Source organism: Mya arenaria, chromosome 16 (assembly GCF_026914265.1).
Source record: "Mya arenaria isolate MELC-2E11 chromosome 16, ASM2691426v1".
Classification (NCBI taxonomy): Eukaryota; Metazoa; Mollusca; class Bivalvia; order Myida; family Myidae; genus Mya; species Mya arenaria.
In genome coordinates, this window is record NC_069137.1 from 18,878,358 (window position 1) to 18,950,446 (window position 72,089).

The window sequence follows — 72,089 nt, forward strand, 5'->3', positions numbered from 1 at the left end:
TAAGAAGACTAACGTTCCGTGTGTAAAGGCTATAACAGTCAAGCTCTAAAAAAACTAAAGGTCCGTGTGTAAGGGCCATAACAGTCAAGCCCTAATAAGAATAATGTTCCGTGTGTAAGGGCTATAACAGTCAAGCTCTAATAAGACTAAAGTTCTGTGTGTAAGGGCTATAACAATTAAGCTCAATGGTCGAAAATATAATAAGACTAACGTTCCGTGTGTAAGGGCTATAACAGCCAAGCTCTATGGTCGACAAAAGAATAAGAGTAACTTTCCGTGTGTAAGGGCTATAATAGTCAGGCGCTATGGCCTACAACATAATAATACTAACGTTCCGTGTGTAAGGGCTATAACAGTTAAGCTCTATGGTCAACAACATAATAAGACTGACATTCCGTTTGTAAGGGCTATAACAGTCAAGTTCTATGATCCACAACATAATTAGACTAACATTCCATGTGTTAGGGCTATAACAGTCAAGCTCTATGGTCGACAACATAATATGACTAACGAGCCGTGTTTAAGGGCTATTACAATCAAGCTCAATTGCCGACTACATAATAAGACTAACGCTCAGTGTGTAAGGGCTATAACAGTCAAGCTCAATGGCCGACAACATAATAAGACTAACGTTAGGTATGTAAGTTCTATAACAGTCAAGCTCTATGGCCTACAACATAATATGACTAGATTTCCGTGTGTAAGGTTTATAATAGTCTGGCTGTTTGGTCGACATCATAATAAGACTCACGTTCCGTGTGTAAGGGCTATAACAGTCAAGCTCTATGGTCAACAAAATAATAAGGTTAACGTTCCTTTTGTAAGGTCTATAATAATCAATCTTTAAGACCGACAAATAATAAGACTAACGTTTAGTGTGTAAGGGCTATAACAGTCAAGCTCTATGGCCAACAATATAATAAGAGTAACGTTCCGTGTGAAAGGGCCATAACAGTCAAGCTATATGGCCAACAACATAATAAGATTAATTTTCAGTGTGTAAGGGCTACATAAGTCAAACTGTATGGCCAACAACATAATAAGACAAACGTTCCGTGTGTAAGGGCTATAATAGTCAAGCTCTTTGGTCAACAACATAATAAGACTAAAGATCCGTGTGTTAGGGCTATAACAGTCAAGCTCTATGGTCAACAACATAATTAGACTAACGTTCCGTGTGTAAGGGCTATAACAGTCAAGCTCTATTGCCAAAAACATAATAAGACTAACATTCCGTGTGTAAGGGCTATAACAGTCAAGCTCTATGGTCAACAATTTAATAAGAATAACATTCCATGTGTAAGGGAAATAACAGCCAAGCTTTATGGTCGACAACAAAATAAGACTAACGTTCCATGTGAAAGGGCTATAACAGTCAAGCTCTATGGTCAACATCATAATAAGTATAACGTTCCGTGTGTAAGGGCTATCACAGTCAAGCTCTATGGTCAACAACGTAATAAGACAAACGTTCCGTGTGTAAGGGAAATAACAGCCAAGCTTTATGGTCGACAACAAAATAAGACTAACGTTCCATGTGAAAGGGCTATAACAGTCAAGCTCTATGGTCAACATCATAATAAGTATAACGTTCCGTGTGTAAGGGCTATAACAGTCAAGCTCTATGGTCAACAACATAATAAGACTAATGTTCACTCACTCACTCGCTCTCAAGCTTTCCCATCCACTCATTAAACCTACTGACAAACCTTCCCATTCACTCTTTCACTCACTCTCTCTCTCTCTCACTCACTCACTCACTCACTCACTCACTCACTCACTCACTCACTCACTCACTCACTCACTCACTCACTCACTCACTCACTCACTCACTCACTCACTCACTCACTCACTCACTCACTCACTCACTCACTCACTCACTCACTCACTCACTCACTCACTCACTCACTCACTCACTCACTCACTCACTCACTCACTCACTCACTCACTCACTCACTCACTCACTCACTCACTCACTCACTCACTCACTCACTCACTCACTCACTCACTCACTCACTCACTCACTCACTCACTCACTCACTCACTCACTCACTCACTCACTCACTCACTCACTCACTCACTCACTCACTCACTCACTCACTCACTCACTCACTCACTCACTCACTCACTCACTCACTCACTCACTCACTCACTCACTCACTCACTCACTCACTCACTCACTCACTCACTCACTCACTCACTCACTCACTCACTCACTCACTCACTCACTCACTCACTCACTCACTCACTCACTCACTCACTCACTCACTCACTCACTCACTCACTCACTCACTCACTCACTCACTCACTCACTCACTCACTTACTCACTCACTCACTCACTCACTCACTCACTTATAGCCCAACCCACCTACCATATTGATTCGGTAAATCCCATGAGCAGCATAATAAAATGTCCATTATAGCAAAGGTGGTATTCAGATTCATCTGAACTTGTATAGTTGCGTGTTATTCTATTATGCCTTTACAATTTTAAGAGAATGTGAGCGCACTTGTAGAATACAAAATACTCCTTCAATAACGACCATTGCAAAGAGAGTATAACAATCTTTTTTTACAAATGGCCACATAAAGACCAGTTATCCATAACAGTACTTTATGGAATCAAAAATCATAACAATGTTCATAAGCACATGATTTAAATAGGCAGGGATGGATATGTTTTACCTTGTGCGAAATACATAGCAACACAGAGGAAAATAACTCAGATTACGAAGAAGATGGTGTATAAACGCCAATATAAGTTTGAAAAATATGAGGTATATAAAAATTGATAATGATAAATGATGTATGTTTTTCAATTTAGCATGCAATTCTTATAGGTATATTTCGACTTTTTAACTAACTTCACTGCTAGAACAGTGCAGGCATAAGAGAGATAACCGCTCTGAATTAATTATATATTATATTTCTAAATTCCTGGATGACTAAGTGCACTTACAGTACACATCACGTACACATACCTGGATGTCTAAGTGCACTAACAGTACCCCACTCGTACACATACCTGGATGACTTAGTGCACTAACAGTACCTCAAACGTTCCTATACCTGGATGACTGAGTGCACTTACAGTACACCACACGTTCACATACCTGGATGATTAAGTGCACTAACAGTACCTCAAACGTTCCTATACCTGGATGACTAAGTGCACTTACAGTACCCCACTCGTACACATACCTGGATGATTTAGTGCACTAAAAGTACCTCAAACGTTCCTATACCTGGATGACTTAGTGCACTTACAGTACCCCACTCGTACACATACCTGGATGATTTAGTGCACTAATTGTACCTCAAACGTTCCTATACCTGGATGACTTAGTGCACTTACAGTACCTCAAACGTTCATATACCTGGATGTCTTTGTCACTTACAGTACCCCACACGTTCACATACCTTGATGACTAAGTACACTTACAGTACACATCACGTACAAATACCTGGAAGACTAAGTGCACTAACAGTACCCCACTCGTACACATACCTTGATGATTTAGTGCACTAACAGTACCTCAAACGTTCATATACCTGGATGTCTTTGTCACTTACAGTACCTCAAACGTTCACATACCTGGATGACTAAGTGCACTTACAGTACCCCACTTGTACACATACCTGGATGACTGAGTGCACTAACAGTACCCCACACGTACACATACCTGGATGACTTAGTGCACTAACAGTACCTCAAACGTTCACATACCTGGATGACTAAGTGCAGTAACAGTAACCCACTCGTACACATACCTGGATGACTAAGTGCACTAACAGTACCTCAAACGTTCCTATGCCTGGATGACTAAGTGCACTAACAGTACCCCACTCGTACACATACCTGGATGATTTAGTGCACTAACAGTACCCCACTCGTACACATACCTGGATGATTTAGAGCACTAACAATACCCCAAACGTTCACATACCTGGATGACTGAGTGCACTAACAGTACCCCAAACGTTCACAAAACTGGATGACTAAGTGCACTAACAGTACCCCAAACGATCACATACCTGGATGACTGAGTGCACTAACAGTACCCCTCTCGTACACATACCTGGATGACTTAGTGCACTAACAGTACCTCAAATGTTCCTATACCTGGATGACTTAGTGCACTTACAGTACACATCACGTACACATACCTGGATGACTAAGTGCACTAACAGAACCCCACTCGTACACATACCTGGATGATTAAGTGCACTAACAGTACCCCAAACGTTCATATACCTGGATGTCTTTGTCACTTACAGTACACCACACGTTCACATACCTGGATGACTAAGTTCACTTACAGTACGCCACACGTTCACATACCTGGAAGGCCATGTTCACTTACAGTACGCCACACGTTCACATACCTGGAAGACTAAGTTCACTTACAGTACGCCACACGTTCACATACCTGGATGACTAAGTTCACTTACAGTAAGCCACACGTACACATACCTTGATGACTTAGCGCAGACACAGTGGCCCCACCGTACACATACCTGGATGACTTAATGCACAGAGGTAGCCTTCCTGTATAAGTACCTGGACGACATAGTGCACACACAGTAACCCTAACGTACGCATTGAAGTTCAAGTAGAATTTTTCATCGTCTCTACTGTTTTAAACCACATTGCGCGAGCTATACAAAAAAATAATATCCTGAACTCGTTCATTGCAATTGTATCATAAATTTATGAGCCGTGACATTAATTCTTTACCCCTTTCACTATAGTATAAATTAGATGCTTAAAAGAAAATCAAAGCTATTTGCGTTTGATATCATTATGAAAACAAAAATATTCAACTTTATATTTTAATGAGAACTGAGATGTTCTCTTTTTGACACATATCAATGAATGATTCTGTGATAGGGCTTTATATTCTACTTTAAAGTAAACCAGTATAGTATTACATGACAGTACCAAAACAGGTGCCAATTTAAACGAGACAGTCAAGAGGAGTGGGATAGGTTCCCCCCCCCCCCTCTACCCGAGAACATATGAAACAACGGTAAAAGAAAAGTTAATTAAAACGTTTGAACTTGTTTCATTTTAGTAATTCAGCCTCAAAGATAATGGCTATTTTTCACGTAAATTACAGTTCAACAAATAAACAATTCGAAAAACCCTTGACCCTCACATAATGTTAACATAGCCAGCTGTGCAGCTGTGAAACCTCCATATTCGTATGCAATTTTCAATCAATTGTGTTGGTAAATAGTGAGATTTTTTATTTAAATTTAACAATCGAAATACAAGTAATCACACCTATAAATATAGTCTTACAAAGGAAATTGAAGGAATTTTGAAGTAAACTACTAACAGACCTTTTAAAAGTCATACTTTTATCTAGTGTGAAAGGATGCTTTTTGTATGTTTATTCATGTCACTAGCGGATTAAGAGGGAGAGCACCAGGCGCGCACCCCCTCTAACATCGTCAGTTTACTTTTAATTTCAATATGGGAGAGAAAAAAGTTATAAAACATGCTCTTAATGCACCCTTTTGACTACAATATGTTAATATGGTCTTGAGGCAGTTACTCAAACCCCACATGCAAATAGTTTGTTCAATATATTTTAAGTGCGGCTACGGGTCTGCATTTATAAAGTTTGTAAAATGAAACAGAGATTTACAAATCGATGAGAAATACACACGTGATTGTACGCATCACATGCGAACCACACAACTATCAGCTAGCTTAAACACGTTATAGTATCGTTGGGCGTGTAGTGAGTAAAATGTTTTAACTTCCGATTACTTGACTTCATTGAAAAACGAATATCATCTACAATACATATACAATACATGTACGCCGTAATGCATAAACAGTAGCCAACACGTACATATACCTGTATGACGAAGTTCACAAACTGTAAACTGCACGTTCACATACATGTATGACGTGGTGCATAAACAGTAGCCAACACGTACATATACCTGGATAACGTAGTGTACAAACTGTAAACTGCACGTTCACATACATGTATGACGTTGTGCATAAACAGTAGTCAACACGTACATATACCTGTATGACGAAGTGAACAAACTGTAAACTGCACGTTCACATACATGTATGACGTTGTGCATAAACAGTAGCCTACACGTACATATACATGTATGACGTAGTGTACAATACTGTAAACTGCACGTTCACATACATGTATGACGTTGTGCATAAACAGTAGCCTACACGTACATATACATGTATGACGTAGTGTACAATACTGTAAACTGCACGTTCACATACATGTATGACGTGGTGCATAAACAGTAGTCAACACGTACATATACCTGTATGACGAAGTGAACAAACTGTAAACTGCACGTTCACATACATGTATGACGTTGTGCATAAACAGTAGCCAACACGTACATATACATGTATGACGTAGTGTACAATACTGTAAACTGCACGTTCACATACATGTATGAAGTGGTGCATAAACAGTAGCCAACACGTACATATACCTGTATGACGAAGTGAACAAACAGTAAACTGCACGTTCACATACATGTATGACGTTGTGCATAAACAGTAGCCAACACGTACATATACATGTATGACGTAGTGTACAATACTGTAAACTGCACGTTCACATACATGTATGACGTTGTGCATAAACAGTAGCCAACATGTACATATACCTGATTGACGAAGTTCACAAACTGTAAACTGCACGTTCACATACATGTATGACGTGGTGCATAAACAGTAGCCTACACGTACATATACTTGTATGACGAAGTGAACAAACTGTAAACTGCACGTTCACATACATGTATGACGTTGTGTATAAACAGTAGCCTACACGTACCTAAATAAGTGCTCAAACAGTAGACTGCACGCACACGTACATACATGACGTAGTACACATACCATAGCAAACACGTATACAAACTTTGATGACTTAGCGCAAATACAGTTTAGCCAATACGTACACACACCTGGATGACATATCATACAGTTGTATGCAGTATTTTCGACCTCTCTATGGTTTAAACCTTCTTTGCGTGAGCTTTACAAACACATTTCCTAAATTCAATGATTGCAAACGTAAAGACTCGAGACTTCTTAGATAGATAAATATAAATAATACAACCTCTACTATAAGATTGGAGTTTCAAAATGTATAGTTCGAAACAGTTGTTATACAGTATGGGTGCATAAAAACAGACATGTCAATCAACGGTATATGTTATGGAAATAACAACATTTTTTTTTTCAATAAAACTCTTATTAAAATCTGTATATTTATTTCAGCAAAAGTTAAGTAGATACGTAAATAAGAATCAAACTGTTTAAGAAAGAAAATTGTGCATGTTTACGTGGAGTCTATTCATAAATATTAAATAACAAAACCTCGTTTGCTAACCTATCGTGACGGACATAAAGAGAGGGTTTAGTTTTGTAATATGAGTCTTGTATTATTCGTAAACCGATTTAATTGGAATATAGAGTGTCAAAATGTTTAAATATTGAGTTTAATGTAAAATGAAAACAACTTTCGTTATACATCTTTTACTGTTAACCTAAGCATGACTAGACAGCATCCTTACAAGACGTAATTCAAATCCAGGTCAAGGTATGGTATGGACTTCCTCTTTTTGAAGCTTTACAGGTTCGACTGTATTTTAATCTATAAGGATAGCCATCTAATTGATATTGAAAAAATATAGAAGTATAACTACGAACTGGCTTTTCAAAAGTAAAAGGGACGCTTATTGTATAGTTATATTTTTTTCATGTTTTTTATATATATATATATATATATATATATATATATATATATATATATATATATATATATATATATATATATATATATATATATATATATATATATAATACATTTTACACATCGTAGATATTATCAATGAAAGGAGAATCGGCGAAAGTCTAGATATATCAGGTTTATATCCCGTTCGTGCTCAATTCGGTATGACTGCCTATTTTCTACTGTATTCAACTGTGGTGCTGGTTAATCCCAAGTAGATCGTATAAGTGGTACTATTGTTATAAGCTTGTGAATGCTGAAGGAAAGATAGCGAAACACGACATGTTAAAGTTGCAGATGATTCTAAAAGTCGTTTGCTAAACTTTACTTAAAACTAGTAAGCATAGGATTGTTGATAATTAGTATATATTTTTTATCGTTCCATCGTACAATTCATGTTAAACTTGCACAACGTACACACACCTGGATGACTAAGTGCACATGCCTAGATTAGTTAGTGCAGAAATAATGACCCAGGCGTACGCATACCTAGATTACTGAGTCCACAAAAAGTAACCTCAACCTACCCAAACAAAGGTTACTAAGTGCACAAACAGTAACCTCTACGCATCAAAACCAAGATTACTAAGTGCACAAACAGTAACCTCTACAAACCCAAACCTGGATGACTAAGTGCACTAACAGTAACCTCTACGCACAAAAACCTAAATTACTAAGTGCACAAACAGTAACATCTACAAACCCTAACCTGGATGACTAAGTGCACTAACAATACCCAACAAGTACACATACATGGATGACTTAGTGCACTAACAGTACCCCATACGTACACATACCTGGATGACTTAGTGCACTAACAGTATCCCACACGTACACATACATGGATGACTAAGTGCACTATCAGTAACCAACACGTACACATACCTGAATGACTAAGTGCACTATCAGTACCCAACACGTACACATACCTGAATGACTAAGTGCCCTATCAGTACCCAACACGTACACATACCTGAATGACTAAGTGCACTATCAGTACCCAACACGTACACATATCGTGATGACTTAGTGTACTAACAGTACCCTACACGTACACATACCTGGATGACTAAGTGCACTATCAGTACCCAACACGTACACATACCTGAATGATTAAATGTACTAACAGTACCCAACACGTACACATACCTGGATGACTTAATGCGAGAAAAGTACCCAACATGTACACATACGTGGATGACTAAATGCACTAACAGTATCTTACACGTACATATACCTTGATGAATTAGTGCACTAACAGTACCCCACACGTAAACATACCTGGATGACTTAATGCACAAACAGTATCCCACATGTACACATACCTGGAGGACTTAATACACTAACAGTACCCCACATGTACACATACCTGGAGGACTAAATGCACTAACAGTACCCCATTCATACGCATACCTGGATGACTAAGTGCACTATCAGTACCCCAAACGTACACATACCTGGATGATTAAGTGCACTAGCATTTCCCCATTCGTACGCATACCTGGAATATTAAGTGCACTAACAGTACACCACACGTTCATATACCTGGATGACTAAGTGCACAAAGAATACCCCACACATACACATACCTGGACAAAGTGCACGAACAGTACCCATTCCGGACACATACCTGGATTACATGGTTTCATAAAATGACCATATAGTCGATGCAAACACTATACTAGTTAAAACATCTACTTTAAGCTATTCGCGTTTGATATCATTATGAAAACAAGGAATCAACTTCATGGTTTAATGATAACTGAACTGTACTGTTCGGACACATATCAATTAATGATTTTGTGATAAGGCATTACATTGTTCTTAAAGTAAATCATTACCGTATTTCATGACAGCACTAAAACTGATGCTAATTTAAACGAGACAGTCTGGGGGAGTGGGATAGTCTACCCCCTCCCCCTAAAGCCAAAGACGATTTTTCCATGATTCTGACCCCGAAACATAATGGAGACAGAACCAGCTGTGCAGCTCTGAAAACTATCGATCCGCATAATATGTATATCAATTGTTTTTGTAAACATTATTTTGTTTAGTTTCACTGTAACCGAAATCGCATAAGAAATACAATAAATTCCGTCTATAAAGATAGTATTCCAATTGACATTTAAATAATTTAAATGTATAACTTTGTACTGACCTTTCAAACGTCAAACTTTATTTAGAGTAAAGGGATGCTTCTCGTTTTGTAATGTTTATTCATGTTTTTATAATCTGTTTTCTCGTTGAAATTTTAAACAAGGCAGCTGCCTCGGTGAACCTCAGTGCGGCTACGGGCCTGCATGTAACATGTTAAAGTTTGTAGAATGAAACTTGGTTTTACAGTGGATGAGAAATACACACACTGCTAATATAAGGGCGTTTCACAGTGCAAAAGCGGCTGGAGAAGGCTAAAAATTAAACCTTTTCAAAAGTTCATGCTTCATTAAGATTTGATGAACAGTGTTTTTAGGTTTTTAGGAAGTCAAACAAATATCCACTGTGACATGTTTTGGGACAATAAGGAGTTATCATTTTTTTACGAAATAATATTTTACCAATATTAAGATCAAAAAGCATATGCGTTTTTGTGAAAAGTCTGTCAACAAAACAACTATCTTTTTTTACCAAACTGACACAGACTACCTACTTAACAATGTCATTAGAGTTATATGATATATTTGAGAAATGAAACAGATATTCAATAAAGTAATGAAATAATAGTGGATTTAATTAATTTCCTGGTTACAAAAATGTAAACATCATTCTTAAAATAGCTGCAATCACCACAAAGCCTCAATACATGTTAATTGGGTAGTACTGACTATTTTGGCACATATACATATTGATATCGTATAAAGACATTTTCGGTAAAATGCAAATATTTTTTTTTTTTTTGGAAATCTGATAACATTTGCATCAACACAGATGGCTGAACTCCCTATTACAGCTTCTCATGTTGCAATATATATATATATGTATCATGCTTGCATAACATTGATCCAGCAAATTAAATAAAAAGGTCACCTTGATGGATCTACTTGGTTTGTTTATAACGTATCAATTTACACTGGGATCCCAAACTGACGCATGATTATCCTAGTTGTAGAGATACATTTGCACTTTGAGATTGAAAACGCATTGATTAAGTTAAAATGATAGAGCTATAAAAAGGGCACTGTCATTGACTGCCTTTGTAAAGATCGCTCTCGAATATGAATGTGATATACAATCACCAAGGTATTATTTCATGACGCGTGCATTTCCTATGATTCGACAAGATATGTTCAGCTTTTGTACTCTGAATTAAAAACAAAATGGCTTACTTGTTATCCTCGTTATGTGTTGGCATATCGTTGAAACTGTGCTTTTCATCGTATAATACACAGGTAACAACTTAAATATAACATGTCTCTTTGACAGGGATTCAGGCTTCAACATTAGTAATTTAAACACATGCCTGTTTCTCATAACATTATATATAATGTTAAACAATAAACAAATATATCAACAACGATAATATGACAATTCATTCTTGTTTTAAACCACGTAACCTATCAAATGTATCTTTGAAAGTGATTAGATTAAGCATATACATTCAAATGTAAATCAATATTAATGTGAGCACTTGGCGTAATATATCATAAGGAGGGACCCCAATATTTTATTTGGTATGATACGACATCCAATGTATTACTATTTTGCAAAGCTGTGATCAAGTTGCGGTTTATCAGTTTACATAAATAGTCATGCGACGTAACTAAATCTTAGCGGATTTTTCGAAACCTAATTGCCAGTTACTTTTAAAGCTTATGATAATGGTACAGTTTCATTGCACCCTGGTAAACTGTGTACGTGTCCTCCTTAAGAAAACGAAAAACGTCATTTAATATATTTAATATTCAGTGGTACTAACAATAAAACAGAACATAAAAAGCACATTCTATTTTTACTTCTAATTAATTAAAATAGCTATTTCTACGTTTCTGGTTTGTGATTGATTTGCGTTCCGTGTAATTGTAAACCGAATATCATATACATTGCGTTTATATTGTTGTTTGATGGTCATATTCATATGTTGTATTTCAATATATACCCTACCAAAGTGTTAATGTACTTATTAAAGAACAATCATGAGTAATTGGAAATTATATTGATTGGAAGTTGAACTTCCTTTTGAAAATAGTTTTTTTATTACCATTTTCATTCTTGTCATTTGATTTCAATAATTGTAGCAATGGCAACACAGAAGCATACATGCAGTTACATTTTTTAAATATTGTTTCCTAAGAACAGCATACCATGAATATATACGCATGCAATGTAGTTCATATTCAATACCTACAAAATTACAAACCTAAACATGTATTTGTTTCACAAGGCGTTCTATTGCACTGCTTAGGGAAACAATGTATCTGCATAATATGTTGTTTGTTTGTTTTTTTTTTAAATTGGAACATATAATGGCCATGTCTGTTATGAAACTAAATACATTTTAATGTAAGCAATCTTAAAAATAAATGGGTGTATTTGGTGATATTTTTTTTCAATTAAATGTTATCCTATATATGACTGAAATGTGTAAGAACTGCATACATTGGGGCATTTTTGGATATTTTGCAAATGTTTTAAAAATCTTTCTCAAGCGTAGTTTCATTAAAGAAAACTGATAATGTACCGCCTCTTTTTCATTTTGTATAAACATTATATAGAAAGTTTTTTGTTTTCTAAAAATAATACTAGTTATAGATCATGACATTATATGGATATTCTAGTTAAAATACATGACAATCAGATATTTGAGTTGAATTGAACCCTATCAAATCATAAGGATATATATTTATTAAAACCTCAACCCTGCCCCACAATAATTGAAACTATATATGTAGTGTTTGCATAACATTCTTGTTGTCTAATTTGACGACACTTTTCATAAACAATGAAAGTGAATATGTATGCCACTATGTGACAGGTACATTTTTATATTTTACTTGTGAATGATTTTATCAGATTGGAGAAATTTAAACATTCATTTAACAGTGGTCTGTTTGTATTTTCAGACACCAATTTTTACGATTGATTTGCTCTGCTCGCCAACAAGTTGCTTTAGGACAGGTAACAAACTTTATTGTTATTTATTTTGTGTGGTGCAGTGGTAGGTATTGTTGTTGTTGTTGTTTGTGGTTGTAGTGTTGTTTATGTTGACATTTTTGTTGAGGTTGTGATGGTCTTTAAATGTAAGCACTAACCCAAATGTTGTACTTGGAGCGTAAATTCATGATATTACCTCTTTATTATTCAAAATAAGAACAAGTTTACAAAACCTTTCAAGTAAATATTATTTTCGCTAAAAGCAAAAGATGTCGCATTAATATCTTAATCAAACAAAATTCAATGTAATGCTTATTAATTGCAGGTCAACATTTGTGACTAAAATGGCAAGCGGTGGAGACGTTCCTTTGTATGTATATTTTGCTGCATTTAACTTTGATTATACCGGCTGTTTTCATAATGTGTATAAACAAACACCCAGTTAAATCAAGGGTCACATTGAACGTCTATCATACTTATTCAGGTCATACACGAACAATTATTAATCTTGAAACTGAAGGTGCCTTAATAGTTCATCAAAATTTAAAAACGTGATCGTGTCTTGTTGTTTTGAGTGACAATCAACATCAACATCAACATCAACATCAATTGGTATTTCTATCTGAAAGGATGATCCTTCAACAGTTGCTTTTGATTCAAGAAGAGTTGAAATAAAATGCTTGTTGTAAAAGAGTCAAATATCGAAATGTTCCGCAACGATGAAGATAAAAAATATCAGTCATACGTTGTATCACTCCGACTGCTTTCTATGTACATGCCAATACAAGCTAGGTATAATTACTTATAACTGAATATATAAACGTAAAGATTATTTTATATTATTTTAGCTTACAGGTTTGCATTATAATGTTATTAGGTGATTTCATATTGGCCCAGTTATTTGTCCGAAGTTAGCTGTATTTGCCTTAGACCGAAAGGGCGAATGCAAATTCAGCTGACCAAGGACAAATAACTCGGCCAATATGACACCACTTAATTATTGATATATTTTTTTTATTAATTAACTATATAAAAGTATAAATATAAATCTATAATTATGTATGATTATACATTTTGGTTAAAAACATTTTAAAAACTTACCTAAAAATTATAATTGAAGGCTTTTTATCGCTTATTCATTCATGGTGTTTGCTTTTCTAGTCTTGACTTTGCTGATATTAAAATGCATACTTTAGTGGCATTGCATATACTTATAAATAATGCTGTACAGACTTAGGAAGCATATGTTTTCGTTTTTATTTCGTAAATATTTTGCCAAAAAGTCAAATTCTTCAGCTTCGTCGTCCATTTTGTTGGTGTACAAAAACATAATAGTCGTAAAATCCACCAACGGGTTAAATACAAATATAAAAACGTACAATGTGGTTGGATTTTTTAATAGGCTAGTAATTCCAAATAGGTTTAAACGAAGCAAACAATTATCAAAACAGTCGGAAAAACGGAAAACAAAATGGCTACCTTTAAAATAATTTCCACAATATTTCTCATATTAGGCGAGTTTCGACAGATAATGGAGATGGTCCATTTCTCAAATCATAGAAAAGGGCAAGTATTGTAGTCAATCAAAACGGAGTAAACTCATATTGACCGAGTTTGGTTGATATTGGCCAAGTATGGGCGATATTGGCCGATTTTTGGCATATATTTTAATCAGTTGTCTGGTATTGGTACCGGGAGTGTCTACCTATCGTGTCAAATAAGTAATAGTTGTTTAATATATATTGTTTATTTAGTGATTGGTCTTAGATAAATCTTGATAATTGTGTGATATATATATTTTTTTCCGAATAAATTTGGTGTTGCTTTTTGAAAAAGGTCAATATATTATTTACGTATTGAATATTTTAAGCGTTGTCTTACATGCGAATGTCTTTTCATGAATTATTACAAGCTAGACACTAGCTTGCTAAATATATATCAATAAATGTCACCGATCTAAAATATACCATCTTATTCCCTTTTAACGGTAATTGAGTTAAGTTCTGCAGAAACCTGTACATATGAAAACGAACGAAAGAGTTGAACATTGGATATATATGAGTTTTCTATAGTGTTTCATATAAATATTACAATAAATCAACTCTCTTTATTTAAATTGTGTAGAAAATATTATCAATTCCTACGATAGGCATGACATCTTTAAGCTACACTCTCTCTGAAGTTCGACAGATGACGTCCAAAACGTTTTCGAACAATTTTTACATCTATATTTATGATATGAATAACCGCGGCCACTTTTTATCGAAACAATCAATCATTTTCTTTGAGAAGGTATAACTGTTTTGAATAAATGATGGTTCGAATTAAAATTCATAGTTTTTTCATAGTAACGCTATTGAACATACATTGTACCCATTCTTTTAACGGTAGTAGTAGGGTAAAACAAAGAATTCCGCGGCGATTTTGTTTAAATTGCTGTTTAGCGGCCATTTTGACAGGTATCCATTGTTTAATTGATATTATTTATTTCAATGGGTGATATAAACAATAGCACTTGGATTATTGACATGCAATACCTTGATTTTATTAATTATTATTTATTATTTACTTAAGATAACAACTCATTCGTATAAGTTGTTGATAGTGAAACAATGTATTATTAAATTATTGCTTGAAATCCAAAACCAAAGTTCATTGTTTATAAGTGAATCGTTAGTAGCATACAAAATGATCTTAGGATATCACTTTTTATATTCTTGTGAATGACGTTTCCAGCCACTATTTTACGTTATAATATATTATACATTGCGAACTTTACTATCAGTTACCCATCCCAAAAGAATCGAACATTCTCTCATTCGAGTCATATGGAGCCAAATTATTACTCATAATAAGTACACATATTGCTCAAACATAATAAGTTAACATGTTAAAAGACACATGAACTATTTAAATATGACAAGTGTTAGTGGTGTTTGTAGTATTTTTGCTGATTCACTGTTATTAATTATTAAAATGTTTCTGTAAGAAACTAAATACTTTGAATGTTGCAAAAAAACTTTCACGACAAGCATATGAATCAGCAAACTAATGATCATGATAAACAGTGTTTATATTATAATTTACTTGTCTGAAATCGTATTATCAAGAGGTAACGATTATGGAGTTCACATACACACATATATGAGTGAGCATTGTCTTATTTTAAACTTAATTATTTTACACATATGTTCCTACTTTATGAGAAAAATCACTTTTTGGCCTTCATTCAAACATATTTTTTTTCATTCTATGATAATATAACAAAATTATTGATTTGATATACACGTACATACTACCAGGAAATGTTTTGATCTTATTCTCCAATTTACATAAGTCAGATGAAATTTAAACTGTAAGTAAAAGGAAACTTACTCAAGATAAATTATAATTTAGAAGGAACAGAAGTATTCAATGGCCAATATAACACTGTAGAACATACATCATAACCCTTCGACTGTAATCTCATAGAATGCTATAACAAGGTGTTGTAGAATATCTGAATTATTTTACATGTTGTCTTTATTTTCGGTAATATTACGCCATAAATGATATATGTTCATGATGCCATTTCCTGTTTCTCATTAAGTACCGAACAAAAGTTTTTTCACGAAATCAAGACCAAAGACTACATTATCTCTTAAGACTTAGATAGGAAATGTACTACTGTATTCAAATACGTTTTAATTATCAACAAAAATGATAGAATATGTTGTTGTTAACAAACATGAAGAGTGTTGCTTTTCTAACCAATAAAATGATAGCAATGCAATAGTACATACTTACGAAAATACGTGAGGGAATACTAGCCGTAAACAAATCATAGCATGTGATAGGTAAACTTAGTTTATTACGATCAGTTTCATATAACTGTTTAAACGATTCGATGAAGAATAAATAACTTTGGTAGACATCATGAAAATGAGATCAATCTTCTCTAAATACAAACATATAAAATGCAAATATAATGACATATTTGCGCTTCAACTAAACAAAACATAATATAAACAGCTTTAAATTCAGCATTTATAAGACATGTAAATGTTGTCCTTTTATTATTCCTAACCATCCCAAATAAATCGATTTTCAAATTATGGCATAATCTTAACTTTTATGTGCAAATTTCAGCCTTAACAATTCTAGCTATCAACATAAAATTTATGTTACAATACTCTTTATGGAGCGTATTCGATTTTTATCGAGCCATGCCAGAGATGAACAACAGAGCCTGGAAACTTCTCAACTATCGCTTTATCCCTAACTGTAAACGCTCGTTTACAAATATCTATAAAACTAGCACCCAACCTTTATGTCAGTGTACATCACCTGATCATCATATACACGCCACTCGTTTAAATATTGATGGATATGTTTATCTTTTTTTCAGGAGCCAGAAATTGAAACGGTATGTATAGTTGTTTCCTCAAATGAAGACGTTCAAATTTCATCCCATATTGTATAAATGAGTTTTGAAATTTAAACTTCTAGAGACTTGAAAGAGCACATGGTGTTATAATTTAGGATTTCTTTCATTTGTACTCTATCTTAACACGTTTTAAGATGAATCTTACATATATGTTGAGGACGGAAAATAAACAACCTTCAGTTTCGTTACTCATGTAGAAAATAAATTCTTCATATCCACACTGTATTGTTTATGTTTTTCTTGAAAAACGTTGGGTAAATCGTTACCTTGTTCTTGTTAATGTTTACACCTTTATGTGGTACAGTTAATAAAACGAAACAAACAGTAGGATTTTCTGTTACCTTTACTGTGTCTTTATAATTGAAAACATGTATCTAACATACATGTTCAGGATAAATAACATACAACATATCTTGTATATGGTCATGTAGGTCAACAGTACATCATACACATTCCACTTGTCTGAAATGACAACTTATAAATTATAACGCTAGTGTAAGTTTGTCCTCATATATATCTACTACAGATATTAAGGTGACCATATATATATATATTAATCTAGGCATTATGAGGACCGCTGGATTAAGGCGACAAAAATTGGTCTCCTTAATATTTTCAGTCCAGATTTGATGTATCAAATGTCATTAAAATGTCCATTGATAGTAAGTTGATAAGCTTGAATGTTTATTTACGAGATCATTTCATTGTTTTAAATCTTATTATCTTTAAATATCAAAAAAAATATTCTTAAACTTTTGTGTGTGTATATTTGTGTATCCATAAAAATAGCTATTAAGGCGACCAGGGAAAAAATCATAATTTTGTTCAAAAATAGCTATATACTAAGCATTTTTTATTTGTTTTACTTTATTTAAAGCCTATTGTATATTATCCCGAAGTTTCATTCCATAAAAAACAGAAATAAGGAAATTCGATAGTTCGTGTACCATCAGCATCCAAATTTTCAAGTATACAGAAATTTAACTTTCCGGAATATAACGGAAATTTTCGGGTATCTCCGTGGTACCATCTCCGTGCAATTATGCAGTATGGCGTTCATCTCTTACGGAAAGAGAATGGTAACTTGGTAAGTGTTTAAAATACATATTCAACGTTTTTTTCGTTTATTTTTATGACTTTTGTACAGTAGTATAAATCGTCCACCCTTTGGATGAAAAGCAAATGATTTATCCGGATTTTGTTCATCGGAAACTAAATCACTAGTATCAACATCCGGTGTAATTTTTGCTTGTATTTTGGAGAAACTCGATTGATTTCTAGCAAACTTGGTTTACCACTACATCGTCGCTTATTATTATTTGGTATGTTCCAATCTAAAAAGGGATTTGCTCCCTTAACATCTCAGATTTTAATAAATAAAAGACGAAATGATACAATTGCCTTACATTTTGTTTGTCAATGTCATGTCATTAGTCATTCTCATCACCTTTGAATAGCAGAACAGAACGAACACTATCACCAATTCGTATTGTGTCTTTTTGCACGTGTCTTAAATTTTCATATTTGATAATAAATGCAACAATAAAATATTTCCCTTATTCTGCCACAGTTATGCACCAGTCAATTGTAACCATGGCCCCCAGGCAGGTCTTGTTTATACCAGGGATAGCAGGGGAAATGGGCCATGTTTTTACGTTCCAGGTGGACCGACAGTGCTGAGTGAATGCAGTGTTATTGTTTTTGCGCTGAAAACAGGGAATGGGCCTAACCTACGATGCCCCCAGGGGCATTTGACGGGGATCTGGTCATTTCGTAACCTTACCATTTCGTAACTGCTGAATCTTGGTTATTTTGTAACCACTTTGTTAGTCAATTCGTAACCATCAATAAATCAATTGCTCATATGGTAACCACCATTTAACAAGGTGATAAATAGTACACTTAGCACCTCGTTAAGTGTATTGTTCGAACCTGGATGTATATGGCACAGCAACCAAGACACCAATTGGGAGACATTACTCAAATTCTCACTAGTAACAAGCCAATAATTTATGTTACTCAATAGTTATTAGATATATATCATGGTAAATTAGAAATGATTTGTTATACTACCAAAATATGTTAATTATTTTCTTACATTTTGCTTACTTATAAACAATAATTTAAGACTGATCGCGATGTATTTTTGAGTAAAATTACGTTTACATAAATGATCATTCTTGACCTATTTCATTGACTATATTTGTTTGAATTGTTTAAAACGAACAAAATTTTGTTCTGTTCTTTTCTCCATATTCTGCATACTTTATATCCGAAACCGACAAAAAACAGCCTAAAATTATTAGTTATGGTACAGTGGAAACTCACTAAACCGGATCTCCACAAAACCGGAATCCTCGGGATACTGGAATTTTAACAAGTCCCGGTTTTCCCCTTCTATTTTCAATGTAAAAAAATCCCTACAAAACCTGAACCCCGGAATTCCGGATACCGGACAAAAAATCGAGAAAAATTGTTAGTTGTCAACGTAATTTTACCTTACAAAACCAGACGTTTTGTTCAAACATGTCAAAATAATTCTGTGTATTAGGAATTCGCGAATCACGTGTCATTTTGTTTTCACAGCCGGTACGTCGTTAAATATTACACCTGTGATGTTGTGTTAACACGATAATCGATAATGATGATTGCGCTGTGGATTGACTGTCGCGCGATAATCAAACGATAATCAAACTTGTGAAAAGAAAATTTATTAAAACATTTATTTGTTTGTTGCAGAAAATAAAGAACTAGAAACGGTTTTTTAGTGATCATTTTGAAGTGTTGTTTTATCTAAAGACTTCTATGATTGAATCAAATTAGAGCGGTGCTTTAATTAAACTATCAAACATACTAAACAAGCATTAAATTACGAGAGTTGTTTTATTTCAAGACTTGGAAAAAAGATGGTTATAAAAACGCAGAAATGTTTAATTATGCTTATCACTTTTGCAAGTGCTTTAATCATGTCTCAACCTCCGTCTAAAGTCGGACAATTGAACTCACAGTCCCTAGAGGACAAAAGCCTTTAAAGGTTAACTCAGTTAATATATTGAGTAAACTTACTCCGTACATCGAATCCCCACTAAACCGGAAATTTTGCCCAGTCCGGACCTTGTCCGGTTTAGTGAGTTTCCAATGTATTAATTTCCAATAACAAGATACAAAATTAAACATATTGGCACATTTTTAATGCAATAAGCATATAAAAAGCGCATACTCTCATTCGGCAAACTTACTACATTTTACAATACTTCTATGCAATTTAAAAAAAATGAAATTCTAAAGTTATATGGTCTATATATTTAAAAAATATTGGTTTAAGGTCACAATTCCTCTCAATGGTAGAACATCTCTGAATTAAAAAATTATTACATTTAATATTCAGCCTACTTATAATATTTCCTTCGCAACATAAAAAAATAGCTAGTGTGAATGTTTCTATTTGTCATAGTTTCAGAGTTTATTGGCAAATCGCACTACACTATTAGGAATAAAGAAGGAATACAACTACTATATTTAACTTTGTTTATGTTGTTATTTTTATGTTTTATACTAACAGTAAACTTATTTTGTAAATTCAAATGGTATTAAACTAATTCCTCATAATTGTAGGAGTCAACGGTTAAGATATGACCATTCGATTTCTTAACGGTTACGAATTGACTAACACAATGGTTACGAAATGACCAACAATGAGCGGTTACGAAATGACCATAATTCATTTGACAGGGCTTTTACCAGCTGTTTGTCTGTGCAGAGCGGGAATTTTACCTGGGATTGGCTGGACGGAAAGTCTAAGTCCCCGCTATTAGCAGGACCTTGGGGGCCCATGCTGCAATTGACTGTTGCATTATTTGTTTTTTTTCTTAACTTTACGACACGCCCCCCTACAGTATTTTATTGTCAAGTTTAGTAACATTTATTTACAGAAATTGGATAACTTAACAAGTAAAGTAAACTGTACTGAGCTTTTGAACAAACCGACATACTTATAAATCAAAATTGATATTTTAGGGTCTACACTGAATAAACCCAAAATGTTAGTTTTGATTTGCTAAATTCGAACAGTATTTAGTCTATCCACACAAAATTTACAGGATCATCAGATAACAAATTTTCTAAAAATTCTCTGTTTGCCAAATAGGGAAGACAGGTTAAAGTGGGGTTAAAAGGTTGCTATCTGTGACCAAAAAAATACTGTTCAAAATTGTGAGTATTCATTTATCTTTCATTCAGTAAAGAGCATGCAATGGCATAGTGGTTGGATTAGATAATCTGACAGTGGTGCTGGACGTCAGGAGTTCAAATATTGTTGTGAGTTCAATGTACCAAAAGAATACCTTTGGAATACACAATTATCTATAAAAATGGCAGAGCGAATTGCCCATATTGTAGTAATGTCTTAGATCCAGCTTGGATAACTTGGACACAGTAAGCGGTTCACACCAAGGGAAATTCTCAGATTAAACAGCGCTTATGAACTTGAACATTACATTTTTCATTGAGACAAAGAAAAAACATTATTGCTGATCTTCTGAGAACAAATCTTGGATTTATACTAATCACCACCAAAAATTTAATTTTAATCACACAATGTAAACAACTGCGCCACAGATCTTATCTGTATCTCTAGGGTTTTTAAAATTTAGCAGTTAAATATAGATTAGCATACTGGTAGGTCTGGTTGGTCTGTTGCTTTAGATGCTAAGTAAACATAATGTCAGTGATTTCATCACTATTTCTATTAAAATATCAGTTTTCTTCTTCAGAGCTTCTCACATTTGCACCATATTTTTACCATTTGAATCATAAAAAGATAACAAACAAACACGGATGGAACATTTGAAAATACAATTCAGTTGGTTTCTATTTTCATGCTCATTTTTGCTTAAAATTATTCTGCTTGAATGTGATTTATGTTGCTTAAATTTGAACTTAACTCTTTGTGAATATTTAAGGAATGTAAGGGGTCAGATTTCAGATTGCTCATTATTTCTGGAACACTAAATACTTTATTTGATTGGGTACACTGCACTTTCTTGTTAAGCATTCATCCAAATCATTTGGGTAAATATTGGCAAAAAACTGCTTTTAGATTTATACTGGTCATCAAAACCGGCACTGACAAAACATAAGATGTGTTTGATTTATGTGCGGGAAAGAGGTTTAAAGGTGTCCGCCCACAACGAAATGCTTGCGGGTCACAGTACCCCTTCAAGTAGTTCTTGAAAAAAAATGATTCTCTCAGGTAGCGTTTGATTATGTGTACATTGTATCCTTGTTTTTCAATTTTCAAGTGTACACATGATTTATATAAGGTTTGTACAATTTTAGTTTTATTTTAATTTTAAAATTTTGACATTTTTTTAAGATTTGCCTGCCCCTGTCTAAACACTTAAATTCTTGGTCTTTGGACTATTGTCTGCAACTTCAAAACACACTTTTTGGAACAGGACACATTTTTCAGATATTTTATCCAGTTTGACTGCAATATAAGTTGTATTTATCAATCAAGTAAAAAATGACATTTATTTTTCCATAATTACCTGGTAGTTATTTGTTAATTTGTTTTAATTCATGGATAGGTTTATTGCGAGTGTCATGGAAAGCTGGAACTTTTCAGTACACAACATGCAAACTGAGAATGAACTGTGTGTACCGGCTTTGTGAACAAAAACGCAAGGCGGCTATGGTAAGTTGCGTCAAGATATATCCTTGGGACCCCCACCCCCCGGACACGCAATACAATTCGTGTTTCGCTGATCTGTTGGCTGGGATCAGATCATCCATTTGGGGATTTAGATGTTACCCCAGACAACAGGCTGCATGTTTAATTTAACTCAATACTAAGCTTTGTTTTAGTGCGAACATCAACATGTTTATCTAATTGCAGTTGCTGCTTGGGACAATAAGGTTAAGTCAGCAACCGTCTACCAGACTGCAAGATTCATCTCTTCCAAAGGATGTCGTACCTTTCCAGGTGGGTGTGCATTGATTGATTGATTGATTGATTGTGAGTTTGTGTAAATGAATAACTGTGAAACCATAACCAAATGTTGGGCTGTAAAGGTGTGTATGTGCATGCTTCACATATTCTCCATCCTTTTGGCATACTGGACCGTCATCAGACACTCTGCCATGAATGTTAGAGAGTTTAAAGCTATTTCTTATTTTCCTGTGTAACTATATTGATGTTAGATTAAATTTACGCCGCCGTGTTACTGAGTAACAATTTGAAATTGGGCCAAAATCATCAAGCTAGAGCTTTGCATAATCTTTTTCAAACTTCTGCGAGATTTCTGCCCTTGACAATATTTGCTCACAGCCCCCCTTAAAGTTGCACTTCGTTCAGTATTTGAACGCTTACGGATACACTTTTTTGTTAATTTGAGATCTTAATGTGGCTACTTCTAAGTAAATAGATGCTCAAAGTAACTAGATGCTCTGGGTGTTCACTGGGTGACAAAGGCTACACAGTATTGGTTGTTTCTTTTTTCTGAAAAGATGTTTCTAGTGAATTGCCCAGTTGCAGTGGTTTTGACGCCACAGAACCAGCATAGCTCCATGACAGATATATATGTTTTCGTCACTGATGTCAGTACTGCTGTATTGGAGGCCTCACAATTTCTGTGTGGAAATGTCATCTGATACTCTCATAACGGCGTATTTCTAGCATAGCGTTCATAAGTGCATGGCCATTCTCTGTCATTTTCAGATACACTGTGTTTTGTGTGGATAAGAAATGCAGAGTGGTACCACCAATCACCTAAGCCACCATTCCCCTAACAGACAATAGGCTCATGGGGACAGTTCCTCCAATTTACAGAAAAGCTCTCAATTGTAGCCCTACGAACTTAGGGTAAGCGATAAATCTGGACTTCAAGATATCTCTGTACTCACTGTAAGTTTATACTTCATTTGAACAAAACATAGGGCCGAATTCAGAACAATCACTCTCACTCACACTCAATGAGTTAATCCTCTGTAATCACATACCGGTCGAGATATTTTCGAGTGAAAGGTATATCCGTATTCACAGGTGTGAGTGAGACTCGAGTGTTCTGCGTGAGTGGGACATTTGTGAGTGCCCGGCTAGGCCACATGAACTGCCCTCGAGGATTGGTTGTGAATAGGAATTGAATGAGTGTATGTGAAAAAAGTACATGGCAAGTAGAAAATATGAAATATATCAAATATTTGGAACAAATAAGGGACATGCTCGTTCCCAGACAATATTTAAGAGACCGGGATAATCCATTGAAGTACATGTTCATTCAATAAATAATGTGGCCATCTATAAACAAAACAAATTCAAAAGGATGCGCCTATCATATATTTGTTTTGTCTCGCAATGATCTTGAACTTCCAGCAATGTTGATGTTTGCAATTCATCAATGGCTGCAAAGACAGGCAGCTAAAGGTACGTGAAGTTAGCATCCTAGCGGCATGAAGTTAGCGGCCTAGCGGCGTGAGGTTGACGGACTAGCGGCCTAAATTTGTTATCTATTTCAAGGTTCAATGGTTTAAATGGAAACTAAGATAAATCAATGTTTTTAGTCGTACATTAGCGGCCTTAAATTGTTTTCTACTTCAGCGCATATTTATATGAGTTTTCTTCTAAAACAATGCTAAAATAATTGTTTTCCTATGCAAAATACATCACGCTTGAGCGGTCTTGCGGCGTGAACTTGGCGGCCTGGTGGCCTAGCGGCCTAAAAATCCCCAAAACTCATCCAGCAGCCCATGAAAAGGGGGAAATGCTGATATTCGCTAAAGGATGTTGATTTATGAAAAGGACATTTAATTTATCATTGTTTTAGAAAAGAACGCATATAAAATGCTTTGGAATAGGAAACAATGTTAGGCCGCTAGTCACATGAGGCGGCTAGGCCGCCAGGCTGCCAGGCTGCTAACTTGACGCCGATAGGCCATTTCATAGCGTGGTAAGGGAATTGATATGTATTTTCCAGCCTACATTCAGCTGGATTATTATTACTATTATTGCTATTATTATTATTATTATTATTATTATTATTATTATTATTATTATTATTATTATTATTATTATTATTATTATTATTATTATTATTTTCATCATCATCAGCAGCAGCACCACCAACACCAGCAGCAGCACCACCAACACCAACACCACCATATCATCATCAACATCATCATTATTATTATTATTATCGTCATCTTCATCCATTTTCCCCTACATTTCTTGAGTTGTTTTTCACTCCGAGGTGTTATTTCCCCATAAGAAGTAGATTCATTCGCTAATTCTATCCATCTGCTATTTTTTCAACTTCAATTTTTTTCAACTTCCATATATTATTTTCAAACGCCCAAGACCGCTTTATGTAGAATACAAAAGCAAGATTATATATGAATACATATTTAAATTACGTGATACAATGGAAAACAGCTACATATTTAAAACAGCAACAACAATGACAACAAAAAACATGCATTTAAACGTATTTTGCAACAGTTATTTACAACCCAAAACGTTTATTTTTATTAACCAATTGTTTTAAAATGAAAATATCAGTTTTAGAATAACACTTATTATCATTTGTTTGTTGCCATCACTAACAATAAGGTACTCAAATCTCAAATAAACATATGTTTACAATTTATAATGTAAACATCACCATAGTCAAACAGATAATCCGATATGATCATGTAAACATACGTGAATAATTATATACTGTATTGCTCACTTGATGAAGTGGAGTGTTAGCGAGGCGTGTGAATACGAACAGATCACTTGAGTGTCACTCCCCATATTCCACTCAAGTGATCATTTGAGTGTCCCTTATGGGAATGTGGTTGGAGTGTGAGTGAGAGTGGATGTTCTGAATTCGGCCCTTACAATTTCAGCATCAAAATCAAGGTTTAGATCCCAGACCGAACTTAGTCTCCTTCATTAAACTTAATTTCAGATGTTCTATAAGCCACATACATGTTCTCTACTTATGACGGATAAGAACTTTCGCAAATTGATTATAAATGCGTTTTCCCAGATTTACACCCTCCTCTTGCAGATACTGCCGATGGTGAAGCTTGGGTGCACCGGGCCGGTTTTCCAGCCGTGTGGAATCTCCAGCTGAACTGGGGCCGGGAATTATATAAGACTCCTTAGCAGCATGGTGAGCTTTTGCGTATTTATTTCCAGGCTCATATACCCGGCCAGATTTCTGCGTTTAAGCTTTCCTGTCGTCATTTTTTTAAATAACGTATCTCAAGTCTTTCAATGAAATCACAACTGTGACACCTTTGGAGACTAGATTTAAATTAAGGAACCATTATGTGTAGAAAGCCTTTTGGGTGATTTAAAATCAAATTAGTAAACAGGATTCTCATGGTTCATGGTTTATAATTGGTCTTGTGGACCTTTCATTCTTTACTTTGGTAACAGCCGCTTAAGTATGTAAGAATGGGGGGGGGGGGGTACAGATGTGATAGTAAACAGTGTTTAATAAGGTATATTTGTTTTTATTTTATCACCAATTTGAAGGTAATGATTTTGTTAAATCAGGGTTAAGTAGCAAGTTTAACACAAACACTGTAACATGTTCTTTATTTCAAATAAATCTATAAATTATCTCTGGAGAATTTAGTCTGATCTTCATTTCTCAGAAAATGTAGCTGTCTAAGTGCCTATTCCATCAATGAGTATCACTGTCTTTAAATTGCTGTTGCTGTACAGTTTAAATAGCAAAAGTTTTATGGTCCTGCTTGTTTGCAACTCCTCGTTCATTTTTGTACAGCGAGAAAAGTAAGGGAATTCTAGAGATTTACTAGAATTATGGATTGTTTTTCTTGAGTTACACAGTACATAAGGAGGAATAAGTGTGTACACAACTCCTCATTTTATTCCTGTTTATTATTTATATATGTAACATAGATGTGTACAAGACTTAGAAACATGACATAAAAGAGCTCACTTTGATAAATTTTCTCAAAAAAAGATATCTTTACTGTTAAAGTAAGAACTTTTACTGCATAGTAAGTAATGTCTTCTGCTCATCTTTATGACATCATTACATGGAATGGAAACTTCCCAAGATACATTTCCACATGGCGCAGCTCATTTATATATATTGCTGATTGATTGTTTAGAAAGGGACAGTTTTAATTGGACAAAATGTTTTAATCGTCATTTTACAGAGTGCCAGCCAGTCATTGCTGTTCTTGCATTGCTGAGGAGGACAGTCCTGCCAACATAACAGTTTGTTCAATAACAGGTAAAAAACTGGTCTCACTTTACATTTTCAACCACTGCCAGATAATATAATCTTATATAATGATAACTCCTTCTTCACAACTGGTGTTAAATATAATAATGATTAAACAAACAATAAAATGAAAATTATGCTCTTTAAACTCAGAACCATTATTGACTGTCAGATGCTACTGGTAAATGAACTGGTCTTGGTGTCCTTTTCTTGAGATAACAACTATTTGCATATTACCCCGGTACTACTATTGTACATTCAATAGAAAATCGTCTTGTTTGTATTGTTAAATGGCTTTATAATGTTCCCCACTTCCTGATTCTTGAAAATTACGTGAACAAATGACAATCCTACTACCATTTAAAGTTTGATTAAATTTCAGACAAATGTGTTTGTTTTAATTTGACTTCTGCTTAAAGTAAGGGTATATATATACTGGGCAAGAAGTGCTGAATTTCATCGTGAATGACAGTGATTATCCATAGTTTGAATTTGGTTCGGACATGTTTGACGGGAATTCAAACACATTTTTTGTCATCACAAAATCGCATACATTGGTTCATTCTAAGATAAAAAATATAACCTTTTTCAAAATGTTTAATCTGTGAGAGTGCAGCTTTAATAGACCTGTAAAGACTTGTCGATGTGAAACTAAACTCTCAATCAAACTTTGGTAAAAGATCAAATGCGGGGCTCCGTGTGCGGCATAGACTGTGTTAATTTTATTTAATATGATGAAGAGCTAGTTATCTTTGTTAAAAGTCTTCATTTGAAGCAAAATATGTTTCAATACCCTGTATGAATTTTCTTCACTGGATATTGATTTATAAAAAACATTGCTCCAGGGTGCGGAGCTATTTTTTGCTATATGTCTATATGGAAAAATATTCTCCTCAGAAGTCAACTTTGTTCCCCAATGTGCAAGGCACAATCGGTGAAAATAATTTCAATAAAAGTCACTGATTATTATTATTGTTATTATTATTAATCAACTTTTACTATTTCAGGAAACAAACAGAAACACAGAGGTGCTATACATTCTGATGGAAAAACAAAAGCATCTCCCATCATTTTGGCGTGGCTCAGATCAAGAGGAGAATTTTAAGAAAGGTCATAACTGAGCGACTAAGAACATGCAAGTTGCACTGGTTAGAGTGTAAGACCCATCTCCCTTCATAAGAATTGATAATCATCACTGTATTAAATCAAGAAATTGAAACGTAAGTGTCTTGTCTTTTGCAGTGTTTTTGAAATATAATATAATTTTAAAAAAAACTAAATTATTATTTAATATGATTGTGAATGTGTGATGTTTTCTTCTGATCATTCACTCTCAAAAACCAGATACTAAAAACATATTTGTAGTTTTTTTTTGTTTTACTTGTAAATATAGTTTTAAGGTTGTATTTTAGGCAAAGCCTTTTATTCTGCTCAATACAAACTTAAATATTGTAAGAGTTATGGCCCTTTGTAATTTGTTAAACAAATACATTTTTTCATGTTTTTGTAAGCCCATTATTAAGGGACTTTTAATATTTTCACCAGCTGCATAATAAAGTCAGACCAAAAGTGTTCAGTAAGTGTTCAAACAATAACTAAGTTAGAATCCTTTCTCAAATCAAGTGAGCGATATAGGGCCATCCCTGTGTTTGTCTGACTAAAAAACAATAATAAATCTTTGAGTTAAATTGACAAATATTGTTGTAGAATGTTTTGTGAAGACATACAATTGGATTACTTTTGTGTCAATAGGATTAAAGTTTCTGCACATAAAAATTATTTAGAATTGCATTTGGGTCAGTCGGTTCACGTTCAATATTACTTGCAGTATAAGTGGAAGCAGTGACTTAAAATTAATTACCAAACAGTTTCTGCTCAATTGCTTTGAGTTAACATACGAGTTATGAAACTTGGAATACTAGTTCTTGGTGGCATAAATGAAAGACCTTGTTTTGTCACATTGACTTGTAATCAAGCACTAACTTCCTCTAAATTCTCTTCAGGTGATGGTTGGGCACACACAAGAAGACATAGATCACAGTTGTCTAGCCATATGAGTAGATAGGAGTGTCTCACTCTGCCAAACTTACTTCATCAGACGAGCAGAAAGCTTCTCAAGATCCCGCACTGCACACTAAGACATAGTCTTTGACTACAACAAGGTGATGAAAGTACAGAGGTCCAATTGAAATCAATTCTGTGCTGCTGTCATTTTTTTCATTCTGGAAGTCGATGGACATGATTTATTATGGCATCAAGTGTGCAGTTTGCCGACTATCAGCAGTCTTGTTCACCAGCTGTGCAACTTGAGCTGGTAGCTTTATTGCTTGAAGCCACTGCATAAGAGGGGGAAGGTGCAGGCTCATTAAAAAGTCTCAAAAGTTGAAACTAGGAAAAGAAGTTTATCAAGAGTGTGAATCTATTTTGAAAACAATCGTTACAATGATTTGGTTTCCTTTGAAACTTCATACATACTATGAATTGAGATGCTTAAATAAAAAACCGCTATTCAAAAACTGCCTTTTTCATACTAAAGGGTAAATGATGTCGCCATTTCCTGTATGTATTTAAATAAGATATGTCTCCACAATTAATATTTTGAGGGAATTTTTCTCAACCTAATGAATGAGATTAAATTGTACAGCGTTATATGAGGTTAATATGTTTTCTCATTCTTTAAAATTGGTGAAAAATTGTCAAAAGATAATTAGACCAGTATCCATTACTGCAATCATACAATCAAATATACAGGGACAAGCCCACTGGGCATATAATATAATTAAACCCTGTTTAGGGGCACGAGGCAAACAGAGTTACTTTCAAACGTTAAAGCTGCACTCTCACACTTTGGATGTTTTGACAACTTTTTTCATTTTATGTCTTGGATTGGAACCATCCAATTTTTGCGAAAAATTAAATCCCAGATTTTTCTTTTTAAGTTAAAACATTTATATTTTTTATGCACTTTTCTTAAACCGTTAGTAACATTAATTTTCGAACGGAAATATGAAATCTGCGATCTGATCTTTTGTCAGCAATCTTTTATCATTGGTTTGCAGATAATTACGCAAAAACTTGCTCATTCGAAGACAAAAAAAGGGTGGAAACGGTATATCTGTGAGAGTGCAGCTCTAAATGTTTAATTGCTTGATTTTACTACTGTATTAGAAATTACAGGGATTGGGGTATATTTTTAGTGTTTTTATTGCTTGTTTTTGATTCATACAGTCATACTTTATTCTTCAGGGCACAACTTACAAATAAACAAAACTGGAAAATGGTCATATCAAAAGGTCAAAGATAATGCAAGTTGAACAATCATATTGTTCATGGCTTGTAATTTTGGTATATTTTGTTGCATATGCTATAGAAAAGTTGAAAGTTAATAATAAATTCATAGTTGAAATGATGGCTTTGAATGATATTGTCAGATGAGAAACGGCACTATTAAGAAATAGGTATAATGGTACTTTATTTATTTTAATCAATTTTAGATATTATGAAAATTATTATCTTATTTAGTACATGAGACCTTTTAAACAGTTATTGACAATATAACAATGTGTATATGAAGCTTTAGATCAAAACTTAAAGCTGCACTCTTACAGATTGTCAGTTTAGACACAAAATTGTCTCAAAATCGGCTGATTTGGTTATCATTCCTTTAATTCAGTCATATTAGATAATTCACAATAGAACCAATCAAAAATGTTTGGTAAAACTGCCGAAAAAGTAATTTACATTAAATTGTTTGTAATGCTTTTAGTGATTGTTCGTAATGCTTTTAGTCATAAAACATCATTTTTTTAACATAAATATGATGAACTGCTATCTGATCTTTTTTCAGCAGTCTTATATCACTTAAAATTGGGTCTAGACATTTCTGCAAAAAATACTCCATTTATTGACAAACAATAAAAGAGTACCGGTAGTCAAAACGATCAATCGGTGAGATTGCAGCTTTAAATACACCTTTTAAGACCGCCGTAAAATTCCAATGGTTTGCCTAAATCTTTAAAGCTAGCATACTGTTTAATTGAAAACCATACTTATTGTTTAAAATATGTCATGATATCTTTGTACAATGTGTTTATATAATTCATTAAAGAAGTCAAAACAAATTTGTAACAAACATTGTAATTTGTTATCTGTTAATTAAATGACTCAGACAAAAATGGGAACGTCAGTGCTAGTTCTTTTACTATTAACATCCCATGAAGTTTCTATTGGTGTAGCAGCAAGGAGGTGTTACATTAATTATGCATCATTTAAACCAAATTATACATTCATATGCACATCATACAGGCGTGTAGCCGCCTATACGTGAATACGCGGCTGAATCCACATGATTCTGACAAAAAAAATCAACCAAAGTTGCAGTATGCGAACTTGACTAAATGAATCTAAAACTGGTTATTTTCTAGTACTAAATAATGCACTAGATTGCACCATGGTTTTCAAAATTTTCTGAGGGGGCACGCCCCTGAACCCCCCAGCTCATGAATTCACATGAATAGAGGGGTAGCTACGCCCCTGACATAATTGAAACCACAGTGTGGCTAAACAACACTTGTATGTTTATCATACGCAGTGATCTCCCATGGAAATGCAATCGTCAAAGAATCTGAAGGGGCTGTTTATATGGACTAGATTTGAAATGCACCAAGTGTTTAAAAAAGTTGATTTCAGTCACGAAGAGAATCAACCATACCCCACACTTGTTGGAGTAAGATGAAATGTCCACTTTCCGCGAGACAGAAAGTGCATTGAAAATGGTCATTTGATTTAATTGACTTTATCTTTTTATAAATATGTTGCAATACATAAAATACGTTATTTGTTATAATTGTTGACCCATGTTGAATTTTATTTGGCAAATTTATAAGAGATTTAAATATTAAGAAGCTCAGCCGCTAAAGAGCATATGATTATGACATACTTTTTTAAATCTTTCGAACATGAGTTTTTGAGTGAATATAAGCGAAGCGTTAAGTGTTTTGAAAATGCATCTTTTACTTGGATTTTATAGATTGTTATTACGAAATAAAGTATGGCGAATCAAACCAAGTGTTAAAGCCAAGCTATTGATGGCTGAAACCCTTCAATAAATGTTGATATGTGCTAAAATATAGTCTTTGAAGTCCAAAATTTTGACATGCGTTACTAACCCGATTCAACAAAAGGCTGTTGCACAATCAGTTGATTGACATAATCACGTGATAAACCAATAACTTCCATTAAGGTTAAAATATTCAACACCTTAGTATGAGTCCCTGTGGGCGAGTGGATAAGCGATCCGTTTTTTATTCTATGTGTTATCTGCACCCCCATGTGCTTGCTCCCAATTTGAACAAGATTAATTTTTAATACCTTAATCGTTTTTTTAAAAATGCAATTGAAGTATAAAATAAAATCAACCTGGTTACTATTATTTCTGCAATTTCAGTACCAAGGAGTAAAATAAGTATACATGTAAGTGTTTTCAGATGCATTACGAGAACAAAAATATGTTTGGTGCCAAAACATGAGAGAGTCTCTTTAAACGGAAAAAGTTTTGGCAGTTACTCAGTCAGTCAGATGATGATAAATATAATGCATAGCATCATCGCTCTGGACTACGAGAACGTTGTATACAGAGTATGTTTTTACTGAACATGCGTCTGTTTATTTTGATGCCATAAAAGGGTTAAACTGTTTAAAGGAACTATAACATTATGAAACAACAAATCTGATTACAGATATCAGTGGCAGATCCAGGAATTGACTTAAGAAGGGGTACGTGAAACTCATGGGCTTAATCTTTCCACATCCGCCCCTCCCTCAGAACAGAAATTGAATGGCTTAAAATGTTGGACCGGGGTGGGGGTAAGACTCCCCTAATTTATAGTCCGAAATAGTGCATTTTTATCTTAATATTGTATTTTTTCCCGATATTGACTGAGAACGTATTATAAACGGACGATTCAAAGGGGTGGGGACGGCGCGCGCGCTGGGACCGACCCCCCCCCTGAATCTGCAATTGAGTACATGCATTAAAACCGTCTCCGTAGCCTATTGGTTAAGGCGTTCTATACCCTTCATTCAATTGACTTAATACTTCACACAATTGTTCAGGACCATCAGCCAATGAGGTTACATAACTCCATAATACAAGTTATGGCCCCTGATTGACTTAGGTTAAAGTTTTATGCAAGTAAAATTTAAGGGGAAGTTGGAATTTAATAAAAAAAACTTCCATGGGTCACAATGAACCCAATGAACAATGTTCTTTAATCATGAGCTAACTGTTCAAGCGTTAACAGACACATTCCTGTGCAGACAAAACTTTTATTGTTTTTACAAGCATAGAACTTGTATTTAGAATTGACAGTTTCTATATAATTCAACTGAAAGTTCTATTTAACCATAATATATCAAATATTAAGTCACCATTCACTAGCGGATTGAGAATGGGGCGCAATCGGCGTGCGCTGCCTTTAAAATCGTCCAAGTTTACTTTTTGTGTCAATATATGAGAAGAAAATAAATACGCACATAATGCATCATTTCCGACTACAAATTGTTAAAAAATATTGATTGAGTAACCCTCAATCCTCCTGCAAACGCCCCTTAGTAACGCCCCCTTCTAACGACAATTCCTGGATCCGCCCTTGGCCATTATATTTTTTGTTGATCAAACGGTACACATACCAAGTGACTGAAGCTGAATTTCATTTAATGAATGAGATGGTCTGTAAAAGATTTCTGATGAATATCCTATGAAATTTGCAGTCCTCCCGTTTCGACCGGTCAATGTTTGTGGATTTATTACACACAATTATATAAAAATACTATTACAAAGTTGTCTCTTAAGGTTACGGGAGCCTTCACTGTCAAAAGTAAGATATATATAATTTGTCCCCCTAATGCCATAAAATATGGATGGTCCCCTTAATGCCTCAAAAATAATATTATATATACACTGGTCTCCATAAACCCTTCGACATATATACCGGTCCCCTTAAAACCTGCAACATACTTACAAATTATTAAGGAGACCGCAAAATACGTATATTTTTTGTTAATTAAATTAAGAAGCCTAAATCTTGTACACATAATAAATGATCATTTCAATACTAAATTATCAACAAAAAAGCAAAATAAAGTATAAGACAAAAAATATACAAATTGTCTCCTTAATGCCGTAAAATACATACGGTCTCCTTAATGCCCTAAGTAGATATATATATATATATATATATATATATATATATATATATATATATATATATATATATATATATATATATATATAAAGTTCTTTAGGAAAATGTAAAAATGACAACATATGTTTCAATACTAGTATTTACGAACTTGATCGAACCAATTATCATAATAAGATCATATTCGTTATCATCAAACTGTTAAGAAATTGATCAAAACTATACTATTATCAAGACAATCTTCTTTTGCATCAATGAAAGACCTTTGTCGTATGCAATATACAGGACACACGTCAAGTATATGTTTTAACGTCATCGCAAGATATTGCTGAAGTTTTAATATTACTTTAAACCCATTGTTAACGTAATAATTACAATAAAACAAATACTCTTATGATGCATTGGTTAATTTCTAACGTAAACCACCAACCCGAGTACTGAATACTGTTTTTTAACACGTGAAAATCGCCTACCAAAAGGTCTAGATCCTCATTTACATATTGTATTTGTTATTTGTGTCGAGAAGTATATATCATCGTGTGAGCCTCAAACCCTATATGTTTACAAGTGACTTTCAAACAGATGAACTATTTGTTGTGAGTGCTCACGAACTTCAAAATGTAACAAATATTAGATTATAGAAAATAACGATTAATTTGTTAATGTTTAATTTAGAAACAGGCCAAATGCTAACGAATTGTCAAAAAGATAATACATATTTTCCACCTTGCATGTTTGCGTTACTTTTGGTTTTTACGGACAGGCGCGCTAAAATACGAGATAAAGTGTTTTAAATAACGGACTGTTTAAACAGTGAGTTACTCCAAATATCAACCACCACTCTTTCCATATATACCACAGAAAGGCATGAACTTAAAATAGTACTTATATTGCTCCTCGAATCTATTACCATTTACTAGTAGTGATTTTTACAGAGAAATGGTCTTAACAACGAGAAGTAATGCAATTCTGTTTCGATAAAAGCGAAAGTTTAAATGGATATTAACTACCACTCTTCACCAAAATTCGACCGAAAAGCATGAACCTACATGAGTTCTTTTATGCTACTGTATAAGAAAACATCTACATTTGGCATACATATACACATATAGTTCATATATGCACATATAATTTATATTATAATATTATAAAGTTAATAGGTTTCAACATGAAACAAATTTGATCATTCACGTTGCAAACAAAAATATTGTTACGAGATGAACCATTTAATTAGCAAATTTCAAGTATTTACCAAATCCAATGGCTTAGAAATTAACATGATTTATATAACTTTGCATTTGTTAACCGTTTTATATAAACAAATAGGTGGTCACTAACCTATACATGTTTGATAAATGAGGTTACAATTTTAGATTGCAGGATGAAAACTCAAAGATGGAAGAACGTCATCAAAGGTGAGTGTTTGTAGTTTTATGATAAGTAGTATCTGACAGTATAGCATTTCCCTTGTATGAATGACAAGTGTACATCTATAACATATTTTGCAATGCCATTTTATGTTCAATAAGATGTGGTATGGTAGATACTTTTACAACTCTGGTAGACTTGTGATAAATATTCTTAAGTTTGAAGTACATCATTTACTGAGAGTTTAAATAGTTAAGTCATTATTATAATATAATAATGTAGGTATACTTGATTTACTGATGTTAAAAACACACCACGATAAACTGACCGCATACAACGTTACAATCCCTTCTTACAAAAAAAGCATTGACCCTGTCCAAACAAAACAAAATGCAGCGGTGAGGCAGACATACATCAATTGACAATAGGAAGGAAAGGTCTAAACTGGGCTGAGAGTTTGAAAAAGGCGTTTTTACGAACAATGTCAAACGATATTAATTCATAACTCAATAATCCCCGAGTTACCTTCACAAATGTTATTTTTTTAATCAACGATAAGGAATAACTCGTTTTAAATTCACTCGATCACTCATAATATGTTGGCATATATCGCTATGTACAGCCTAATGAACTTGACAAAGCTATGTGTAACTTAAAGTATGAAAGGGACAATGATTTAATAAACTAGTAAATGAGCACTTAACTTTAGTCATAAACGCCTCGAAGTATGGTCCCAATATACCGCAAAATGGATTTAAAACGTGACCTATATCACTTATCGCATTAATTTTACAATAACCATTGCAACACATTTTGAGTCAGTATCAAAGCTAATCGTACCAAGGCTTGCAAATTCAGCATCATCCGACAGTATGCTTCACGTCGCAATAGTTGTAATACTCAAGGACGTTGGCATACGCGGCCGACGCTGAGGATACTCATAAGCTGGTTCAAAGTAATCCAAAGTTAAGCAATTGTGGAGAGAGTTTCATTAACACCATTTACGGTACTAATGGGTCGGGATGGGATATGTTTTAAAAGGCTCTCTCTGGATATTAATGTACAAATGTTTGAGGAATCTCAACAAAGCCCATACCTAGGCAGCGTCATAACTGGAATCCCGACACAATCGAAGCGAGGTATTTGACATACTATGCATTTACTACCGGTATTAATATCCACAAAGAATGATGCTGTAAGCCAAATAATACGAGAAGCACCGCTATTCTACTGATGACAACACGATCATCTGTAACAGCAGGATAGCCAATGTTTGATGATAACTAATGAATACAACTTGCCAAGACACAATAAATCTTGTTAAACTTTTGCAAATATCTTTGTATTTGCAAAGGACTAAGAATAGTGATAAGAAACAATCAAAACGTTGTTATTATTCATTTAACTTTTCTTAATCATTTATCAAGAGTACTACATGCATATTACTGAAACAATTACGTATATTAATTGTGGTGTGGAGTAGAAATAGGCCATCAGTATATGAAGCACTTCTGAGTTGTATGCCGAAAATCACGACACTATCCAAATTTCGGGAGTCAATGTTCGGTGAACCTCGAATACCCACGGCATGGTGCCGATCAGTATCGGCCGTCTGCCTGTATACTAACGAATTATGTCGTCAAGTGCCGAGAGTCTGCCAGTCCGCTGTTCCCAAGCGCGTTAATTTGATCTGGCCTTTGTAGCGTTGGCGTTGTCAATGGGTATGACTCAGTGCAGACCGTCTGTTGCTCTGGTAGCAATGGCGACCCCCTCGCTGTGCGTGCTCGCCATTACGTCAACGTGCCACCCGTCTTATCCAACCAGGAACGGATACATGCCGTAATAAATATGCAACTCAAGAACCTAAATTGTGCTCACAGATGAGTTCAGTGTCGTGTTCCAGATTGTATGTCTAGCACATAATTATAGTTCTAGTTTCGCGCCTATAATTTCGAGTAAAAGCAGTAAACTGCATATCAATGTAACTTACATGCAATCCTGTACAATTGACCAATACATTTCAACAGGTCTTGCGAGAAACATACGAGTTACCGTAAAGCTAGGTACATATTTTTTTCTAATATTACTGGATTTACGATAAATATATCTTCGTCAATTCTTATCGAATTTTAGCCAAAAAGAATAGAAAATGCTTGAAATCATTAAAACTCAAACGTGTTGAACAAACATTTATAGAAACAAGACTCCTTTATCGAAAACTAGAAAAATCTACCAACATGAGACCTCATTTACATTACATTATTTGTTTACTATGTATGCCAAACTGATGCCCAGCAGTAAAATATACAAAATCTATTATTTATAAATAAGGTTCATCCATGACAACAACTCCTATGACAACCCCCTAGTTGCGGCCGGTTTGATGAAGTGACATTTATGTCTATATCTACACATATAATTGTGGTCATTGGTGATGTTAATATGCACACGAACAGATACTGCCTTTGATCTTCTTGTCTTGAACTAAACTCTATGTTTTAACTCGAATAATTCGTCGAACACGACATATATAGGAAAAGGTTTTCCTAAAAAGAGCACTTGAATATATCTTAAGGTAGTTAATTGGTGCTGAATTATTTTTCTAAATGTAGGAAACTATTTTCAAAGCGAGGAAAACCAATGTGTTAATATAGAGACTGTTTATAATCAAATTTACAAAAAGTCAAACATTTCATACGTTATTTGTCATTATTTAATATTATGTGAAATAGGCTTGAACATTGGTTTGTCTCGAAAATAACGTTTTTGTATTTAACTATTTATTCTACATTTCCCAAACGTGTTGGAATACTTCTTGGTTCAACATAAGGTGTCTCGGCTAATCTGATGAATGCTACGTTGTAATTATGTTATAATAACTTTTAAATGATTTCGTTTCAGGCAGGAAGAAATTATTAAAGATATGAAGGATGAAAAATTGAGGTAAATGATTTTTATTTGTTATGGCTTTTTTTACAACATAAGGTGTCTCGGCTAATCTGATCAATGTTACGTTGTAATTAGGTTATAATAACTTTTAAATGATTTCGTTTCAGGCAGGAAGAAACTATTAAAGATATGAAGGATGAAAAATTGAGGTAAATGATTTACGTGTTATGGCTTTTTTTACAACATAAGGTGTCTCGGCTAATCTGATGAGTGTTACGTTGTAATTATGTTATAATAACTTTTAAATGATTTCGTTTCAGGCAGGAAGAAATTATTAAAGATATGAAGGATGAAAAATTGAGGTAAATGATTCATTTGTTATGGCTTTTTTTTACAACATAAGGTGTCTCGGCTAACTGATGAATGCTACGTTGTAATTATGTTATAATAACTTTTAAATGATTTCGTTTCAGGCAGGAAGAAATTATTAAAGATATGAAGGATGAAAAATTGAGGTAAATGATTTTTATTTGTTATGGCTTTTTTTACAACATAAGGTGTCTCGGCTAATCTGATGAATGCTACCTTGTAATTATGTTATAATAACTTTTAAATGATTTCGTTTCAGGCAGGAAGAAATTATTAAAGATATGAAGGATGAAAAATTGAGGTAAATGATTTATGTGTTATGGCTTTTTTATTAAAATTTCTCTATGCAAAACAAGTGACTATGTCAATACACTTGTCTATGCCAATCGGATGAATCAAACGTTTCGATTGTTTGAAAAATATGTATTGAATATATTATTTTCAGGCAGGATGAAACGATTAGAAAGCTTACGGATGTTAATTTGAGGTGAATGATTTATGTTTTACGATTTCTTTATTAACCGTTATGTATGCAGTGTCATACAATGATTTCGCGTGTGAGTTTACCCTGTCCTTGATTGTCTGCATCTACGACATTACTTATATCAGGTCGATTCCAAGATGCATCTGTCGTTAATCGCATTTCTATACTGCAATAAGGTGGTGTGTAAGCTTATTTATACTCGCATTCTGACCTTGCTCTGTCGGCGGTTGCTCTGTTAAGAGTGTTAGTCATTTTAGGTTGTTGAAGCATAGTGCACAAACAGAATATAACCTTGGTTAGAGCTACCCTGGTTCTTTAACGAGCACAATTCAACGTCCTTTCCTGAAGACAATCAGTATGTTTAAAGTGATGCGACGGGGAATGTATCTCGCGACCCCTAGACTGATAGTCAAGTGTGTTACAGCTAGACCAAGGATCCGCCAAATACTGCAATAACCATTACAACCATTTTTATACGGATCATACTTTAAGCGTAGCAATGATTTACACTTCAGCATTATTCGACAATGTGCTTCACTTTACATTTATTTTAAAACATTTGTAAATGTGTATACTTGGACGAGACTAAGAACACTAGTTAGCTGGTTCCAAGTGATCATTAGCTAATCACTCGTAAACAGTAATCTATCCGCACCATTTACAGTACTACATGAAATCCGTCAGGATGGAATTGTATTTGCATGGCTTTAGTTATTTTTAATGTACAAACTTTTGAAGATCTCCAAACGGCACATGCATCGGTGGACTTAAAACCGTAATCACGACACAACCTGGTGACGTCACACATGTAGCATTGTTATTAATAAGCTGGGCGTTAAATGTCGGTTTTAATATCCATTAAATATGACATGCTGTTAATTAGAAAGTAAGAACAGAACAGAATTAATAGTAGTTCATTTGAAAGTAGAGAAGCCTTGTAAACAAATACAACTAAACACATGACTTAATCGGCGTATCTGCAAACACAGGACATTTTCAATATTTTCCTGTTTCTCATTTTATTATATCTTTCCTTGTGTTAATCATATTATGACGTTGTGTGTTTTGTTTTTTAGATTTTCGTCATTTCACATTGACATCCAAACTACCGTGTTTACTTTGTTTATTTCATTGTATTACTATTAAACGCTTTGCAATGATTTATGATTTATATGTATTTAAATCAGAGTGCATATAGTGAAGTTGTTTTCTTTTTCTCAAAAATTGTTTTAACGTTGAAGAACAAAAACGATCCATGAAATTCTTAGTACGAACTAGGTCATATCTTTTCATTAAAGTTAATGAGAACAATATGATTGTATCTGTCCCCATATCTATTCTGAAATTAAATCTGGCGCAAATTATGCGCATGTTCATACCTTGTTTTTCTTCGAAAGAACTGTATGTTGCTAACGGAGCGGGTTCTGTCAGAATCTCGAAATACCTTCCAATCAAATATATTTGCAGATTTTATCAATAAATGTTTCATATATCATACTGTTATGTAGTCCATGTTATAAGCCACATCACCGTCACCTTTCGTCAGCATTTAATGGAACACAGTTATTTTCCATCAGTGGGTAACGGAATAAGCATTTTGTTCCTTACTCTCAAGAGTCTTTGTTTAGTTATCTTGTTGCACATTAAATTAATTTTACAGCATTTAATGAGCATAGTGCAATATCATGCGTAACCTTATACCCATGTGTGTTGTCTGGTTTGTACTCGTACGTTGTTCGTGACTCTGGCGTATATATGTTTGTTTCTTGAAAGCTGACATGGTTCCACTTAAATGTATCGAATACAATAGCTTGAAGGGTTTACTGTGGATGCTTTGCATTAGGAAAACAATACCGCCGGCAAATGTTCTTATTGGAATCCGTTAACACATATTTGCCCATGCGTTTACCTGCTCACATAATTTATCTAGAAATGTCTCTATTCTTGGCAATGTCGACCGTCTCCAATATTCACCGATTACGTTTGTCTAATATTGGTTCTATAGTGACCCTATGGAATGGTTTATCAAATATCAGCATATCGCCAAGAGGTTCATGCATTATTTGCTCTTTAGAATTGTCTCCTTGACTTATGTGCTACAGTCTTCAAACACATGTTTTATTATGTTCATAGCTTGTCTACTCAAGCGTTGGTGCTTCAGCAACCTTCGAATATATCCAATATTGTAAAGTTATTTTTTTTATTCAAACGTATACAAAAAATAATTCATACAGCTAAACATGGAGAACAATTGTATGTTAAGTATATGTACGAACAACTGTTTGTTTTGCTATTATTTATTATATAGAAAAAAAACGGAATGAGGCGAAACAAATAATAAAAACATGAAAAGGCCTGTACAAAAAAAAAATTTCTCATCATATATAGAGCCATTTTTATGTCATTGTACTACAAAACCAAAAACTACAAAGCTAGCTGAAAATATTCTATATCAAAAATCATATTAAATAAAATAACCAAAGAAGGTGCAATAATGTCTTTAGAATTTATAATCAAAATCATTTTCCAATAAATCAGGACCTGCGCTTTTACTAGATTTGAGTTGGCTAATAGCTTTTACAATATCATTCAATGTAAAATGGGTATTTAGTTCATCGTGCAAAATAGTCAATTCATCAATTTCTTATCACCTATAAACTCTAGCACATCTTCGTCAGGTATAAAATATGAATTGTTTGGGTTATTTACACTTTTGAAAAATTGTTGGAAAGTAGTTAACGGTATATTATAGCATTTAACACCTGCACATTTCTTTAACAAAGTGCAATACAGCTTAGGATTTTATGTCGTGCTTGAGTTAATCTCAACGTTTGCGATCTATCGTAATCAGTTTTACATTGCCGTCTCCGAGATTTATTCAAAGATCCAGCATGTTCCATATTGATTCTATTTTCATTTGACCTATCATGTCGATATATATTTACCAATTGTAAAAATGCAAAACAGATAAACATTAAAATGGCGAATGTTGTATTGAACGGGCTAAATATCTGGCTGCAGTTACTAACACTACCAGAATACTACCAGAATACTTCTCGGCAAAAAAGAAATAATTATAAGAATAGTGGAAGGCCCAGTGAAAAAATAAAAAGTGACTTAAATTAATGAAGTACACAATAATATGGAGGTGTTTGTAGTTTTTAACCGGTTGATTCTTTTTAAACAAGCTTGATTTGATTTAAAATATATACGGCGTTTTCTTTTTTCACTGGAACTTACTCTTGACAGAAAAAAAGATGAGTAAAAGTTACTTATTCAGCAGTATCAATCGAAGTTCCAATTGCATAATAATTAACCAAAACAGTAACATGAGTTGCAAGAGCATTTATAAAAAAAACAAACAAAAGTTGGCAAATTGAGACTGCACTTTTTGTGTTCAGTGAATGCATTTTACTATAACCTGATTTTGTATGATCATATATTTGTAACTCCTAAGCCAATATCATTCAAATGTTGTAAAACATAGTATTTGTTTCATTAAATCAGACCTTGTGCTTATTATCCTTTGACATTTGTTTTTATATCTTAAAGCTAAACATGAACAAAGCTAATGATATCCGTTTTATTCCCATTAAACACTAGGAATCCCGAGTACATATGGCATTGCATTTTTCATCAATAAAAATTAGTGTTTTTTTTGTCGAAGTGCAAAATAAGATCCATGAGAACATGGGTCTTACAAGAAAACAAATTACCTAAGGGAAGGGACACTGATTGCTTCAGAGTCTTTTAAACGAATCTTCTAGACGACCACTAGACAATAAATATAATGTACAAGCTTCAGCCATTGCAGTTCATGACAACAATATTTTAAATGATTTCATATGAATGATTATAACATAAGTGGCACATACGGCGTGGCTTGTTTTGATAACAGGGCCACAATTGTACAAACTTTGTTGAGGGCCACTACATAATGCTTTACATCAAACATATTTCCTTTAGCCATTTCGAAAAAGATATTTTTCTTGACATTTTGACCGTCGTATTATTTGATTGTGTGACCTCATTGTGGAATGGACAGGAACCATTTAGAGAATATGGAAATGAACAAATAACAAGATATATCAAGTAAATGTTTATTTAGATTTGTTCCGTGGATTTTAGTATTTAAACCAACATATTGACGATGGACATAGGATAGTCACAATAGCTCAATTCAATCCATGGTCTAGCGATCTTTTCGCAATGATGTTTGAAATAACCCACATGTGCTTCCCAACGTGCAAACTTGCACGTATAATCCGTTTTATTTCGGTAGTCTTTTATGTATTCGTATGATATTTTAACTACAGGCTTCTGTACAGCTGACAAGTTACCTATCCAATACAATACCTAAAACGCCAAAAATTGTGCTCGCTTGATGTACTTTCCTATAAGAAAATCAAACCGCCGGCAATTACATTTGCCTATTAAAATTATTGATCATTTTTGACACATGAACCTAACCTCCTGATGAGAAGGTGACAAAGAATGAACCTTTGCCGAACCTATGGAATGGTTAATCCATTACTTAAATTTATCTACGAGGTGCATGTACAATTCGCTCTTTGGGTTATCTTATGCTTGAAATGAAACCGGTCAGTTATAACTACTCCTGGCTACATAGACATAAATCACATAAAAAAACAATCACAATCCAGAAACACGGAACTACAGCACAAAACACAAACAACACAGTACATATATACTATATAAAAAACTAGGTGGGTTAATCAATGATTGTACCGCCTTGGAACGGTCAGTAAAATATAAATTAACTTGGGTTCAAACCAGTTTGTGTGCACAACCTAACTCTTATCCTAACAGTCACGAATAAAGTAATAGCATAAAATGGTAAATCTTATAAAAGTATGCATTGACGACGTAAGTCAGCAAAAGCATTTGGGGTTACACAATATACCGCCAAGATATCCCAGATGCCAAAAATTCAAATAGCCAATACAAGTGTGTTTATAAAATGCCTTAACATCAATTGAAATAAAACCGGGCCAGTCCTAAAGACATACATGGCAATAATAGAAACTGTATTTCACCGGATAGTGGCAGGTATAATAAAATGACATTTGTCAGGTCGTAAACATCGCAGATACAAAAAAGGGTGGTATTTAATTATTTTAAACAAGTGGATAGATAGACACAAAAATTATTTTGAGTTTCAAAGAAAATACTTTTAAATCACTGACTAGCAGTAATAGTCTGGGAGCCAACTGCCATTTTTCCCCTTAACCTTGAATTGTTGTATTAAGTTTTTTTTACTATTGATTTTGGTAACCAAGGGTCTCTATTTTCAGAAACTGCTTGATAACATGTTGTCATCCTTGAGCAATTTTTGCTATGCTCGATAAAGTTTTGAGTCCTGACAGGACCAGTGTCTTTCAACGGTTCAGTCTCACATCCAAATTTGGACACGAAAAAGCACTGTTCTTCATTCATGTTTTACTATTAGTGATCGTCATACGGCCAGCACCTGAAAAGACAATAGCGAATTATTAGTGCCCTAAAACCTAGGTCAAGAGACAAAAATCACCTTCCTATGATGAACAGGTAGGGAGTTATGGTCATTTATATGTAATGGCGGCCATCTTGGACACCATCTTGAATTTCTCAAATTGCTCAAAGGTGACAACATGTCATCAAGCAGTTTCTGAAAATAGAGACCCTTGGCTACCAAAATCAACAGTAAAAAAAACTTAATACAACAATGCAGGGTCAACCATCTCTGCCCCCGGACTATAAGCTCATTACGTTATTTCCTGAGTAAACGTTAACAGTACCGAAGGCTGATTCATGCGGCAGGATATATTTTTATTTTCTCTGTCAAAGATAATTGTTTTCTCTTTCAAAAATATATGTTTATTGTGTGATTAATACGTACAATGTGTACAGTCATGTAGATTCTATTTTCAGCTTTATTTCGAGGTAACTTTATATGTTGTTTTGTTCTAAAAGCTGAGAAAGGTTTAATATAGTTAATATGGTTATAACCATAAAGCACCGAAGACAAAAATCCCAGCCTTTGATTTAAAAAAAATAAAGATCTGAACATGGAGTATGTATCAGCAACTAAACAAATTTTTCAGTATACTTAAGTCACAGTTGTTATACGTTCCCAAATTGTTAATTTTTAAAACAATAAAGTCTTCTAAAAACCTGTTTCTTCTTTTTCTTAAATGGAGGTACTAGCATTAATACCACCGTGAGGAGACAAGGTTGAAAAAAAGTACAGAGGAATATATTTTACAATTTATTCATCAGTTTGATATTTTCAAATAATAATTGCTGTGCAAAAGTGGCATTTGTTGGTGGTAATGGGGCATGCCTGACAAACAAATGTTCACATGGAATAAACACAGTACACTTCTTGTTCGTAACACAAATTGAACAAATGCATTTTTCTTCATTTTCTTGTTGCAACTCTAGTCGCGTTTCTTCTTTCATGCTGAGTTGATGCCATAGAAGGTCTCATAGTGATGTGGTCTTACGAAATATCTTGGATACTAATCGCAATTCAGCCAAAATGTTAACTTCTTTCTCCCTACCAAAGCGTTGTGAAATGATATTCAAGTCGGTTTTTAAATTTTTCAAGTCATTTTTTAGCTTTTGAACCTGTTACAAAAGGTCTCCGGTCTTCAATTTCGGTGCGTACATCTTGTTTTGAGGTTTAATTGAAATCGCTGTATTTTGCAATATTTTCACATTTTTATGAAGAAGTGAAAGAAATTTTCTTAGCACGTCCAAAGTGCGCTTGCTACACTGTGTACAAATGAATATCTTTATTTGCTGCAAGTCAGATTCACAGTGTTTTACACGATCCGCCAAACTGCTTATTAAAGTTGTATCTGACATGTTAGACATGAACTGAAGAATGAATAAATGACTGATATTCGAGTTATAAGAGCTTGGAATTATAATGCAAGGAAACATAAGTCTTTTATCTATGTTTGAAGATTTTGAAAACATGAGATGAAATTTAAAAATTGCTTTCTCGTGAAAGTGAAGTGATCATTCCAGTTTGAAGCCTTTAAAAAGACGAAAGTCTTCATGATGCTTAAATTTTGTTTCACTCAATTGTTGCATAACTATTGAAAATTTCTCATATATCACTAATGCTTCTAATTTCAGTTTAAGTTTTAGTCAAAATGTGATCAGATAACAAAGAAGAAATATGTATAGCATTGCAAGCATATCAATATACATAATTATACACAATTGTTTTCCTGAAATCAAAAACAAGCAAAAATTTACATTTGTTATAATATCAAACATTCATTGTGAAAAGTATTTTTGTTATGCAATGTGGTCACTCCCTGTTTTTCATCCAGACTTGTGACTGGCATTGGTCAGGTTACCCAACGGATCAGCGAGATCGGAAAATGGTAACTCTGAGCCAGAAACCTATTTTCCTAGTGTTATACACTACGCAAAATCAGCACCCATTAGAGGTCTCCCAGGCGACCTTCTACAATTTGTTACACCTATAATGTAGAGTGCTGGGTTACTCGGGTGTAACAAACTGGGTATTGCTGACTCGTTGTAGGCACAACGCCGAACTAATGATCCAGATACATGAATGGCTATACCGAAACAAGAATCGGGTGCTACAGCCGCATAGATCGATAAGTGAACGATTGGATGTATGCGATCAACTGCATGTACCCAAGCCACAAGAAACTCGTAGACATATTTCTCTTTAGAGCTAAGAGAAGGCTACAGAGTTTACTTTCAAACACACCTCTTAAGCACATAGAGGCATGTTTGCTCGCTTTACTTGCAGGTAGGAAATGCTAACTTTGATCTGAGAAGCATTTCCTTTTTTGTATCGCACCTTATGAGCAAAAATGCGATTGGTTTGAATTTTGCATTTTGAAAGAAATGAGGCAGCGCTAAAGGCAACTACTCGACAAGGCACACTTAGGAAGAAGCATCCGATTGCCTATGTTTCCCCTCTCATTGTGAAGACTGTGTGGACTGTCGGACCACGGCGATACAAAGAGGTTGCCACTCCCTATCTTCCATTGCCTGTAGCGTGACATGGTGAACATGAACGGTTCCGAGTATAGGCTTTTGTACACCACCTTACATCAATACGAAGTTGGTCTAACGACATCTCTATTCTTATGCTAGCCTTAAAATTACTTTTGCCAAATCATTTTGCTGAACGAAAACATTGCCACATATTAATGTTCGGTCGTTCAAGAGGAATGTTTGTGATGAATGAAGTTTTGCACTTCGAAACCAAACTAATTAAGGAAAGAATTGCGGGGTTGATGTCATTTTCGGGGTATGAACACGATTGGGCTGGTCAAAGTGTGTCGAGTCCACGCGTACTTTGACCAGCCCAATTGCGTTCATATCCCCGATAATGACATCAACTCCGTAATTCATTCGTTATATTTACACCAATAGTTCACTATTTTATTCAAGAAACGTTAAAAAATACTTCGTTTCATTTCGGATTACCTTTCAGCAATCCTTTCTTACCCATTCTGTAAATGGGACGACCCGACTGTTTCCGGAAACTTTTTTTTCAAATGACGTCACAATAACGCGGGAAAAGAACAACCACTTGAAATTACTTTTAAACGAAAATTGAAACACTTTTCAACAATTGCAACAAACCGTTTAAATATTATAACTTAGCACTTTGTTAATGTTGATTTATGTTTTGCGGGACCTGCTGACACAATGCAAACAATAACAAGATCAATAGTTTTCATGTATATTGTTATGCAATGAATTGCGATCAGAACATATTCGAAGACGTATCCGAAGATGTTCATTTAAGGAATGGAAGTTGAGGTGTAAATATGAATGCAATGAACCTAGTACATTTCACTGGTGTTTCACTACTCATCTACATTATAACACATTTGACTAAGATTTTTAAAAAAAATGTGCTTGATCTTGCAATATTGATTTCATTTTTTCATTTAAACTAAACTTTAGACATTGACAAAACAACAGGCTTGCATCTGATACAGACAGATATGGGACAGTGAGAAACGAATCTCGTCGACCCATGCTGGCACGAGCAAACAAATCATTTTGTAAACAGCATTTCGCAAAGATGAAACATTTTAGAATGCAGTGCACATTTTGCTCTTGTTACCAAGCCGGGAGAACAAACTCCGTCGAAGATCAAACTTCTCGGCTCGTTTTGAAACATGCACAATATCAAAATGTTTACCATTTACTAAGTTATGCTCCAACCAATATCGTAATCAATAGGACAAGACCAAAGCTTAATAAATTTATGAATTACAAGCAGCATTACTGCTAAAATTTTGTTCAATAACAATTGTTCCTCGGTTTCAGCCATGACCAATTCTTGCTGTTTCTCATATACAAATATGGTGAAAAACCGTTTGACTGTGGTTTCAGTGAAAAAAATCAACAGACCAAAATGTAACCAATTTTATGAAAAAAAAATGGTTTGACTTTTGTGAACAATACTTTGGATGGCCAAAAAAACAAACAACAGTACTCACAATTGCAAACAAGACCCGCGTTACTGGGGTAAGCAAGACAGCACAAACATAAAGGCAAACAGTTTTTCTTTATTTGAATTTTATTTTTTGAAATTATTTACTTTATGTTAAAATTTCAATGATCATGTTAGACACGAAATACGAATTTTGGAGAATTACTGATAAAACAAAAAGCAACGGCACAAAGCACATATAACACAAACAGAAATTTAAAACGAACAAGTGTGGATAGGTAACTTTTTTTTCAAATAAACAAGGATATTTCAAATAGATCGACGAATTCTGTCTGCTGTCTTCTGACGGATCCCCTGTGTATGGCATTTCATCTGAAAAAAATGGAATAGTGTTAAAGACAAAACATTCTTAAATACAATAGTAAATAAATCTGTTTACTCTGGTAAATTTTGGTGTCATTAATAACATTGGATTTTTGATGATAACTGCTTAATTTCAGAACAGATTAAGTATTCTCTCAGTTTTGATTTACAAATGACAGAGCAGTACACTAAAAAAGTGCTTAAAACCATGATTTGTTTGACAACTTTCAAAATGTTCAAAATATTTGACTTTGGATTTACACCATAGCGCATTCGCGTTTCAGCTATATATCTACCAAAACGCATTTGCGTTTAAGCGATGTAGTATTTTCACACTGAGTACCCCATTATGAAACTTTCTTTTACATTGATTTTAGAACGATTTAGTTGAATCACAAAAATTAAGCACTACAAGGTGACGATGTACAAATATTTTAGGGTGACGGACTTTTTGGACAACTCGCCCAGCCAAAATCAAAATTTGAAGGTGAATTTGAGTTTGGCTGGGCGAGTTGTCCAAAAAGTTTGTCACCCTAAAATATTTGTACATCGTCACCTGGTTGGCTTAATTTTGTGAGTCGATTTGTTATTCATCATTTGGTTTGACAAATAAAAGAGTAAAATGTATGATAAATGCTTAGCATCTTCAAATAATTTGACATTCACCTTTTGGTTTGACAAATAATAAGAGTGAAATTTATGATAAACTGCTTAGCATCTGTAAATAATTTGACACTCATCTTTTGGTTTGACGAATAATAGAGTGAAATGTATAACACATGCTAAATGTCATGAATCGATTTAATATTCATCATTTAGTTTCACAAATAATAAAGTGAGATATCATTCATTTGTGATGGTTTACTAGAAGATTTTGCATTGTTTGATTATATCCTAATTTTATGAACAAATAGTGTCATATGGTTTGACAAAAAATAGATTGAAATATTATTCGTTTGTGATGTTTTACACCTGTGAAATGCAAATCTGAATATTAAGGGAATGCATTATTATTGTGCACACACTTACTATATCTGTAATGCATATTCAATATCATTAAAACACTTGTAAACCTACAGCAATTTATGACCAGCAAAATGGAGAGAATTAACTGCAAAATTAAAATAATTGCCATTCTTGCGGCTAGACTTGCTCTGCTCAAAACAGAGTTACAGATAGAACTGGAGCAGCTGAAAAAATCCAATGATATGACAATGAACTGTGGTTCAAAAACAGCATCACCTGTACAAACCGAGGTTGAAGACTGTGGTGACTGTTTAAGGACTTCAGAAATCATCAGCGAGGAGGACTGGGAATCTGAAGCCAACAGACAGCCCTTCACTCTTGGTGGGCAAAACGCAAAAATCGACAAACTGGGAAAACAGATGCCCTGTTTGTTTTTCAAAAAACTGTGGACTTAAAGTGAACAGATGTTTATTAAGAGAAGCCGCAACTCAGTTATTATTCTACATCGTTGTTGTACCATATAATACTGGATGAACACGTTCAAAAATAAATAAGCACTTTGTATTCTACCCAGCCATACAGAGCTGAAAAACAAAATATTTCTGTTGAAATTATCATATTCTTACAAGGACAATGGAATTGTTCAGAAAGAAAAACTCAATGAGTTAAAAGTCAGTACAATACTTGTTCAATTTGTTTACAACCCCCCAAAAAAACTTAAATGATCTTGTTTTCCCTGCCAGATGAGATACAACTTACCAATATAAGCTTCACCCCACTAATTTACATTTACAAAATATGTTAAACACAATTTCAGGATGTTAAACATTTAGAATGAACACTGGCAACTTAACTTCTATTCAGTTTATTTTTGCTGGTAGCAACAATGTTATAAAAAATCTTGAGATAATAATTAAAATAGTCACAAAACTAGAAATCTTATAATACTTTCCATTTTCTTTGACCACCAGAGAAGAAAACACTGCATGCGGCTTTGCCATTGGTCATGGTAACAGCAGACAGCTCTGAAATAGCATAATTATACAACCAAAAAACAAAGCAAATACAATATTTGCTTCACTTTTTTTTAAACTATTCACACCAGCAAAATTATTTTTGTCCTCAACAAAACTTCTTCCACATTGAAAACATTCTGCAAAACTTCTCACAAAATATGGTGCATTAACATGTATCATTTGTAGTGAAACAATGTTGACACTATGTTAAATGAATAAAACACTTAGCACAAAGATTATTTCATGTTGCTGCTCATTGTAACTACCAGTTAGTTTTAATTGTTGAAAGGTATTTACTGCATGAAAATTGAATGTTGTGGCAGACTAACCATTTACCCATTCACATTCTGAAAAAGTTAGTTAAGTTTGACAAGAGAGAACGATCGCAATAAGCAAACTCATTTTCATTACTTGAATACGGGCGATAGTCAACTATTGCAGGACGAAGTAACACGTTTGACATTGAATCTGTCACAGCTGACTGCGGAAAACAATCAGCTTAAGCAAAATAACACGGCGTTGGAAGACGAAGTTTTGCGCTTGAAATCTCAAACAGACAACCTGCAATCCTTAGACGAAGTTGCCTGTATGGAACTATTCAACGAAAACACTCAAGATTTTTCATGAATGACTTTACTATGCCACTTACAAGTGAATATTACGAAATGCAATAATAAACAATTTCAAAGCATTCGTTTGTATGTTTATTTTATGTTGTCAGAAGTTTTTATAGCTGGTTTTCTGTTTCTTACATTGCTCACATCCTTGGACAGCTCACGGTTTTCCGTTTTCCTTTTAGCGCTTAAGTTCGATGTACAATCCATCAGAATCTCTTTTTGTGCTGTGTAGTACAACTTACAGCCGTTGCATTGGCAGTCCTCAACTTCGTAAAACTTACAGTCATAATAATTCAATCTGAAAAACTTACATTCGTCACACTGGCAGCTCTCAATACAATTGTTTGTCTTGATGCGATTTGTTTGACATTTGTTGATTTCAGCAAGAATTAGCAAGAAATATTCAAAAACGTGGTCCTAATGTAATACATTAAGTATTAAGAACGCAAATCTCAGTACGTTGTGCTTAAACTGTTCTCTTGCGCTTTGCTTGATTCTAGCCAGATAAACTTTTCCTTCTGAGTTACTATTGTTTATTTTACCCAATTTCTTGTAGTATCGTTTCCTTTCCTTAATGTGTGCTTACGCAACTGGATGGTTCAACCAACAAGCAGGACAAAAACCGTTGTATTTATCAAAACAGCTAGGACACGCGGAATGTTCGAACACACAGTTTTTCATAACGAGTAAGAGATAGTCGATGTTACTGTATCCACCACACCACTCACAACATCGAAAACGTTTTCCGAATCTCTTATCATGCGAAATACTTGATATACATTTTGACATGTTTGGATCTGTATCGGCTGTCATATTTTCTTTGTATGTTTGTGTGTTTGTATGTGTGCATGATTTCACATATTTTGTAGCCACCACAAATAACGGAATACAGAAAACGGGGGTGAAAATAAGGGGGGGGGGGATATTCAACAAGGGGGAGGGGCCTTTTCTATCAACCTATTTCATCAAGTCCATTCCATTTCGATTTTACTTTTTCAAACATACGAACAAAACTTTGCAGTTTGCTGAATTCTTCAAATCAACCCAAATCCATCGAAAATACAGGTGAGACTCAGCATCTTTAGGGCACAATGTAAAGAAGGGTATTAGATGAGCTAATTCCCAAAATTTCAAAGTGACAGCTTTGATAGTTTCCATGCAACTGACCTAAACGCAAAACTTAACCAACGCCGACAACGAGGACGACAACAATAAATTGACGACATTTTGTTTTCAAAAATCAGACGAGCTTATAAAAAATATGAATTCTACAGTGTTAGTTAAAGGGACTAGACACCAGATAATACAATTGCAAAAATATAGAAAATAATTCTAGATTTTGCTTAAATTGCTAGTTTTAAGTAATTCAGTTGTTGGTGTGTGTCTTTTTTTAAAGGACATACTACTTCAAGAATATTCTGGAATTGCTGTTTCAATGTTTTTGTTTGATTATGAAATTAGTTTCGTTTGGACTGTGAAAAGCCAGACAATACTATTGTCGTCATTCACAATTGTTTAAACATGGTCTGGATTAGTGTTATATCAATATTTTTATCAGTTTTCTTTGTATGGTGCTGTAAGACATCTAACACCTAGACCTTACATTTTTAGAGTAATTAACTTAGTCTTACTTACTTGTCTTCTTTGCATAATTATATTGTAAGTTTTAATTGGCCATAGGGCCATTTCCATATGTTGTTTAAGGACTTTATATTCGATAAATGTATGATGTCCTCTTCTTCTATTTTCTTATTGGATAAGAACATTTTGTAAATGGGTCATTATAGAGAATTTTGGGGGTGATTCGGGACTGGGGGCGAATCTCTGGCCTAGTGGTTACACACTGGACTATCAATCATTGGGTCGCAGGTTCGATTCCCCGTCGCATCACTAAACAAATACTAATCGTCTTCCGGAAGGGACGTTAAATGGGAGTTCCGTTTGACAGTGCTTTACACTGGTACACGTTAAAGAACCAGGGTAACTCTAACCAGGGTTACATTCTGTCTGGGCACTATGCTTCAAAAAACTAAAATGACTAAGAATCTTAGCGGAGCACTCGCCGAATTGGCAAGGCTTGAGTGCGAGTATAAATAAGCGTACATTCACATATTCAGGACTGAACTTTAGACTGTCATTAAGGAAACACTTGAATTCTTCAAAGTGGCATAACCGCAGCCACAGTGTCATACCAAATACTCCTAAATATACCTGCCACATAAAAATATTTCGTATGACTATACTGGATTTGAAACTGGATTTATGTTATTTGTTATCTTCGATTTGAAAGGAACATTACCAACGGTGTCTGTCAACAGGGACTGAAAACAAGGGGGCACAGGGGCTCTACCTAGCCGTTGGAAGACGTATATAGGGATGGACATAACATTGACAGACACTATAGAAATTAGTTATTCTGACATGTGTTTAACATTGAACCGCTACATGGGCACAGTTATTCAGGGATGGACAATACATTGACGTACGCTTTTGAAATAGTATTTCTGACATGAGCTTTGAAAAGACACACACCATGAGGACAGTTATTCAGGGACAAACATTACATTGACATACACTATAATAATGGTTATTCCGACATGAACATTGCAAAGACATACGCCATGAGGAGGATTATTTAGGGACATAACATTGACATAAAATATAGTAATTAGTTATCCTGAAATTAACTTAACATAGAATCGCTACATGGGGTCAGTTATTCAGGGACCGACATTACATTGAAATATACTATACTAATAGTATTTCTGACTTGAACATTGAAAACACACACTACATCAAGACAGTTACTCAGGGACGGACATTTCAATGACATACACTGTAGTATTGTTATGGTATTTCTGATATGAACTTTGCAAAGTCACACACCATTGGGACAGTTAATCAGGGACGGACATTACAATGACATACACTATGGTAATAGTTATTCTGACAGGTACATTACAAAGACACAAGCCTTTGGGAGACTTATTTAGGGACAGACATAACACTGATATACAATTCAGTTATTTGATATCCTGACATGTACTTTACATAGCATCCCTATATGGGGACAGTTCTTCAGCGACGGACATTACATTAACATGCAATGTAGTAATAGTTATTCTGGAATATACATTTTCAAGACACGCACCATGGGACAGTTTATCAGGGACGGACATTTCATTGGCATACACTATGGTAATAGTTATACTGACATGAGGATTGCAAAGACAAATGCCATGGGGACAGTTATTCAGGGACGGACATTACATTATGTTTTAATTTGATACCAAAATGATATTGGGATACAAGGCAACCACAATTTACATACATATATTTTCGATACTTTAAATCAAATCCCTTTACATGACTTTGCGCTGGACCTATAAAGTAATTTGCGGTTATCAAAATATGTTAACGTTTATGACATAAAATATATGTGCAATATTACAAATATGTATCACCTCTGTATCAGTTCTTCAATCTTCATTCAGTTTTGTCCTAGGCAATACTCGGACACGATTGAAAGACATGATTGAAATATTAAAAATATAACACAGACACCTATTTTCATATATAACGCACTCTATTAATTGAACTTTGTCCTTGACTTCGGTGAATTTCCAAATGCATATTTACGTGTAATTTGCATTGATTTTTCATAGTACTGAATACGCTCCGTAACATTAAAAAGTTTTCATAACTTCTGGTAATTCTCTAAAATTAAATTTTGAAGGCAACATATCTTTACCAGTTTGATTGTTATTGTAATGATATTATTTTTCACATGCTTAACGTGCTAAATCTGGTCAATTATATCCGATGCATGATTTCTTAAAAGAAGGACAATAATTTATCTTCTGTCGTTAAGTATAACATTGGAAATAAAAAATAATCTAACAATGCAAAATCAATAACCATTAAAATACATCTGTTGTATCAAAGCAAAAATGGTGACGTAATAAAAACTGACTAAAATAACTTTAATTAAAAATCAGTACGGCGTGCTTTCTTCATCGGAACTGAATTTTGACAGTTTTACAGCGTTATCAATCAAAGACAAATAACATTAAATAATGAAACAGTAACATGAATTGCAAAAGCATTTGAAAAACAAAAACTGGTTGACAAATCGAGACTGCACTGTTGTTGGTCAGTGAATGGATTTCATTCTAACCTGATTACTTTTGCATAATGTTATATTTGTACTTCTTAAGCCAATGTCTCTATTTTTATATCTGAAGGCTCAAACATTTACCAAGCTACTGAATTGTCATCGTACACTCCCCTTTATTATCATTTAAAACTTTGCCAGGAATCCCGGGTACAAATGCTTATTTCATATATCAAAATATGTTTCCATTGTCGAAGTGCGAAAGGGATCTATGAATCCATGGGTTATTTGTATAGTATACCAAAAATGTAAAATCTAGTCATTGCAGATCATTGGTAAATCATGTTTAATTTGTTATTGTTTAAGTGTTAGCTTTTAAACAAATAAGCCTTAGGGAATGGACACTGATCACTTTAGGATTTTTCAACGAATTTTCTAAACGACCACTTTAACTTGTATTCTAACATAATTAATGATTTTTAATATGAAATAAAAAAAAAACTACATGTGTCGTTATGAAAGGTGTCAAACTTATTTTGATTTGTATTGTTAAATCGAAAAAAGTAAAGAAAACCATGACATTAAACCGTCCTGCCACGCTCTTTTTAAAAGGCGATATAAGCTACCGTACTTCTTTCATCAATCACAGAAAATTACAAACGGTCGACAAGATAATAGTATTTATTATGTGTAAATGTTTTTATATCGCGGAACATTTTTGTAAAATCGGTACACAAGTGCTCATATTACAGATGTTCCGTTTATTGCCTCCATCATTCTCGGTGTGCACATAGAATGTTGATGATAATTACTCTGTTTCTCCTTTGTTTTCGTTTTACTTATAAGCTTAATGACTACACTAGTCTAGATGTGTGTTTCTGAATTATTATGTTCAAAATAATTTCGGAAATGACGTTTCGATTCTAGTGTCATGCCACGAATTTTTCACAACGTGTCGCGACCAATTATTGCAATTGTGTTTCAATTATTAAAAGGTGTAATGTTTACATGTTCGGTTGCTCTAATACATTACGAGGTATATTGCTATGTGTATAAATCAAGGTAAAAAGCTGACGTGACAACGTAATGCTCGGGACTTATATTGTATTAATACATTTATCTATATTGTATCTTTACGTCTACGATGCAGATTTATAAAAGATTTATTAAAATAAACATTGTACCATTTATGCTGTCTTAAAACTTTTCGAACGCCCTACTTTTCATAGAAACTGAAGTGAAAAAAGTGACCTCTTGGAACCTAACCAATGTGGACAAGTAGATGACCTACACATGATTCGTTGGATTTTTGCTAGTAGCTATATTTTTAATTTGGCTCAGGTTTACATCCGTGCTTGACTGTTAAAAACATTGCAAACTTCTTATCTTTAACAAGTTGCTGTGTTATATATTTGCAGATATGTTATATGCACTTGATTAACCGTACGATATTTGTTTGCGTTCATATTGCTTAAACCGAACAACATTTATTGACCTCTGTATTAGATACTGGTTAATCACCAGGCGTAGAAGTCTTACTACGATCTACGTACACAGACTATCATTTACTTTCACGTGTTAGAACAGTCGTCTTAAACTTGGTTATTCATGAAAAGTAGCCTATAATGACAATGCAATGTGTTTGAAAATGTTAACAGAAAGCTAAAAACAGCAATTATTGCGCGCTACTTAATTGGGACTGCAAGTAATCCATAAAATCACTGTGACTTTAGTTTAATTATGCACACTAACCTTAGGCTTGCATAAAGACAACATGATTAAAAAATGTCGATAATCGTCTTTACGAAATTAATTACAACAAAACTCATTATTGAAAAGAGTTGATATAAGGATTTATTACCTTCTAAAGTTGCAAAATCGCGGCCTTTTGCATTTACTGCATGAACGCACGGAAAATTAAAATTAGTTCTTAAACAAGATTTCGTTGCTCGATTATCAGGTGTTAATCTATAAATCTTACGAGTTCTTTCTGGTCCATATTTATGGATATCAGCAATTATCATCTATAGTCTGTTCGTCTACCATAAGAACAATTTAATGTTGAAATATGTTTGTTTTCAGCTTGCCAAAATTTGAATTTTAAGTGTGAAATATAATCCTAACGTACTCTATTTATATCAAATATATTTGACATGTAAACGACTATAAGAAGCCTGTACGAAATGATGTATCAATACATGATTTATCCTTATTGTAACGTAAGTAACGAAGCAATCGTTACAAAATGGGCAAAAAATAACAAAAAATGAGTGAGGTCATCCGTATATTATTAGTTGCTGCTAAAGAACCAAAAACATATGTCGGATGCAACTAATGTCAGCTGCGGAACGATTGCGGACATTCGTTTATAAATCCGAAACATGTTTACGTAACCAACCAGTTCCAGCCCAAGATCTAAAAACAGGCATTAAACCATCGCTCTACGGCTGCCTTTGCCTGAAACATTACAGGCTTGGCATGTTAATACCTTTTATTTCAAGATGATTGTCCAGAATCATTACCAAAACCGGACAACTTCTTTCAAAAAATTGGAACTACAGTGGTAAAATGTTGACCTTGTGTACTTTACTGCAAGATAATACCAATGGCATATGTATTTAAATTGAACTTGAATTAAATTGGATTTAATTGTTTATCGACTTTGAAATGGAAATAAAATAACTATATGAATAAGTCCTTCTAACACTTCAATTTGATATCAACAATGGGACATAATAATTATATGATAGTGAAACGGTATGTATTAAATATTTAGCAGGTGCTTACAAAAACTGAAGAGATCATGTTTCGTCCTATTTTAAACAGAAACAATGATAAAATATGTAAGCAGAAACTGAAATTAAGTCCATTTAATAAGTTTTATAAACATGATTGCACTTTTAGTAATTGAGGTAAATGCAAACATAGGAGAAAACATATAATTGTACAAACAAAAATTATGCTACCAATAAGATCAAAGTAAAACATTCAAGATCATTTGGTCATAATTTATATGGTATTCATAAAGCTTCTTAAGTCATTTCCTAACTCAAGTCACTTTCCTAATTATTTATCTGCTAAGTCATATGAATCTCAAAGCATCATTTCTATGGCAAGTTGAAACTGACTAATAATATCCGTCATGTGTTCCCGTTCCGGATAGAAAAATCCGACCCGAGTGCACCTGCGTTGCCAGGTATCGAGGCTTGCCCGAGGGTCGGATTTTTCTATCCGGAACGGACACACATGATAGATATTTTTTCTAGCATACCTTTAATAACATTTTTTGTGAAGAAAATACATAAGAAAGTGCGTTTTTGTACATTTCACCAAAAAGCGCGTGCGATGATTTTTACTGACGTCATGACGCGCAGTAATTTGTATTCACCGCATACGTCAATAAGTTCCTTCGATATCACCTCTTTTAATGGTTATTTTGTTTTGTTTTTAAGGAATATTTTTGTAAAGTTAATGATAATCGAACTCATCTATTGCAATCTTCAGGGATGATAACAGGGCCAAGTTGCCAATCCTGAAAATGTCTGCGTGGGGTTCAGGGGGCCGCTAAAGGCCCCCGATGGGTCCAGGGCAAAGCTCTGGTGGGGGAAAAGGGGGGCGAAGCCCCCCAAAGCGTTCAGTATTTCAGGGTTTCTAATACCCTAATACCCTTAGAATAGTGTTCAAGGAGTACACCTTTCGGTTTGGTAGATATAATTATATCCATCAGGAGACTTCCGCAATCAGAACAATTATCAGGAATCTGAGCAGTAAAGTTTAACACCTTTGTCTTTGAACAAAGTTAAATTTACTTTTTTACCTGAAGTCACAGGCATGAGACATTTTGGTTCAGTTGTCCACTTCCCATAAAACTCAACTGGCTATGATCAAATGCCTGTGTATGAATAGTCTACACTGTGGGATATTTGATAAATAATGATGAACAACATATCAATTATCAAGCTTGCAAATGTTTATTGTAAAAGTGTTATGTATTCAATTTTTACATATCATAAGAGTATTTATTCCATTATCTGCACATTTGATGAAAATAAAATATTATTATATATACTATTCCAAGTAATATCCAAATGGAACTGTTAATGCTTTGGCAGGGTAACCGTTGTGGACATGGTGGGCTGTGTCACCATCAAAGTCTATGAGGTGAGGGACAAGTTGATGTATTCTGGTCTCCAAGCCAGATTTTCCCCTCATGTTGTTACAGGTGTCCAGTAGCACACAAACTTTGTCCCACAGCATTTTAAGTCTCTCAAACAGGCTTTCAAATTCCTTGAAAATTGATTCAGAATCAGCCCTTGTCATTTTTAAGGAGGACAAATGTCTCAACACTATTTCTTTCTCTATAGCACAAAAATACCTGCAGCAGTTTTCTCATTGTTTGTGTTTGTTGACTCGTCTAAGTTCAAACAAAACTGAGTTTCACGTAACTCCTCCACAAATTCATCATTGAAATGGCTTGCCACTCCGTAAGTCATCTTATATGAAGCTGTACACCTTTGAAGTTTTATTTCGCTGAGAGCTTTTGTATAGATCTTTGGCAAGTGTCTTAAGTAAGACTCACTACATTTGGTGCCAGGGAGTATGGGAGGTCATGTTCAGCCATAAATCCAAGAATCATGGCTTATGTATTGAATTGTCGGAACAACCGGATGCAATGAAATCGTAAACTTCAATCGGCCAAATAAAATTTGTTAAATAAAAATCGTTTATTTTAACAAAATCCGAATCGGGAAATATTGCTACTTGCGCAAAAGACATTTTCAGTTTTAACACATTTTAACACATTCTATTAACTTTAAAAGAAACGTTTCGGGAAGTTCTCTTAAAAATAAATAGCAAATATACCTTTAAGTCGACGAATCGATAATACTTTCATTTTTTTTTATTAAACACTACATGTAACAATAGTAATAAGATTATCTTATTACTATTGTTACATGTAGTGTTTAATAAAAAAAAATGAAAGTATTACGTCACAGCGCGTGACTCATCTGGCATAGGGGAATGCCAGATGGAGTTTTCCAGCACGGCTGAATTCACCAGAAATGCCTATCCGGTGTGCTAGAATATAAATTCCTTAACTGTGTAAAACAGCTGAATGCCATTAATTTTTTTCAAAATGATTAGATGTATTTTTATTTAGTAGGTATAATATATTGTCAGTTTACATTTGTTTTGGAGTGTTTCGGATATATTGAACCCTTATTAGTAACATATCATTGTAATGATGTTCGCATTTTCCTGCGGTATTCGTCGGCCTTTTGTATGAGATAAAGAATCTCACCCCTGAATTCAGAATGAACCAGACCTACTCCTTGTGTAGCATGCGTTTTATTTATTAGCCATGGAAGAAGCTTATAAATACGTTGTACTATTTTGTTGAATATCCATCATGTAACTTGTTGGACCGATTTAATGAAGTTTCTCATTAAATCTGCCTTTTGCAAATAATTTTATAAAAATGAAATGTGGAAGAACATTTAAAAAAAATGATAGCTCCAATCTACGGGAAAATGACATCACTATATTGCATTATGGGACAGTTCGGTAAATTTACCGCAGGTTAAACATCAACCCACCTGGTAAATTTACCGCCTTGGTTACTTCTTTTATACAAACGTATTTACCGGCTTGGTAATATTACCACGGAATTTAACGGTGGTTTTATTTACAGAGGTTATTATTTACCATTGTTTATACAGTTGGCTGCTGCTGGAAACATTTTAATTTTAAGAATTTTCTTTTAAAAATCACCATACAAATCGGGATGAGCAATACTATTAGCTAGATTTAAGGGGCTACTATTGTACTTTAATATAGTATTATAATGACCATTATTATTGTGACTGAGGCAGTGAACAATTACATTGATGGCCTAGGTCGTGCATGATTTAGCATTTTCAGATAGGATTGAAATAAAATGAAATCAGTGTAGGTATTTTTGTCAACTTACAACATTATAAACATTTTGTAGCTCAAAGCAACGTACATTAGTGATAATTTGATAGTTCAAAACCACGTTCACACAGCTCATACAACTGTATACATTTTGTTATTTACAACAGCGTACACGTTTAATATCACAACAAGTATACGTGTAGTACAATTACGTCTACTTCTATTAGCTTAAAACAATGAACACTGTTGGTAGCTCACATCAACGTATACATGTGGCAGCTCTCTGCAACGTTCCCCTTTTGAAGCTTACAGAAAAGTATATTTTTGTAGCTTATAACTTTTTATCATCTCTAGTCAGAAGCAATATAAAGCTGATGTTCCTCTCATGCTTTATAATTTTATCTGTACTATTGTGACTAACGAGGCAGGATCTGTCTGAGTCCCAAAATGCTTTCCATTCAAATTTATTTAAATAATTGTTATTTCCAACCGAAAAGCGAAGGGGATAAAGTAAAGGTAGGCATGCGAGCCTCATTGCATGCATGCGCTGTGTGTGTTTTTGTGTGCGTCCGGGTTTACATGTTGCCTCTAAGGATACGGCATTCAAATCATACTTCCTTTGTCTATTATTTTCAATCAGAAAAGGGAATCTTCAATAATCTGGTAAAAGAAAGAGTTTATACGGTGACGTACGGTTTAAATGAACATACAATTAACACAAAGAAAAACATGCATATTTATTGAAACATGCAAAAGAAAATAAACAAGAAATTCTATTCGACATTTTAATAAATTTGCTTCACAAATTACTGTTCTCGGTCCCGTTTACAGCCGAAGTTTAAGCTTCAATTCACACCAATTTAAGGAATTGATTTATGCAGCATTTCGAGAAAAGAACAGCAAGTGTAACACATAATGCAATATTTACCTTTACTATGAAATTGTTATGGTGCCTTAAAAGTTTCACAAGGCAAACATTGTATGTCAGTGACATAACGGTGACTGTAAATATCTACTTTGAGGATAGCATTCGCTTACGTATTTTATGCAGTAGAATAGCCTGTTTAACATTCAATGTCTATCTATATGACAGGTATTTAAATAATTTATATCAGAACATAATACATACAAGAACAGCCGTTATGATTTCCGAAGCTAGTTTACACAAGCGTTTGCAGTTTATATGATAAATATAAAAAATGGCATCTAAATCAGTTTGACATAATTTGGCATTGTTGATTTTTCCTAACGTTAAGCATATGTTTACACATAATTTTGGAAATGTATCGACACCTTTTTTGTCCGTATACATAAACATCACAATTTTATCATACACACGAAAATCATCCAACTAATAATGAATCTATTTTTATTTTCAGTGATTCGGACGATTCGGAAGGGTATGTTTATGTGTTTTTTTTCAAATGATGGCACGGAATATATCTAAATGCATTCCATGTCAATGTCTGAAAATATAAACAGCAGAGATGAAATGAGCAAGAGATGGGTTTTTTTCTGATATCTTAACACGTGGTAAGATTTATCGAATATTAATAAATATATATATTTAGATTTTCCATACACAAACACAACGACAACATTATGAAGTTCATGTTCACTACACTATATATGTATATAAAGAGAGTAACACGATATTTGCTTCTATATAGATATTAAGCAAGCAAAACACTTTATACTAGGAATTTTTGTTGATTTGAATAGCAATATCAAATTATGCCTATCGGGGGTAAAAGGTTTTTCCTTATTATACGCTTCGAAAATGTGTTTGCTTTTTTTGTAGACACCTGCATTTTGTTGCAAATACAACATGTGATATACATGCAGCATGTTCACTTGTTTGGGTGGTAGCTCTGTGTCCGTCATGATGCGTCCATTTTCGCGTGATTCATACAATTTATTTGAACTCCAATGTAGCAGTATTTATTTTTTACATCATTGTCAATGATAGTGTACATCTAGTAACATGAACATCTTTTTAATCAATTGCTTTATTTTTTCTTCCTACGACCTTAGCCGTAACAGATTTGCAAATCTTTCCATGTTTGACATTGATTTTATTATTATTAAATATCTAATCTAAAAATGACAGAGTAACCAGCTAAACCTTATCATCACTTAAATGTTACAATCCTATAAGTCAGTTACTTTTGATCCCACTGTTTTTAGCTAAACAAGGTTGCATTATCAAACCATTTAACATATACCATAAGTAGCAATAACAACGTAACGTCGTTTTTTACACTTCCCTATTCTGCACAATGCTAATACCACACCTCACTCCAATGGATATTACTCCTGCAAACATTTAAACTTACTGCCGAAAATGGCACCAAAATAATCATGAATAAAATATCTATCAACTGTAGTACGGGTTTTATCTAATAATGTGAAACAAAATAAAACGAGCAAAAAGTTTCACAAGCATTTTTTGTAATATGTCGTTTTTCTGCCGGTCTTGGGACGTTTTGACTGTCATTTTATACTTCCGATTTCGGATATTTTAAGAATTGTTTTGATTGTCAATGACTTTACAAGGATACATTGACGTCTCCTGCATCGGTGAGTATAACTTTAATGAATTATTATGTATATTTTCTGCTTTTATTTTGACAAAAACTGAAACAGGGGATAAAACATGCTGAATTACAGGTCCAAATCGAAAGAGAACAACAATGCATCATCAATCTTATGAAAATTTATTCATTTATCTACACAGTGATACTATCCATTTGATTCAGTAATCTGTCGCATTTTTCCGCAAGGGCTATTTATAAACACATCGTTTCTGAGAGTGGCCAAAAACAAGAACAATTTGATGACTCATAAGGCATGCAACCATAAAAGCCGAGAGTATCCGAATTAACCAGGAAGTAATTTTTGTTTACTTTTAAAATGCCAACCTCTGTAAATAGTAATTTATTTTGAGTAAGCATTGAGGTAGGTTTATGCATATCATTGTTTTATTATATTTAGAATGCTATTTATTAGGGGTTGCCAATTCTTTTGCATGAAAATTGGTCAAATGTTTTATAATTTGAATAAATAAGACATTTGCAATTGTTTTTATTTTGGATATTGTGATTAATTTAAATAATGAAATCAACAGACCGGGTTCTTTAAGGATCTGGTCATTTTTGGTTTTAAAAAATGTAAATAAACTAATGGAGAATTGGCAGTTATTTTTCATTAAAGCAATTCTATATTATTAATTAAGAATCTGTCAAGCTGAAGTTTGTTATTGTTTATGCGCATGTTTCTGCCACGGGCATTGCCCGACAAATTCATATTAAATAACTTAAAGGAGCTCGACAACTTAAAGGAGCTCGACAACCAAAACCGAATTAATCAAATTACAACGCCAAGTTTCCATTTAGTGTTTTATTGGTTAATAAGAAAAATGCAGGCTGGATTTATATAGGCATTTCACAATTGAAACTAAGAAAGTAAGCATTTTTTAATCTTCTAAACAGTTAATTGGATGCCTACCAATTTTAATTGTTTATAGATCATACATTATCACCAAGTAACTAATACTTAATTAACAATTGGAAAGTTTCAAATTTCAACATATCAGTGTTTTAAGGTGTAAATTTCAGGAAACATTTTTATGTTCTGTATAGTTACTTGGATTATAAAATCACTCTCTGTAAAAATTATTCAACTTTTCAAACAATTATTAGTCTTCAAATTTATTGGAATGCCTGTTATGATAGGATTTCAATTGCTGTCATTAATTTTCAACTCAATGTTGTTATTATTCATTTGAAATTATTTTAAACTTCACATTCCATAAATGGCTGTTCTTACTTTTTGACTAAATATTGTGAGTATTTTCACACAGTAGTAAGTCTGCCAATTCAGTTTTGTCATTTATTGGTCTTTTTCTCTTATTTATTTATTTTTTTCTCCCTTTCAGTGAGAAATAAGCCATAGGATACATTCATACCACTCAAATTCAGCCAGTCAGAATGATGGGAAGGATTGCAGAACTGAGGTAACTTAGAACTATGATGCATATTTACCAGAGAATATCTCATGAACATGCCATTTGCTTAATTTTCTTTGGAATTATACCTTAAGTTATTGAGAACTCTTTATAAACTGTGACATTTTGTATGATGACATATTTTATTATTTGTAAAATAAATGCTTTTGACATTTTTTTGAGCTGTGAAGTTGTATTGATTCTAAAATTGATTCTGATAATTACCAAACTGTGTATAGACATCAAACCTCATTACATATTTATACATAGTTGTCCCTCTCTGAATAATACATAATTATCTTTAATATGTTTCTGTTTACTTTCAGTTTCACTCTCACCTGACTGATGCAGATTCACTAACCTAATTGTATGTACTTTTTTATCAAATTGTATTTATTTGCTCTATTAAAAATATAATGTTGACCTTTTTGAGGAATAATTTTGAAAGGAAAAATAAATTATTATAGAGAAAAGGTAATTTGTTATGTACAAAAAGTGGAGAAAAATGTTGAACAGTATGAAGTTTTAAATTAGAAAATCCTTATTTCTCTCTGTATTAAGATAATATATGGTAATATAATGTATTCCATTAATTAATTGTGATAAAACCTTTTTACACTGTATGTATACATCTGTATATGTATGTTGCCATATAAACTGAATGCATGTAGTTTCTTTTGTGAACATGTGTATTGAAATCCACACATTCCTTTGTTATATTTTCAGGCTCATGATGGTTTCTGAGAAAAAAAAACAGCTTGGTGTAATTTGACAGTATTTTTCAGTATTTGACAGTGGTTCTATCATGCAACAGTCATACCATGAAGTGTCTCACAGATTCTCTCTCAATTCCTGCAATATCCAAGATTACAGTGTAGTGCAAAGAGGATTAATTTTCTTGCAATAAGAAGTATATGCACTTCCAAATACCCTTGTACAGCATGAACAGTTCCTTCATTTTTTGAGTGATTATAGAGTGAAAATGTTTCCATATAAAATGTTGTCTTTTTATGTGTAAAACTTGTTATGAATGGTTACAAATACATGCATGGATATTGTGATTTTAAATCTATGCACATTTTGATTCCAATAATTAACCACAAAAGTAACATTATCTGGTATTATTCGGGTTTATAGTTTCCATGTCAATTTTTAAAAAAAAGTCAGTTCTTTTAAAGATGCACTCTTACTCCCACATAAGATTTACCACAATTAATACTTTTGTTTTATTATTCCAAAAAGGATGAATAAATGTTGAAAACAATGGTTCTAATGAAGGATACCTATTTTTACTTGAAGGAAATGTGCATAAAAGACAGTATTTCTACCATTTGAGAACATAGTAGATCACAGTAAATCTTTATGCATTCACCAATCATTTAATATGTTTGAGTTTTCAGCTTAAATACACGGTTACAATATTTTTATCAATACTTAAAATTTTCCAAAAATGAATTATTAAGTAAGTTGTTAAAGGGTTAGCAGTCAAAGTATATGTTTATTATACATGTGTATGCATTGATATTGAATAAGAGTGTCACTTTAAACAGTTGCCATGGTAACTAGAGTCTAGTTTTCTTAGAAAACTGTAATTGTTGACTCAAAACCTTAGTATTTTCAATGTGATACTTTTTAGCATGTCCGCTTCAGTCAATGAAATATTTCTGTTATTTGTTATTCATTTTGTCATACTTTGTATAAAATTATATTTATAATTTAACCTTGAAAATTGCTGACAATCTCATACTTCTATTGGAATATTCAGAATTGCTAGATGGATTGAAGTTCACCTTTATTACAATTGTCAGGCAAATCATTGCAAGATATACATAATTCTCCTTTTTAACAAAAAGCGATGTTTCTTAGCATTTTTTTTGTATTTTTATTGAATGGTTACCATGGCAATGTTGCACATAGAATGTTGATGATAATTACTCTGTTTCTCCTTTGTTTTCGTTTTACTTATAAGCTTAATGACTACACTAGTCTAGATGTGTGTTTCTGAATTATTATGTTCAAAATAATTTCGGAAATGACGTTTCGATTCTAGTGTCATGCCACGAATTTTTCACAACGTGTCGCGACCAATTATTGCAATTGTGTTTCAATTATTAAAAGGTGTAATGTTTACATGTTCGGTTGCTCTAATACATTACGAGGTATATTGCTATGTGTATAAATCAAGGTAAAAAGCTGACGTGACAACGTAATGCTCGGGACTTATATTGTATTAATACATTTATCTATATTGTATCTTTACGTCTACGATGCAGATTTATAAAAGATTTATTAAAATAAACATTGTACCATTTATGCTGTCTTAAAACTTTTCGAACGCCCTACTTTTCATAGAAACTGAAGTGAAAAAAGTGACCTCTTGGAACCTAACCAATGTGGACAAGTAGATGACCTACACATGATTCGTTGGATTTTTGCTAGTAGCTATATTTTTAATTTGGCTCAGGTTTACATCCGTGCTTGACTGTTAAAAACATTGCAAACTTCTTATCTTTAACAAGTTGCTGTGTTATATATTTGCAGATATGTTATATGCACTTGATTAACCGTACGATATTTGTTTGCGTTCATATTGCTTAAACCGATCGACATTTATTGACCTCTGTATTAGATACTGGTTAATCACCAGGCGTAGAAGTCTTACTACGATCTACGTACACAGACTATCATTTACTTTCACGTGTTAGAACAGTCGTCTTAAACTTGGTTATTCATGAAAAGTAGCCTATAATGACAATGCAATGTGTTTGAAAATGTTAACAGAAAGCTAAAAACAGCAATTATTGCGCGCTACTTAATTGGGACTGCAAGTAATCCATAAAATCACTGTGACTTTAGTTTAATTATGCACACTAACCTTAGGCTTGCATAAATACAACATGATTAAAAAAATGTCGATAATCGTCTTTACGAAATTAATTACAACAAAACTCATTATTGAAAAGAGTTGATATAAGGATTTATTACCTTCTAAAGTTGCAAAATCGCGGCCTTTTGCATTTACTGCATGAACGCACGGAAAATTAAAATTAGTTCTTAAACAAGATTTCGTTGCTCGATTATCAGGTGTTAATCTATAAATCTTACGAGTTCTTTCTGGTCCATTTTTATGGATATCAGCAATTATCATCTATAGTCTGTTCGTCTACCATAAGAACAATTTAATGTTGAAATATGTTTGTTTTCAGCTTGCCAAAATTTGGATTTTAAGTGTGAAATATAATCATAACGTACTCTATTTATATCAAATATATTTGACATGTAAACGACTATAAGAAGCCTGTACGAAATGATGTATCAATACATGATTTATCCTTATTGTAACGTAAGTAACGAAGCAATCGTTACAAAATGGGCAAAAAATAACAAAAAATGAGTGAGGTCATCCGTATATTATTAGTTGCTGCTAAAGAACCAAAAACATATGTCGGATGCAACTAATGTCAGCTGCGGAACGATTGCGGACATTCGTTTATAAATCCGAAACATGTTTACGTAACCAACCAGTTCCAGCCCAAGATCTAAAAACAGGCATTAAACCATCGCTCTACGGCTGCCTTTGCCTGAAACATTACAGGCTTGGCATGTTAATACCTTTTATTTCAAGATGATTGTCCAGAATCATTACCAAAACCGGACAACTTCTTTCAAAAAATTGGAACTACAGTGGTAAAATGTTGACCTTGTGTACTTTACTGCAAGATAATACCAATGGCATATGTATTTAAATTGAACTTGAATTAAATTGAATTTAATTGTTTATCGACTTTGAAATGGAAATAAAATAACTATATGAATAAGTCCTTCTAACACTTCAATTTGATATCAACAATGGGACATAATAATTATATGATAGTGAAACGGTATGTATTAAATATTTAGCAGGTGCTTACAAAAACTGAAGAGATCATGTTTCGTCCTATTTTAAACAGAAACAATGATAAAATATGTAAGCAGAAACTAAAATTAAGTCCATTTAATAAGTTTTATAAACATGATTGCACTTTTAGTAATTGAGGTAAATGCAAACATAGGAGAAAACATATAATTGTACAAACAAAAATTATGCTACCAATAAGATCAAAGTAAAACATTCAAGATCATTTGGTCATAATTTATATGGTATTCATAAAGCTTCTTTAGTCATTTCCTAACTCAAGTCACTTTCCTAATTATTTATCTGCTAAGTCATATGAATCTCAAAGCATCATTTCTATGGCAAGTTGAAACTGACTAATAATATCCGTCATGTGTTCCCGTTCCGGATAGAAAAATCCGACCCGAGTGCACCTGCGTTGCCATGTATCGAGGCTTGCCCGAGGGTCGGATTTTTCTATCCGGAACGGACACACATGATAGATATTTTTTCTAGCATACCTTTAATAACATTTTTTGTGAAGAAAATACATAAGAAAGTGCGTTTTTGTACATTTCACCAAAAAGCGCGTGCGATGATTTTTACTGACGTCATGACGCGCAGTAATTTGTATTCACCGCATACGTCAATAAGTTCCTTCGATATCACCTCTTTTAATGGTTATTTTGTTTTGTTTTTAAGGAATATTTTTGTAAAGTTAATGATAATCGAACTCATCTATTGCAATCTTCAGGGATGATAACAGGGCCAAGTTGCCAATCCTGAAAATGTCTGCGTGGGGTTCAGGGGGCCGCTAAAGGCCCCCGATGGGTCCAGGGCAAAGCTCTGGTGGGGGAAAAGGGGGGCGAAGCCCCCCAAAGCGTTCAGTATTTCAGGGTTTCTAATACCCTAATACCCTTAGAATAGTGTTCAAGGAGTACACCTTTCGGTTTGGTAGATATAATTATATCCAACAGGAGACTTCCGCAATCAGAACAATTATCAGGAATCTGAGCAGTAAAGTTTAACACCTTTGTCTTTGAACAAAGTTAAATTTACTTTTTTACCTGAAGTCACAGGCATGAGACATTTTGGTTCAGTTGTCCACTTCCCATAAAACTCAACTGGCTATGATCAAATGCCTGTGTATGAATAGTCTACACTGTGGGATATTTGATAAATAATGATGAACAACATATCAATTATCAAGCTTGCAAATGTTTATTGTAAAAGTGTTATGTATTCAATTTTTACATATCATAAGAGTATTTATTCCATTATCTGCACATTTGATGAAAATAAAATATTATTATATATACTATTCCAAGTAATATCCAAATGGGACTGTTAATGCTTTGGCAGGGTAACCGTTGTGGACATGGTGGGCTGTGTCACCATCAAAGTCTATGAGGTGAGGGACAAGTTGATGTATTCTGGTCTCCAAGCCAGATTTTCCCCTCATGTTGTTACAGGTGTCCAGTAGCACACAAACTTTGTCCCACAGCATTTTAAGTCTCTCAAACAGGCTTTCAAATTCCTTGAAAATTGATTCAGAATCAGCCCTTGTCATTTTTAAGGAGGACAAATGTCTCAACACTATTTCTTTCTCTATAGCACAAAAATACCTGCAGCAGTTTTCTCATTGTTTGTGTTTGTTGACTCGTCTAAGTTCAAACAAAACTGAGTTTCACGTAACTCCTCCACAAATTCATCATTGAAATGGCTTGCCACTCCGTAAGTCATCTTATATGAAGCTGTACACCTTTGAAGTTTTAATTCGCTGAGAGCTTTTGTATAGATCTTTGGCAAGTGTCTTAAGTAAGACTCACTACATTTGGTGCCAGGGAGTATGGGAGGTCATGTTCAGCCATAAATCCAAGAATC

The 72,089-nt window shown here is 33.8% G+C and overlaps 2 long non-coding RNA genes across 2 annotated transcripts; both read left to right on the forward strand.

The window, feature by feature from the left end:
* Positions 1-12,853: 12,853 nt before the first annotated feature.
* On the forward strand, positions 12,854-39,224 carry LOC128221358 (uncharacterized). The gene is made up of 6 exons (XR_008258980.1): positions 12,854-12,909; positions 13,211-13,255; positions 17,273-17,290; positions 36,131-36,172; positions 39,027-39,068; positions 39,182-39,224. It is a non-coding gene; the product is annotated as an uncharacterized LOC128221358 (long non-coding RNA).
* Positions 39,225-64,855: 25,631 nt separating this feature from the next.
* Positions 64,856-67,362, forward strand: LOC128221040 (uncharacterized). Its single transcript, XR_008258875.1, has 4 exons — positions 64,856-64,905; positions 66,263-66,340; positions 66,658-66,698; positions 67,058-67,362. It is a non-coding gene; the product is annotated as an uncharacterized LOC128221040 (long non-coding RNA).
* The last annotated feature ends 4,727 nt before the right edge of the window (positions 67,363-72,089 follow it).